At 46.9% G+C, this 71117-nt stretch overlaps 1 protein-coding gene and 1 pseudogene across 5 annotated transcripts; one reads left to right on the top strand and one right to left on the bottom strand.

Annotated features, from left to right (window-relative positions):
- Positions 1-8512: 8512 nt before the first annotated feature.
- LOC107525457 (serine/threonine-protein phosphatase PP1-beta catalytic subunit pseudogene) lies at positions 8513-10159 on the bottom strand (annotated as a pseudogene).
- A 14346-nt stretch (positions 10160-24505) lies between these two features.
- CIITA (class II major histocompatibility complex transactivator) lies at positions 24506-69522 on the top strand. Of its 5 annotated transcripts, XM_087815119.1 has the most exons (19): positions 24506-24791; positions 47619-47765; positions 48040-48135; positions 50724-50786; positions 50970-51050; positions 53279-53323; positions 54434-54586; positions 55042-55185; positions 56093-56257; positions 56794-56862; positions 57791-59441; positions 60274-60432; positions 61039-61110; positions 63776-63856; positions 64674-64766; positions 66036-66122; positions 68421-68504; positions 68656-68739; positions 69447-69522. In XM_087815119.1, the coding sequence occupies exons 1-19, from the start codon at positions 24509-24511 to the stop codon at positions 69520-69522; spliced, it is 3633 nt and encodes a 1210-aa protein (XP_087671245.1). In that variant the 5' UTR covers positions 24506-24508. The 5 variants fall into 5 exon arrangements, with proteins under 5 accessions (XP_087671245.1, XP_016053079.2, XP_087671246.1 ...); XM_016197593.2 differs by lacking the exons at positions 24506-24791; positions 54434-54586 and adding an exon at positions 32825-32876 and having other exon boundaries at positions 50973-51050; positions 56794-56866; positions 58842-58848; positions 60239-60432; XM_087815120.1 differs by lacking the exon at positions 24506-24791 and having other exon boundaries at positions 47639-47765; positions 50973-51050.
- The last annotated feature ends 1595 nt before the right edge of the window (positions 69523-71117 follow it).

The following is a 71117-nucleotide window of genomic DNA, read 5'->3' as shown; positions in this document are numbered from 1 at the left end:
TGTCATCCACTCTTAGGTGGCAGCTTCAAATAAGCACTAATTGAATGCCTGCTGAATGCAGAACCTTTTGGTGAAGGGGCAAGGGGAAGAGAGAAGGCATGTGAGCTTGTGAAGGGTGAATCTGGGGTGGTCTTAATGATGGCTTGTCCACTTCTTTGCTGTGAGGTCAGGAGCAAGTGGCTTTGTGTCTCTGAACCTCAGTTTTTCTGTCTGTGAAATGAGGGTGTGCCTTACCCACCTTGTAGTGTGAAAACCTAGATGAGTGTGCCTTCCAAAGTCATAAAGGTCTGGGAAGTCCGCATTGTCATCAGTGTTGGGTGAAACCCGAAATCTAAGAATGACTAGAAATTCACACATAAGATGAACGCCAGTGAATGCAAAGTATAATATCAGAAACAGACAGGATCCCTAAAAGACGTGGGGGAAGTAGAGAAAAAGGCCGGAAACTGTTTGAGTTCCAGCTCGCTGCTGTGAGCTATACACATTGCTCCATCCCTGTGCTCCTCGAGTGCCTCTTCTGTAAAATGGACGTCAAAGTATCTACTTGGCGGCATCCTTTTCAGATAATAATAATATTACATACTAATCCATATTGGACTCTTACTATGTGCTGGGCTCAGGTGTTTCATTTACCATGTCTCATTTTAGCTTCATGGCAATCCTAAGAGGGAGGGACTTAGTTTTACTTCCATTTCACAGACAAAGCTCAGAGAAGTCAATCAACTTGCCCGAGGTCACAAAGTTTGGGAGAGGTTTACCAGGCTCCCCAATGTGTGCTGTTTGATCTCTGAAAAAAATTGCTTGTTTGATGTCAAGCTTCAAGCAAAGCTACAATGTTGCCTGAGATTGCAAACAGGTGGGGGGGGGGGGGAGAACATGGAAGTGGTGAGCAGTGGGCGGGTTAACCTGATAAGACTTCCTGGAGGAAGTGGATGTGAAGTCAGGTAGTGAAGTGATTTAGGGCTATTGACAAGTACAGAGGAACAGTGAGGGAACTCCAGGTGAGTGGATTGAGGAAGGCAAAGGCAAGGAGGGGGGAACTGACATGCTCTGTGCATGGGTGTTGAAACAGATTGTGTCTGATTGGAGGGCACTGGCAAGAGGGATGAGATAAATCAAGGTTCCATTAAAATGGTAAGTAGGAAGAAATTGGAAAAACAGCAACAGTGTTAATTAATTGAAAGCTTGCTTTGTGCCAGGTAATCAGCCAAGCGCTTAGCTCTCAACTTCAGTTTCCTGTCTAAAAACAGATTAGTCGCCTATCTCACGGGGCTATTATAAGAATTATATGAAAAAAATAAGTTTCAAACTCATGTAAGCCCTAAATATATTCCATACTGGTTCCCATCCTCTTAGGGGTGTTCCAGGAGCAAGTGATTTGTGTCTCTGAACCTCAGTTTTTCTGTCTGTGAAATGAGGGTGTGCCTTACCCACCTTATAGTGTGAAAAACTAGATGAGTGTGCCTTCCAAAGTCATGAAGGTCTGGGAAGCCCAGCATTGACATCAGTGTTGGGTAAAACCCGAAATCTATGACTAAAAATTTACACAAAAGACGAACACCCTATTGATCTGTGAAAAACACTTGTAAGATGTCAAGCTTCTTGAATATTTGTGTATACATTTTTGTGTGTACATATTTTCACTTCTCTTGAGTATATGCCTAAGAGTGGAATTGCTGGGTCACATGGTAACTCTCCGTGTACCTTTTTGCGGAACTGCCAAACTGTGTTCCAAAGTGGGAGCACCATGTTCCATCCCCACCCGCAAAGTATAAGGGTCCAGTTTCCCCACATTCTCACCAACACTCACTATTGATCTAGAGCGTGGACATCCTAGTGAGTGTGAAGCGGTTGGGGTTTGCATTTCCCTGATGACTAATAACATTGGGCACCTGTTCACATGTGAGTGTGTTACATTGGAGATGTCTGCTGGGCATCCAGATGGAGATGATGCAGAGACTGCTGGACATGCAGGTCTAGAACTCATGGCAGAGGTCTTGGGTGGTGACATAAATATTGGAGTCCAGAGCATATGTATGGTATTTAAATCCATGGGACTGGATGTGATCACCCAGGGAGTGAGTGTAGCTAGAGAAGAGGTCTGAGCACAGAGCCTTAGGGTGTTCTAACTTCGACAGATGGAGGTGATGAAAAGAAGTATGGAAGGAGAACAACCCCAAGTGGGGAAAGTGTTTCAAAGAGAGAGCGATGGTCCCAGCGGGGAGGCTCAGTTGGTTGGAGCATCATCCTGTGCACCAAAAAGGTTCTGGGTTAGATTCCCGGTTGGGGCACATACCTAGGTTTCAGGTTCGATCCCGGGTCTGGGCACATACAGAGGCAACCAATAGATGATTCTCTTACACATCAGTGTTTCTCTCTCTCTCCCTCTCTCTTTTCCTCTCTCTTTCTCTCTCTCTTCATCCCCTTTCCTCTCTCTATAAAAAAACAATAAAAACATATCCTTGGGTGAGCGTTTAAAAAAAGAGAGAGAGAGAGAAAGAGAGAGGGAACACTGGACTGTGCCAAACCCTGCTGGTTGTTCAAGTTAGACGTGGTCGTTGATCTTATCAACAAGGAAACAACAGTGACCCTGACAAGGGCAATTTCAGTGGATGGTAGGAGTGACAGCCTGACTGGAGTATATTTAAAAGAGGATGGGAGGAAAGGAACCTGAAGGGAGTTTAGATAATGCTTTCGAGGGGTTTGGCTTTAAAGGGAGCTGAGACAGATGTCCCCTCACACCTGTTAGGAATGGCTACCCTAAGAACACAAGAGATAACAAGTGTTGGTGAGGGTGTGGGGAAAAGAAAACCCTTCTGCACTGTTGGTGGGAATGTAAATGTTGCAGCCACTATAGAAAACAGAATGGAGGTTCCTCAAAAGAAATTAAAAATAGAACTACCTCATGATCAGCAATCTCACTTCTGGATATATATCTAAAGGAAATGAAAACAGGATCTCGAAGAGATATCTTCACCCCCATGTTTACAGCAGCCTTATTCACAATAGCCAAGACAGGGAAATAAAATAAGCTAAGTGCCTTCCAGCAGATAAATGGATAGAGAAGATGTGCTGCATGTATACAATGGAATATTGTTCAGCCATAAGAAAGAATGAAACCCCGCCATTTGCAGCAACATGGATGAACCTAGAGGACACTACGCTAAGTGAACTAAGTCAGAGAGAGCAAGACAAATGCTGGATGAGCTCACTTATATGTGGAATCAAGAAGCTGAACTCATAGCCCTGGCCAGTTTGGTTCAGTGTCTAGAACGTCGGTTCACGGACTAAATGGTCTTGGGTTTGATTCCGGTCAAGGGCACCTACCTCAGTTGCAGGTTCAATCCCTGGGGTTGTGTTCGGGAGGCAACCAATCGATGTGTCTCTCTCACATCAATGTCTGTCTGTTTGTCTCTCTCTCTCTCTCCCTTCCCCTCTCTCTGAAAAGCAATGGAAAAATATCCTCGAGTGAGGGTTAAAAATAATAATAATAATAATAATAATAATAATAATAATAATAATAGCAACACCAGTAACCAGGTCCATTGTCCCCGTAAGACTTTTAGGGGATTGTTTGAAGTAGGACAAATATAGCTTTAAAAGCTCATTATCAAATGACATTCATTTTTCTCATATATGGTAAGTGTCACCATCATGGGTAATGTGATTTTTTTCTTTCTTTCAAAATACTCAGCTTCATGTCCATATGCTGTAGTTGGGGTTGTGAAAATAGGTGCAATGTTTTGGGAAGGCAAACTGACACTAGCCAGCAACATCTAGGCATTTCTAGGTGTCTGACCATTAGGATTGTCTGTAACAAAACCAGATCAACATCCAAGGCCACCATTAAGAGGAATTGGTTAGGTAAGCAATGATATTGGGGTGTGTTCGGGAAGCAACCAATCGACGTGACTCTCTCGCATTGATATTTCTCTCTCTCCCTCTCCCTCTCCATTCCGTGCAATATTATTCAGCTATTTAAAAGAATGAAGGAGATTTGCATGCATGGACATGGAAAGATGTCCAAAATGCAGTAAGAGAAAAATGTGAAAATCAAGTTGCTTAGCAGTATGTGTATAGTATGATGTTAGAAAATTTCCCTAAGTTACCTGGAGGCAAGGACAGTGCAGCAATTGATACCACTTTGAAGACAAAGTTGTTAGTTCCCAGGAGATAGCCTGACTGCGCCTGAGACTGGGCAGCATGGGAAAGAGGTGATTTGTAGCTTTAGAGCACCTTCCAGGGGGGCAGCAGAGGTGGCTTCCCCCCAAACTGGGCTTTCCCAAACATACCCCTCCTGAAGTTCCCCAAGCCCTCCTCACTGATTAGGGGAGCGAGGAGAGGCATGTGGGTGAGCACCACCTGCCTGCATCTGCTAAGAGCAAGCAGAGCAAACCCTTGGGGCAGGCTTCCCATCCCCTGTGGCAACCACCTCTAAAGGTAACGTCACCAGCACTGCCCTTCCCAGGGCTTAGCTATGCCAGGACCAAGTTAGAAACCTAGTCTTGCAGTTTCTTTTTTCATATCTTCATTCACCATTCATTCATTCATTCATTCATTCATTCATTCATTCATTCATTCACTCATGCACTAAGTTTTTATCAGAGGCTTAATCTATGCCAGGCCCTACAATAGGCATTCAAAACAGAAAGATGAATTAGACCCACTCCTAGGCTGTAAGGAGCTCACAGTCCACCAGGAGAAGGTAGGTAGCTAAATAAATAATTAGAATTCCATGGAAGGATTTAGTGAAAACCCAAGTATTTAGCTAAAACCCTTTCTCCCCACATGGTGATGAGATTGCCTAGGAAAGCAAAAGTAATCATTACGAGAAAATTTTAATAAAGTAGCTGGTCATTTATAAGTTTAATTTATACGTTTCATTCTTCTGCATTTAGTCTCCATATTTCCTTAGACTCCTCTTGGCTGTGAGATATTTTTAGAGTATCTTTAACTCTTATTTTGAAATAATTATAAACTCATAAGATGTTGCAAAAATCGCACCAAGTGATGTGTCCCTCAGCCAGCTTCCTCTCCAATGGCAACATCTCACATAACTGCAGTGCGTTAGTAGATCCAGGAAACTGACACTGACCCATAGAATTGACTAGACCACGGGCCAGCTGAACACCAACGTCTGGCTCTGTTCATCAAATCAACATCCTCTTTCTTGTGTGTGGGTCAGTCTGTCTGAGTGTTTGCAGTCCTTTGCAAAATAATATTGCCATCCTTGCAAAGTTACAGAATTTCCTGGAGTCTGTGTAAGAGATGTTAGAGAACTACTCAAAGCACTCCCAATGACATCAACAAACGAGCACCTGGCTGATGTAATTCTTAGACCAAGAAACAACCAAAAAAGAGGCTACGGGTGCAAAGAAGACAGGACAGGTGCTTAAAAGAGAATAACTTCATTATGAAAATACCAAGAAAGGCCTGCTGGGAAACTGACAGCATCTTGTGTTTTTTTGCATAAATGATCTCTGTATGATCATGGCATGAAACTTGGTGTCACAACATGCTTTCAAACAAGTTTTCGTCAGGAAATTATGCCAAAGAGCAAAATATAGATCAGTCCTTGCTCCATCACCTGTCTAGCCTAAGAATTAGCACAGAGTTGCAACTGTAATTTTGTCAGCTAACGGCGGAATAATGTCCACAACGCTTTAGTTTCACTTAGTTTCATTTTGTGAGGTGGCACCTGAATCAAATCCTTTTTTATCTTCCTTGATTTTTACTATGAAATTTTAGTCCCATTCTAACTGGGTTTGCTTTTTCCTTGACTTTTTCTGGCCCCAATAATATTCAAAGATCAAGAATTCCCTGCCAATGTGTTCTAGAGTGAAGGACACAATGGCTAATTCTACCTGGGGGAGGTCAGGAAGGTCTGCTAAGTAACATTTGGGCTGAGTATTGAAGGATGTGTAGGAGTTCTCCAAGTGGAGAAGGGGATACAAGGTATGTCGTTCGAGAATAGTGTGAGTTGACGTCACAGAAGGCTGGAAAGGCCTGGTGGCCTCCCTTCAGATACTGTGCATGGGCTGCGATGTGGCTGCAGCAGAACGGAATGGGGTGAGGGGCGATTCTGTGCAACGGGAGACGAGGCTGTAGAGGCTTGGACATGAGCCTCCTGAAGGGCTGACGCTTTGTCCCAAGGCCGTAGGGAACCGCTGGAGGGTTTTGACTGAGGCAGGACTTGATCAGTGTTGCGGTATAGAAAGATCCCTCTAGCTGCTGTGGGGGAGAGTGAATTAGAGAAGATGAGGCTGGAGATAGGAAAACACTTTTAGAGAGTGGCGGCTGAGATCTGAGATCTAGGCTCTAGATTAGACAGCTGGGTGAGTCAGGTTCCACCACTGACTAGCCCTGGGACCCTCACTCAACCTTTATAAGCCTCAGCTTCTTCCTCTTTTTTTTTTTCATATCAATTAGACAACTTTTACTAAATGAGAAAACTATGTTTGAAATGTGCTTTGAAACAAAATGGAATTAGGGGGGAAAAAAAGCATTTGAAAGAGCTTTGCACTGTGCTGAAAATCAAATCTCTTGCAGTAACACAATACACCAATTCAGAAAATGCAACTTAACAGAATTCTCAATTTAACATTTTCAAAGATGGTGTTAAGGTCAAGAATTTCACATCCATGGTAGCACATAATCAAGGGCATTATAAATATGATTCCATCCCTATGAAGCTTACAAACTTGACAGCGCTCAGTAAAAGCTTTCAGAATCACACGCAAACGTTTCGCATCCACAAATCACAAATCTGTGTCCTCTAAGTTCTCATAAAGTACTTATGCTTGCTTTTCTATTCTTCTTCTTCTTCTTTTTTTTTTTTTTAATATATCTTCATTGATTTTAGAGAGAAGAAGAGAGGGAGAGAGAGAGAAACATCAATGATGAGAGTCATTGATCAGCTGCCTCCTGCACGCCCCCGACTGGGGATCGAGCCCACAACCTGGGCATGTGCCCTGACCGGGAATCAAACCCCGATCACCTGGATGTTAGGTCAACACTCAACCGTTGAGCACGCCCAGCCAGGCTCTTTTCTATTCTTGGCATTTGTGAATTTCTAACCCTTAAAAAAAGAGAACAGGAAAAGAAATGCTGCAATAAAACCTTTGTCATGTACAGAAATTATTGCTATAGGTCACTTCAAAGCATGTCTATACAACATCATATGAACTTTGATCAAAAAGATTAAAATCTTTAGTGTCATTAGCTTTACAATCGTATAAAACATTCACATGGCGGTATCAGAAGTTAAGCACCCAATAGCCATAGTTGACCAAATGTCCCACCAGCCAGCATTCATTTCAATATATCCCTTATACAGAGAAAGGAGAAAAGAGGGAATGTCAGCTTGCTAGGACTTCTCAGAAAGGATTCTCATGTTTTGTGGACTTAAAAACAAAAACAAACACACAAAAAACAACAACCTAGAAAACAAAATTGATACAGGCTTAACCAGAAAGTTAAGCCTGCCAAATGGTGTTTCATGTGAATTAAAACCTAAAGGCAAGATACCACATAATCACACAACCAGCTAGTTGGGTAATATTTACCTTGCGGTTAAAGGAAATGCTACTGCACTATAGAACATCAAAAAAAGTTAAACCTCAGATTGCACAAATCCAAATCTGTGGCAATGTCTGTGTGAAGCAAAACATTCACTATCAGCTGTGAAGTTTTCCCTAAACTGTTTGATTAAATCACTGGATTGGAGAATTTGCATATCTTTAAAAATATCAATCTCTAAGATTCCTTTTTATGATAATGAGGCATAAATTTTCCTTTTTACTGTAAAGAGGTACATAAGTAGGGAAGCAAGAGAAAATAATAGTTGGTGAATGTCTTCAAAGCTCATTCCACATTTCACTTTTTAAAATGTTTAGGAAAGCCCTGGCCAGCTAGCTCATTTGCTTAGAGCGTTGTTGCGACATGCGAAGATTGCAGATTCAATCGCTGGTCAGAGCACATGTAAGAATCAACAAAGGAATGAATGCATAAATAAGTGGAACAACAGATCGATGTCTCTCTCTCTCAATCAATAAATACCAAAAAAATTTAATGTTTAGCAAATAAAGTTTAAAATATTTGCCCTTATTCTATCAAAAACAGAACAAGCTCAACTTAAGTAAACAACCAAGCAACACTGAAACCACATTACGCAGATGGATCATCAGGCTTTTGTCTGGTTTAACTATCACATCTAGTTCAATTGGGATGCTTTTCAACTTCAAAAACTGTAATAAGTGAAGATATAACTTATTGGGTAATTTTGAAGTTGGATTTAGCTTTGTTGAATATTATAAGAGTGTACCTATTACAATACAGTGTAGCACATCTTTCTATTAGGAAAAAATGTAAGATCCTTTACCCATCTCCTTAAGCTGAAGGTGTGACATCATAAAGGGTGTCACATGGCTGGATGGTTCTACAGGGCACACATGTATTATGAAGTGTGTTCTTAACCAATCTGATGCTTCCTTAGTTTACACAGTTCCCTTCTTCACCTTTTCTTTGGTGAATTAACTGTTTGAAGTGGAGTGACGGCACATCCTGAATCCAGCCCGCCATACTGATGCTTAGCTTTCTTTCCAGATGGTTTCAATATCTAAAACGAACACAGCAAACCTTCATCCACACTTATTGTTCCACCAGTGTGATCAAATTGGCCACAGTAATTTGGGGCTGAAAATAGGGTTACCTATTGTCATTTAGCAAAAGAAATCATACCCCTCTTCCACCACCTGATAATCTTGGTAAATCAAGTATAAATCATGATGATTTAGAAATTCACTACTGACATCAGCTCCAAATGTGAAGGAAACACCACAGTTATTTTCTCCCCAGCCTTGCACATCCTTGTCTGGGCCCAACCACAGCAAATCACAGAGCAAACTTGTGTTGGGGACATTGGTGGTCTAGTAATTCTCCAAATCTGCCTCATAGATAGCAAGTCTGCCAACAGTCCTCCACGACAACAGATCTTCTTATCCACAATGGCAGCTACAGGCAGACAGCTGAAACCATCGGTGAGGGTCTTCCTCAATTTAATAGTAAACCTTCGTTTGCATTCGTCATAGAATCCATAAATGCAGCTGTTGCTGGCACGCTCACAGTTTCCTCTTAAGAGAAAGAAGCTATCTGGATATATGAATTTTTAAGCCAATAGCAAACAAATGGTTTCCAAAGACTGCCTTCCTCTGTCCACATAATCTCCTAAGAAAAGATTGTGGGCTTCTGGTGGGCAACCTCCATATTCAAATAATCGTCGCGAATCTGTCTACGGTCCATGACTACCTCCACAAATTCTCAGCAGTGCTTTCAATTCCAAAAGGATAAGCCCTCAGCTTTTTCATCATTATAATGGGAATGATGATAGTACCTACACCATAGTATTGTCAGGAAGATTAACTGTCAAATAATGTGCCACAGAGGAGGCTAGATGAGAGGTAATTAGAGTATCTGAATCAAGGGTCATAATTTAGGCTGGGCAGAGATGAAGGAGGAAAGTGGATGAGACACGCCAGAAAGATTTACAACTTTAAGAGACAGAAAGAATGCAGTTTTCTCCTAGGAGTTTTGGGGTATATTCCTCTATTATCAGAAGTCTAGGGTACTTGCTATTTAACATTTTCCTCTATTAGAAGTTGGATGGCAGGGAAGCTCCATGCATTTCGTTCTCAATCACCATTGCATTCTCTTCTTCACTTCCCTCACTTTCCCAGGAGTCCATCTCTCAGCACCCCAATCAGGCTTTGTCACAAACTCTCGCTCTTATTCTGCAGCAGCTGGCGTTCTCCTAGCTTTATGAAAGGGCACAGTAAGGTCTCCACTTATTATCCTGCTCTCCCCCCGTGTCTGCTGCCCTAAAGCTGGCAGAATAGTGGACATGCTGGTCCTTCTCTAGTCTCAGCTCGTTTTTCAGCTTCTAACTGGAGTTTCAGCCTCTAGTTGGGTATTGATGACCAGCCAAACTGCCCACAGTAAAGGCCAGCACACCAGGCAGCCCTGTGTTTCCCTTCTCCACTGCAATGTGCTAGGTGCAGTTCTTCAATCAATTGCATTAAAGCAGCCAGCATTTCCAGGGTGTCCCTGTACTCACACTGCAGTCCACAAGCATCCCGCAGGCGGGCTGCTCCATAGAGGTCATGGCCAACTCGGGATTTTCCCTGTGGATTCCTCCTTCCCAAGGCCTATTTCTTAGGTTTCCTTGCCAACTGTTGGGTTGCAGCCTTTTGGGGAGCTTCCTGGATGTAATCTGAAACTGGCCTCCATACACGGATGTCAAGAAGAGACCAAAGAAAAAGGCAGACTACTCCAGATTGGTAGATGGCAGGTTTAATAAGCAAGGGAACGTACATAGGAGGCTTCTCTTGGGCAGCTGCCAGGTGAGTTGTTTTCTGCACCCACTCAACAAACTTAAAAGTTTATATAGTTGCCCTAACTGGGTTCAGTCACGTACCCAGGGGGCCTTAACTGGAGTTAGTCATACAGCGAATCTGCATAGTCTCATCACGTTTCCATCTCAAGGCTGTAACCTTGGAGAAGCTCTGACAACAGGGAAGACAAGCAGAGCCCACATTCCAAACACAGAGGGGAGGGAATGAGGAGCCTCTGAATGCCAGGACCAGCTCCTGGGTTACTATAAAAAAACAACTGAACATATTTTAAAGGACAAAAGGAACTAGAAATAAAAATATAGTGACTAGCCCGGCCGAGCGTGGCTCAGCGGTTGAGCGTCGACCTGGGATCCAGGCAATCAGGGTTCGATTCCCGGTCAGGGCACATGCCCGGTTATGGGCTTGATCAATGACTCTCTCATCATTGATGTTTCTGTCTCTCTCTCTCCCTCTCCTCTCCTCTCTCTGAAATCAATAAAAATATATTTAAAAAATAATAATAAAAAAATTAAATGGTCTGTTTAAATATATATATATATATATAGTGACTAAAAATTAAAACTGAGTAGACAGGTTAAACAACAGATCATCATATTTTCTGGTTCACTTATTCTTAAGAAGAATGTGAAAGATATTTAGAAATGTTTAAAGAACATTTATGAATGTTTAAAGGAATGCTTAAAGAACATAAATGAAAGAAGAATGTTTAAAGACATGAAGAGTAGTGTGATAGGTCTAATATAAAACAATTGGAGTTTCAGAAGTAAATAATGAAGAAAATGAGAAGGGATAATATTCAAAGATATGACTGAAAAATCTCCAAAACTGTTGAAAAATACCAGACCATGCTTATAGGTATCTCACTGAATCCTAAGTAGGATTTAAAAATAGTAAGAATGGAAACTACAGAGCAAGAAAGAATAAGAGAAAATCTTAGAAGAAGACAGAAATAAAAGACATATCTGCCAAGAACAGCAGTCTGACAACTTTTTATTCAGCAGCAACATGGAGGTGAGAAAAAGGGAAGAAAAATTAGTACTGAGAGAAAATGAGCATCAGTGCAGAAGTCTGTAACCAACAAATTATCTTTCAAGAAAAATATCTAAAGGAAGATAGTTCCAGACAAAAATAGAGTTTACCATCAAAAAATTCTCATTACAGAAGATTCTAAAAGATATTTAAGAAAGAAGGAAAATCCCAACTGGAAGGCCTAAGATTCAAGCAGGATTGGTGAACAGATATTGGTAAATATGTAAGTAAATTGTAACAAAAATTAACTATAGAACAATTATAATGTCTAATTTGGGATTAGAACATAGGACTTGATTATAATATCATATACCCTGGGAGGGAGTAATTGCTGTTGAAGTATTTTAAGTTTCTTATATTGCTTGAAAAAAAATAAAATTATTAATTAGATTTCGTTTGTTTAATATTTATGTTAAAATAGTTAGTGAACACTAAAAGAATGGGCATAGTGTGTATCATTTCCAAATTCAATCCAAAGTGTAGAATGAGAAATAGAAAAAAGAAAAAACTCAATGCAAATGAAGGAAAGAAAGGAGGGAAGGAAAAAGAAATAAAAACAGAGGGACAAATAGAAAGCACATGTTTATTAATATATAAAGATAGATCTATAATTACAATAAATGTAAACTGGTCAAACACTCCAGTTAAAAGACAGTGATTTTTAGACTGGATATATTTTACACAAGAGATCTATTTAAGACTTAAGGACACTAGAGAAATTAAAAGTCAAATGATAGGGTAAAGATATGCCAGGTAAACATAATCAAAGCTAGTGTCACTATGTTAGTATGAGGCAAATAAACTTTAAGGTGAAAGTATTCAGAGGTCAAGAGTGTCATTGCACAATGATCATAAGTCTAATTCAACAAGAAGACATAACAATCCTAAACTTCAATGCACCTAATAGCACAGCCTCAAAAAAATATAAAGTAAAAGTTGATAGAACTACAAGGAGAAACTGACAACTCCACCATCATTTTGGTAAGTTTTAAAATTCATTTTTCATTAATTGATAGATGGAACAGACAAATAGTCCAGTGCAGATAAATAAGGTAAAAACATCATAATTAACTAGTTCAACCTAAGGAATATATGTAGAAAATTGCATTATAAATTTGGATGAATACACATTCTTTTCAAGTGTACATAGAATGTTTGCAAAATTGGCCATAAGCTGTATAGTAAAACTGGCCTTAACAAATATCATACAGACTTTATTCTCTGACCACAATACTATTAAGTTAAATAATAAAACGATAACTAGAAGAATTAAAAACAGACTCTGTATACACACAAAGAACATTTCTCTTTGGCCTTTGTAATAATGGGACTTCATAAGGAGGAACAAAATGAACTCTGACGTGGAACCTTTGAATTCAGCTTACTGAGTCCAACTAACACACTTTTACTGTTTAATCTGTGCCCCATTAAAATTTCAGGGCAGAGTTCATTTTCTACCTAGCACTTGGCGTCAAAAGCTTCAAGCGATTGTTTCCTGGTTTTCCTTTAACTAAAGTTGATTTCCCTCTTAAAGGAATACTTACAGTTCTAGTCTCATATTTTTTCCTTCTCAAAGGAGAGGCTTATCTTATTTGGTTTTTAGAGCTGTTAAGATATCTTTAAGATATTTTAGATTTAGCTTTAACTAATAAGATTATAATTTTCATGAGGAATTTTTTGTCTTTTTTGTTCACTGCTGTATCCCTGTGCCTAATATATAGTGCTACACTTGGATGAGGCCCTCAATAAATGAATGAATTTGTTGGATGCCTACAATGTGTCAGGCTGGGTGTGCATGTTTTATGCTAACGTAAATAATTTAGCCCTCAAAACAGCTCTGCAATGTTAGGATGATTAACACCATTTCAGATGAGAAGATTAAGGCACAGAGAAGTAGAAGGGTGTGCTCAAGCTCGTACTTGGTAGAACAGGGATTCAAATTCCCGTGCAGGTGATTTATAATAACTTTATAGTTGCTACAGGAAACAGTTATATTAGCATACACTCATTCCGCAGGGCTAGAGTGTGTGTATCTAACGTCAGATCTTAAGGCTGAAAAGGAAAATAATTCCCTATGCTGTGATGGTACAAACTTATATCTTTGTATCATTTGAGGTCCTCTAGGAAGCAGATGCCAAGACAGAGTTGAGGTATAAGATATTTATAGGGGTTAAAGCCTCCAAAAGAGTAAAGGGGAGTGAGAACAGAAAAAAGCAAATATATATATTTAAATATATCTTTATTGATTTCAGAGAGAGGAAAGGAGAGAGAGAAACAGACAGAAACATCAATGATGAGAGAGTCATTGGGGATTGAGCCAGCAACCCAGGCATGTACCCTGACAGGGAATCGAACCCCGATTGCCTGGATCCTAGGTTGACGCTCAACCGCTAAGCCATGCCCCGGCTGGGCACAAATAGATATTAACACTGTAAAGAGAGGAGGGAAATAGGAGGATTATGTCAGAAGAGCCTCAGACTGTGATTCAGCTCTGAGAAGGTTCAGAGCTGAACCTTCTAGATCAACCTAGCTAGATCAACAGGGAGCCTGGATATGTAGATTACCCATAGAAGAGTCCCACACTGCCCAGAAATGGTGAGTCCTTGTGTCACTGCTGTGCTCAGTCATTGCCCAGGGACTGTCTGGGAAGCACCTGGCATGAATGTACAAGCTGAGGCAGAGCCTGGAGGCATCCACAGCTAGAAGCTGTCAGCTGACTGCACACCCTGAGACAGGTTCTCTCTTGAAGATAGCTGAGTGGCACAGCTCACAGCCTTTGTGAAGGACTTGTATCTTTGTGAAGAACTTAGCCAGTTCTTTGACTAAGGCAGAGATTAAACTGGTCATCCTGGTAGGCTTTGATAGTGGACACTCTCTGATTAGATCCTGGCAGTTACTGGCTGTGTGACCTTGAGCAAGACACTTGATGTCTCTGAGCGTCGAATTCCTGCGATACCCAAACACTTTGGGTAAGTGTTAACTCTCTTATAAAGAACTGTTTTATTCTCTCTGCATCTCCAGAATTGAAACAACTGGGAGAAACAGATGGCATTTCAGTATTGGGTTAAAGTTGATGTCAATAAGTGGTCCTAACACCTCCTTGTTAAGAATGTCAAGAGGAATCTCCTTTAAGCTTTGAATATTCTTCAAGTTTCATTATATCCAGACAATGATAAGAGTATCCACTCTATAGGCTGGTGTAGAGATTTCTTAATTGAAGTAGATAATGCATCGTGTCAGAGGTAGTAATAATGGTGTGGGGGGAACAGTGCTTCTCAGGATGCAGGTGTGGAGCTGATGGAGATTATGGTGATTGTGAAGGTGATAGTGAGAGCAAATGAGATGGGAGAAGTGGTGAATGTAGTTGTGGGGAAGGTGAAAATGATAGAGATGGTAGGAGTGATGATGATGAAGGTGGTGGAGGTGATGGTGACCATGGAAGTAACGGTGGGAATGATGGAAGTGGTAAAGGAGGTGACAATGGTGGTGATAACAGGAGTGTGGGGAAGAGAGGGCAGTGATGATGGAGGGTGAGATGGTGGTCATGATGATGGCGTTGGTGGAGAGGGATGGTGAAGCTGACTCCGGAACCCCACTTGGCCCAGGTCTCCTGACTCCCACTTCTGGCCTACGTAAGCCACAGCAAGTGGTGTCCTCACCCTTTGGACTACATGCCATTCCCCACCCACTCTCCCCACTACCTTTGCAGTCACAAGTCAGGAATGAAACTCCACGTGCCTTGGAGGAAAACTCAAGAAGCAAAAGTCGTCATCGGCACGCCTGAGTAGGGATCAAGGTGACTCAGGCTGAGACCCAGCAGCCCATGTGCTTTGGTCTGTGGGCAGTCATAGGGCAGCCAAAGGGACCAGCCCTCACATGCTCACGAGGCCCCGTGGACCCAGGAAGTTGGTCTCCCTGGCCTCCCGGAAGGAAGCAGCCAGGCCCTCTTCTCCTTTTGCAAACCCACAGCCCAACATTCCTGCCCCGGTTCCTGCTCAAGGTCTGTGATGGCGCATCTCTGGGCCTCATCTGTTCAGTGAGATGATTAATGCCTACCTTTTGGTGCCATTGGTGATGACGAGACCATTTACAGGAAATGTCTAGCTCCCCATGACTCTCATTCAAGAAATGGTATCTAAATATTTGAATAAGTCATCATTGATCTCTAAGTCAGAGGAGCAGGAGATACAGAGAGGGAGATTGCCTCTCACTCAGCAGGTAGGTGACCTCAAGAACTACCTGAGCCCTGTTGATCTAGGGGCCTGGAGCCTGAGCATTTTGCATGTGACCCAGTTGCATTGCCTCCTCTCTGCAGACACCTCGGCACCCTCTCTTTCCCCTGCTTCTAGTCTCAGACCACAAATTTCTCATCCCCAAGGCCAGATTGAAGGTTTTGATTTGTGACAGAGCCATGACAACGTTCACTAAATCAGTGTTGCCCAGAGTGTGGCTCCTGCATCACCCTACTGGTAACCAGATAACTGGGGAGGAGGGTTCACTTCTAGGCAAATAACAGAGGACCACAAGGAAAGAAAGAGGTTCTGTTTCAATTCTTCATAATCATCACCATTATCATTATATTAGGTCACATCATATGAAATTGCTATTTTTGTAGATCAATACAGACAAATATTAGCAATTTCATATGACTTAGCCTAATAGGATATTTTAGACATGCAAGAAGTTATAAAAAATAAGACTGAATAGCTATGCAATCACAACTCTGCTAAAAAAATAAAACATTAAAGTTTTATTGAGGTCCCCTGTAAATTTTTCCATGATGCTGTTCCCTTTATCCCTCCCGCCTCCATGCCCGCTTTGTTCTGGAAGTAACCTATCTCCTGAAATGACAGCTGGTAATTTTCATGCACGCCCTTCCCTCGATCGTTCTTGGCAGACTACAGTTGGTTTTCCACTCATTATGTTTTTGAGCTTGGCATGTTAATATGTGATGTAGCCCTGCTTTATGTATTTACCATTGCGTAGGATCCCATTGTAGGAATACATAGCAATGTGATTACCCTTTCTGCTTGAGAAGGATACTTGTTTCTAGGGCCTTGAGGTGATTATTTTATCATCAATGAAATGACTATATCCTTTTATTGGTTTTTGTTTATATGTGTTTTGCTTCAACTTTCAATAATAAAATTCAATAACTCTGATTCTTTAAAACCTTGCTTTACACATTATTTTCATAATAATGAAAATAATTTATTTTCATTTATGCCAAAGTCAGCAGCCATACAAACTTCACAAGGGTTTAACTGACTCTACACATCACCAAAGAGGGAGCTAATCAAGTCACAGCTATTGAAAGATGAAATTAGAGATATACACAGTGTATCTGTCATTGTTTATATTATGCCTTCCTCTCCGAGATAGCCATTCTTAAGCCTATGTACAATATGTAGACATATGCTGTTACCATAAAAACCATCCAACTTTATAACAAGAATCAAACAATTTTAAGAAACATAGTATGTAACCAGAATTGGGAATGGAACTCAAACCTTCCAACATCTTGCTCTGCTCCAAATAGCTGCCATCCATGAGATGGGTTCACTTTGGTCACTTTACTGCTGTTGGATTGTCAAACAGGAATCACTTTAAGACACTATCCTTCAATATGCAAAAAGGTGAAGAACACTTTTCCTTAGAAGGATCGGTTTTTCATGGAAGTGAAGTCAGATAACCCTAATGATACATAACTTGTGATGATTCTGGAAGGAATTGCAGGTGGACGATCATGAATGACCAGTGGCACAAAAGGTGTGGAGAGTGTACTAGCGGCTGAGCTCAGGAGGACAATGCCTGTAGCTGAATTCAGAGCCCTTAGTAACCTGTCTTACTGGTCTCTTCTTAGAACTATAACACTCTCATGGAGTAAGCAGCTTATGGATTATGTGTAACACCATACTATTATGAAACAGAGGAGAAAAAATGTGAAGACTCAACCATTAAACCTTTAAAATGTGGGTTATACCCCAATGTGTAATTGGCTAACTTCATTTTAACAACCATTAAATTTCATTATTTCAAATGGGACCATAATGTTTCATTCATTAAAGCCACACATACTCCAGAATGTTTACAAAAAACATTTATATCTATTCTTGTGTTGATTTTTTTTAAGGACCTTCCAGTCACTTGAGAAACAGGCCTGGGGAGGGGGCAATGGGAGGGAGTCAATGGGAGAACAAAAGGGGACATCTGTAATACTTTTAACAATAAAGATACATTTTAAAATTTTATTTTATTAAATTTATTGAGGTAACATTGGTTAATAGGATCATATAGGTTTCAAGTGTACATTTCTGTGGTACAAGATCTGTATATTACACTTTGTGCCCACAATTGTGTTGATTTTTATCTCTTATTTTTTGCTATCACAAACAATGCTGCTTCGTGTATCATATGCACACGTGTAAGAATTTTCCTGGGATATATACCAAGGAGTGGAAATGCTGGATATATAATTCTCCCGTCTTCACAGTTATCACCAAATTGTGACTGGTATTGCCAAAGTGATTGCATGATTCCATATGGTCTCCAGGAGAGTTCTCATTTTTCTACATCCTTTCTGGTAGCTTTTAAATTATTGACTAGTTTGCAAATGCAGAGAGCTTCAGCTTGGTGCTACTATCTTTAACATCTTTCTAACCATATTTTGCTAACCACACTTTTTCGTGAAGAGCAATTGAAACACTTCAAGCAGAAGGCTATAAACTTTCACATTAACATCTTACTTTCTATGCGTTTGTCACAGTTGCCTACTGTTCTTGGGTAAGTGACATGACTTCCCAACTGTGATGGGCTTATGAAGTTCCCTTCTATGATAAGTTAAACAAGCCAGGTTAAAGTGAAATAGGCATCTGGTAAATCATAGTACAGGTTGCCTGAGACATGAAATCATGCGGGGGGTCTGACTGACTGTAGACGAGGGCAATGCTAACTCATGACTTATCGCAGAGCCCTGAGACTAACAGGCTCTGAAGCTGGGTGACACATCCCTGAAAGTGGCAGTGTTTCAGAACAGGAAGAAATCTTAGAGATCGCGTAGTCTGACCCACTTGTTTCACAGGTGACGAAATTGTGGTCCAGAGAGAGGAAATGTCTTGCCTGTGGCAGGCAGCACAGTGAGTCAGCGGCTGAGGGAGGCTGGCACTCAGCTTTTCTCTGATAAACTCATGACTGGCTGGTGACTGGATTGATAGGAAAGAGAAAGGCATCTTGCAAGCGAAGAGCTTGCTCTTAGCCCTGATTCTGGGCACCCAGTGTTTGCTGCTTCATTATCCATCACCCCCACCTTGGGGGGGGGGGTGGACTCTCATGCTGGGGGCCACTCTCTCAGGTGCCTCAGAGCTGAGGTGCTTCAGAGCAAAGTTCCTTTTTACAATTTTATTTTTCAATGACAATTTACATTCAATATTATTTTGTATTCGTTTAGGTATACAGTGTAGTGATTAGATAATTGTGTACCTTACAAAGTGACCCCCCCCATATTTCCAGTACCCACCTGGCACCGTACATAGTTATTACAATATTATTGACTATAGTCCCTATGCTGGACTTCACATCCCTGGGACTATTCTGTCACTACCAATTTGTCCTTCTTAATCCCTTCACCTCTTTCACCCATCCTCCCAACCCCTCCCCTCTGGCAACCATCAGTCAGTCTTCTGTTTTATATTAGTTCAAACAACTTCAAAACAAAAATAGTAAAGCTATTGCCAATGCGAAAAAAGTAGATTGTGTGAATGTGAAAGGATATAGTTACAAGGTTTTTTATTGCAGCAGAATTTATAATGACAAAAAGACTGAACACAGCCTAGAAGACCAACAAGTATAGACTAGGCTATTCCAAACAATGGGATACTGTCGGAAATAAAATTTTTCAAGTATATTTTTGGCATGGCATATTAGTTTTAGAAATCAAACAAAAATGCTGTATTTTCAATATGATCTCAGTTTGATGAAAAATATGTGTGGCAGGAGAACGCACTGAGATATAAACTCACTATTTTGTGTATTGTTCACATAAAAAACAAAAACAAAAACGAAAAAACAAAACAAAAAAAAAACAGAGAGAGAACACAAATTCCTTACCCCTCCCAGTAGCCCCCTCCAGCTCCTCCCCAGCCACAGCTGAAGATTCCATGCCATCTGTTCCATCTGTGAAAATTCTCTTTTGGTTCCTCCTAACTCCTAAACTTTAAGCTCCCCAAATCTCCTTTTTCTTTCAGGTCTAATTGATGGGCATCACCACCTTGTCCAAGAAGCTGCATGATCTTCCAACTGCTAGGGATAGAAATCTCAGAAAGAGGGAAAGTGGGCGAAAGTCTCCTCTTCCCCTCTAGCTGCAGTAAAGCAGACGCTGTTCTGCATCACAAATTAGTTCTGATAACGTTAGAAAGTCTGCATAAGTACCCATCTCATTCTCCTGTCACAAGAGAAGACCTGTGTAAAAATGCAAAGCTTCGTTTTGTGATTATAAAACTATTCTTTTTTGGTAGGTAGCAAACTTACATGCAAGGCTTGTCTTGGGTGGCTGAAAGACAAGTAGATTTCCACACCCTCCCACCAGAATCTTAAAAGTTACCTAGAGGCCTTCACTGGGTTCAGTCACATGTACCATCCAGATGGTCTCAACAAAGCATTGTTTTCTCAAGGCAGTGTCCCTGAAAATGGCTCTGCCTCTGGAAACAGTGGGCGGAACGTGCATTCCAAGGGCAGGGGAGGTGGTGAGCGTTCGATTGCCTGGGTCCAGCTCAAGGGTCAACTGATGGTCATGTTCTCTTGATGACCTCCTCCAACAAAAAGCTGTCAAAATTCTCTCCTTTCACTTTCTCAACTTGAAGTTATTCTTTCCCTAGTTTGTCTTTCTGTGCTCCCATTCATCACCTAAAATTGCTTTTGCCAAGTTCACCAGTGACTTCCGTGTTCACAAATTCTTGAAAGCGCTATTTGTACAAAGGAGTCTTAAGATACCCAGCCTGCAAAAATTATTTACCCTGTGAATTTGCCCTTTAATGCCTTAAATGTATGCAAGTCCAATGATCTTAACTGAGCATTTGTTGCCTGGGGAGTAATATTTACATTGACATCTCTATTTGCTTAAAAGCATAACCATTTTGTTAGGTGAGAAGAACTTCGGAATTTCCCCTTCTGCCTTTAGACACAAAGTCTGTAAAGTCATGATCTTGTTGTTGATTGTTTTATTCAAACCAAGATTGGAGAGTCCATCTCATTTAAAAGTCTATATTGCCCAGCCGGGCGTGCTCAGCAGTTGAGCATCAACCTAGGAGCCAGGCAATCGGGGTTCGATTCCCGGTCAGGGCATGTGCCCGGGTTGCGGGCTGCAGCAGATCAATGACTCTCTCATCATTGATGTTTCTATCTCTCTCTCCCTCTTCTTTCCTCTCTCTGAAATCAATAAAAATATATTTAAAAAAATAAATAAAATAAAAGTCTGTATTAATTTCTAACTGCTGTTTAGCTATACCCTTTTGCATTATGTTTTAGTGGTTGCCCAAAGGATTATAATATACATCTTCCATTTCTCCTACTTGGTATAAAATATAGAAACCTTGCAACTGTATAAGTCCAACCATCCTTTATGCTACTATAGTCATCCTTTGTATTATATATACATATATTTTTAAGTTACAAGACAATACTATAATTTCTGCTTTAAGCAATTATGTTTTTAAATAAGAGAAAAAACAATTTTCAAATATTTACCCAGAGATTACTATTTCTATTACTTTTCAATAGTCCTTGTAGGTCTGAGTTTCTAACTGGTATTATTTACCTTCCACATAAAAAACTTTAGCATTTCTTGAAGTGCAGGTCTGTTGCAACACATGCTTTTTTTTTTTAATATGTCTTTATTGATTTCAGAGACAGGAATGGAGAGGAGGAGAGAGAGATAGAAACATCAATGATGAGAGAGTCATTGATTGGCTGTCTCCTGCACGCCCCCCACAGGGGATCGAGCCCGCAACCCGGGCATGTGCCCTGACTGGAAATGGAACCGTGGTCTCCTGGATCCTAGGTCGATGCTGAACTGCTGAACCATGCCGACTGGGCACAACACATTCTTTTAGTTTTTCTTTTATCTGAAAATATCTGTCTTTTCCACATTTTTTTAAATCCTCATCTGAGGATATTTTTCCATTGCTTTTCAGAGAGAGTGGAAGGGAGAGAGAGAGAAACATCGATGTGAGAGAGACATATCAATTGGTTGCCTTCTGCATGAGCCCGAACCGGGGCCAGGGATGGAGCCTGCAACAGAGGTACATGCCCTTGGCCGGAATCAAACCGGGGACCCTTCAGTCAGAGGGCCAACACTCTATCCACTGAGCCAAACTGGCTAGGGCTTTTCTGCATTTTTTAAGAATGTTTTTGCTATATTTATAAATCTGAATTGGCAATTTCTTTTCCTCTCAGTTCTTCCAAGACATTGTTACACGTTCTTCTGACCTTGGTAGTTTCTAACACTCTCCTGTATGTAATATGTTGTCTAGGCCTGATTTTCAGCAGTTTGACTCTGATGTGCCTAGGTGTAGTTTACTTGTATTTATCTAGCTTGGAGTTTACTCGGCTTCACAAAAGTTTTTTGTTTGTTTGTTTTAAATATATCTTTATTGATTTTAGAGAGAAGAAAGGAGAGGGAGAGATATAGAAACATCAATGATGAGAGTCATTGATCAGCCGCCTCCTGCACGCCCTCAACTGGGGATCGAGCCCACAACCTGGGCATGTGCCCTGACTGGGAATCGAACCCCGATCGCCTGGATCCTAGGTCGATGCTCAACTGCTGAGCCACACCCGGCCGGGCAGAAGTTTTGAGTTTTATTTCTTTAAATCTTTTTTCTGCTCCCTTCTCTCTCTTCTCCTTCTGTGACTCTAAAAATGTAAAAGCTGGATCTTTTGGCATTGTCCCAAAGATTCTTGGAGCTCATTTTCTTCAATCTTTTTCTCTTTGTTATTCAATCAAATAATTTCCATTGTTTCATCTTAAAATTTTTCTTTCTTTTGTCATTCCTCAATTTCCTGTTAATCCTGTCCAGTGGTTTTTAAAATTTGATATATTGTACTTTTAACTTGGATAATTTTTATTTGTTAGTTTTTAAATAGTTGCTATTTTTTCCTGAAATTTCCTATCTTTTCAATTTTATGAGCATATTTTTCTTTACATCTTTTATGTCTTTTTTCATTCATGGTTATAGTCGCTGCTTTAAAAATCCTTGCCTGCTAATTTCAACATCTGGGTCATCTTTGGGTCAGTTTTTATGGATTGTCTTTCTCTTTTGTGAATGGGTCCCTTTTTCCTTTTTCAAGTAGTTTTGGATGTATGCTGCACATCATGAGTGATAGATTGTAAACACCCTGGATCCTATTATAATAGGAATAGTGTTCGTTTCTTTGTTGTTTTAGTAGGCTTATAACTTGGCTGGCACCAAATGCAAAATCTCCTACCCCCCGCCTCACCTCCATAGTAGGTTGCAACTCAAATCTCAGTTCAATTCCTTTAGCTTTAGCTGAGCTCTTTAGAGCCTGATCATAAATACATATGTAATTTAGAGGTCAGCTAGATATTTGGGCAGTTTATACATAGAATTTGGAGCAACTTCTCCATGTCTCTCTGCTTTCTTGAATTTCTACCCCTACTTTCCAGCATGTATTGTTACCCTAAATTCTATCCTCTGGTCATTTAGGGCAGTAAAACTTTGTATATTTTAACAGTTTTACTTGCCCGGCACAGCAGTGATTGAGACCTGCCCTCAGACTAAACCTGTGAGCTGAGAATTCACCAGTGATATTCTTGTCTTTCAGGAGTTGACTCCCTTCTAGTATCTGCTTTCTCTGGGCACTCTCCAGTACCTTCAGGTTAGTTATTTTTTATATTTTCCCCCAGAATTTAGAGTTGTTATCTACGGTAGAGCTGGTCAGATGGTAGCCACACTGGAAGTGACAATCCTTATTTGTCTCATTTAAATGAGGGAATGCAAACAGTCCCATCTAAGATGGTAAAGCTGAGGTCAGGAGAGGAAACAAGGTCACGGTGTGTTTCAGAATGGGCAGAAAGAGCAGTCAGCTATGATAAAATAAAATAAAATTGGGTTGGGGATTTTTAGAGTAAATCCTAAAAGAGACTGACTCCTATGCAAAGCCTCTATTTCGTGCATTAGTAAATTGGGGATATTAGTCCCCATGAACATATATAGTCAATGTTTATTACATGCTTACTAGGTCTAATGCTAAGCCCCTTAAATGCATTCTCTTTTAAGCTTCAAGAAAACTAGATAAGATTGGATTACTTTTAATAAGAGATTTTGCAGAGGAGAAGACTGAAATTTAGTGAGGTTAAACCCAAGAAGACACAGAGTTGTTTCCATGATTAATCAAAAATAATAATGTAATAAAAATCAAAATAATGGCTCATATTTATCAAACTATTACCACATTGTAGATAATGTGAGGTGTTCTATAGACATTATTTAATCCTCACAGCAACTCTAGGAGGTAAGTATTATTATTATCACTCTACCTTTTCAGGTGGAAGAATGGAGGCAAAAAAGAGGCTGAGTAACTTGCCCAAGGGCACATAATTAGCAAGCAGTGGATCTGGGCTTTGAACCCTGGCAGATTAGCTCCAAACCCAATTGCCTAACCTTCATGCCCCAGTTGCCTTCTTGTTATGATAAAACATCTGAAAAGATCTTTCATCTTAGAGGCCCTCAAAGAGTTAGGTGCCCTTCCTTTTAGTAAATACCAGACTACATGGAATGGAATCCACAGGCTGTGGGCTTCTCTGAGACACGCACACTGGTGGTACCTGCAAATACCTGTGGGGTCTGAATCCACCCACGAACCCATTTCCAACCATTCACTGGGAACCTCAGCCTACAATGCAAATGAGGAACTCTTCCTAAACAGGAATAAATTGCAGTAAACTGCAGAGTTTCCCTCATCCTGTTTTTCACTTCATGTTTTGGATGCTGTAGGCCGGGTGAGCAGAAATCCCAGGCTCTGGTCCTGGGCAGCTGCCCTCCTCAAGTGCTGCCATGAACCACTTCCAGACCATTCTGACTCAGGTCCGGATGCTGCTCTCCAGCCATCAACCAAGCCAGGTGAAGGCTCTTCTGGACAACCTGCTGAAGGAGGGCCTTCTCTCCAGGGAGTACCACTGTGCACTGCTCCATGAGCCTGATGGTGAGGCTCTGGCCAGGAAGATCTCCTTGACCCTGCTGCAGAAAGGAGACCCAGATTTGGCCCTCTTGGGGTGGGCCCAGAGTGGGCTGCAGGGCCCAGGGGTCGAGAGGGACACCAACTACAAGGACTATGGTGGTAAGTTGGCATCCCCTTTGCTCCAGGAGCAATGACTGGCCTTAGGCACCTCAAGGATTTTCCTTCCTCTCTGAAAGGGAAGTCAGTGTGATCATTCCTGTTCCAAGATGGGAAGGCAGACCTGGGCAGGAGTCAGGGCTTCTGGTGGAGCTGGCAGGGGCTGCAGGACTTAGAGAACTCAGTCTATGATGAAGGGTATGCTGGAGGCATACAGCGTGCTTCCCGCTCCACAAAAGAGAAAACTCTCCTGCTCTGCCCAGTGTGGCTCAGCTGTTGGAGCGTCAGCCCAAGCACCAAAGGGTCACAAGATTGATTCCTGGTCAAGGGCATGTACCTGGGTTGCAGGTTCAATCCCTGGCCATGACAGGGCACGTGCGAGAGGCAACCAATCGATGTGTCTCTCCCTCCCTCCCTCCCTCCCTCCCTCCCTCCCTCCCTCCCTCCCTCCCTCCCTCCCTCCCTCCCTCCCTCCCTCCGTCCCACCGTCCCTCCCTCCCTCCCTCCCTCCCTCCCTCCCTCCCTCCCTCCCTCCCTTCCATTCTCTCTGAAAAGCAATGGAAAAAACATCTTCAGGTGAAGATTAATAAAAAATAAAAATAAAAAAAAAAAGGAGAGAGAGAGAGAGAAAGAGAGAAACTTCCTGGAGGCATGCAGCCAAATGCCCACTTGGTTTCTCTCTGAACTGCCCTGATGTGTCAGGCACTATTCTGGGCACTGGGGAGCCACAGGTGGACAGATCAGGTGTTGCATAGGGGCTCACAGTCCAGTGGGGAAGACAGATACAGGCACAAGTAGTGTGGTTCGGTGATGGAGAAATGAGGTGCCACAGACAGGAGGGACCAAAGGGCTGGAGAGCAGAGGATGCAGTGTACGCGCATGTGTACATGTGTTCATGTGAGTGCTTTTGTGCAGTTATGTGTGCATGTGAGTGGGGGGGCATGCATGTGCATGTACATGCATTTCTATGTATGTGCATCTGAGTCATGGAGAAACCAAAGGACACACAGAGAGAAACGAAGGGAGACACAGAATAGAAAGAGACAGAGAGACAGACAGAGATGGAAAGGAGGGAGGGAGGGAGAAAGGAAGAGCCTGTGGAGGGTGGGGAGAGAGAGAAAGAAGGTGAGGAGAAGAGTAAGAGAGAGAGAGGGGCAGGGAATAGGAACTAGATCAGAAGGAGAGAGTGTCTTATTTTTAAGGAGCATTGATTACACTTGATGCATGTTTAATCAGAAAAAATAAGCCTCGCCCTGGCCAGTTGCTCAGTGGTTAGAGCATTGGCCCTCAGACTGAAGGGTCCCGGGTTCAATTCCGGTTGCAGGCTCAATCCCTTGTCCCGGTCGGGGCACATGTGGCAGACAACCAATCAATGTGTCTCTCTCACATTGATGTCTCTCTCTCTCTCTCTCTCTCTCCCTCCCCCTTTCCACTCTCTCAGAAAAGCAATGGAAAAAATATCCTCAGGTGAGGATAATTTAAAAAAAAAAAAAGAAAAAAGATAAAACAAGCCTCACCACACTGTTTCACTCACAGCCCTGGCTCCTGGCTTCTCAAACATGCTAGGTCTTCCTTCCCAGAGTTACAGAGAGGTTCTCTTTGTTGCAAACAACCTTCTATCCAAAGACATGTGTGTTCTGTCTCCTCTATGCAAGCCTGTGCTTTTCCAGTTTTATGACTTGGCATCATAAATTCCTAATCTTCTTGGTCCCTTTATGATTTCAGTGTAACTTGGAAACTGGCATTAACAACAATGGCTCACTTTGCTTGAGTACTTACTGTGTGCCAGGTAGTGCCTAGCACAGTCAAGCACCCATTAAGGTGGTTCTCACATCCATCCTAAGCCCTTTGCTGACCTCCATCCTTATTTTACGCATAAAGAAGGAAGCAGAGACTCCTTAGAGGTGACCCAGCTCTGGGTCCCCAGGTGGGAAGTGGTGGAGATGGGATTGAAAGACACAAGCTTTTATCCTGAACCTGGCCTTGAGGGGGAAAAGGCCTTTCGATGGTCTTGCCTTTGGCACCAGGGTGGTGCAGTTATTTCTCCAACTTTTCTGCCAAGACACAGGTTTACGTGGGGTTGGCTCTCCTGTGGTTAAATTCTTACCCAGGTGGTCTCGTGGATGCCTCTTTATTTTCTCCCTCCTAACAGACCTGTGGGGAAAGGGGGCATCTTTACATCTGAGTGGTCTCCCTGACTTCTTCACCTGAGTGCCCTCAGCCCATGTGGCAGCTGAGAGGAGGGAATGGGGCAGGTGCAGTGGCCAACCCTGGGGGAAGTCAAAGGCTCCCTCTCTCCTGGACACCGCCCCCTTGCAAACTGCATGCTCCTTCAGACACCTCTGCCCCTCCCTCCTCCTGTCTCTGGTTTCTGTTAATTAACTGTGTTTCCTCCCAGGGGATGTAATATATTTACTTCTGATCCCATGTGACTAAAAAGGGAACTTGGTTCAGGGTCCCATGGTCTTCAGGAAGCTGGGGAACAAAGGACAAGTCTCTTTCTTTCCTGCTCTTCCCATCCTTCAGGCCAGCTGTTCTTCAGGCTGAAGGCTTGATCCAGGCCCAGGCAGGTGTGTGGCTGTGGTGCAAGCAGAGAGGGAGCAGCCTTTGGGGGGGGGGGGGGGGGGCGAAGAACTGGAAAAAGAATTGTGTGGTTTATAAATAAAGGGCACTGACTTCAGTTTCAACGAGGGTCACAAAAAGAAATCATCATGTGAAGTTTTGTAACTCTATCCACAACCCTGTAATGATCTTCATCCTACACTGCCCTAAACCCTGCACTGGCCCCCAAGTCACTCAGAGGAGAAGCTAAATCCTGACAATAGCCCACAAGGCCCTTCACGATCTGGCTCTCATCTCCACTCCGCTCTTGTACCTACTTCTGCTTCCTCATACTCCATGCTGGCCCCTGGCTCTTCCTGGGACAGGCCTGACACACTCAGGACCTACACCTGCAGTTCCTTCCACCTAGAACACTCTTCTGCAGACATCCTCTTGGCCACCACCTCACATTCTTCAGCTCTTTGCTCAGATGTTACCTTCTCAACCAGATCTACCCTGACTGTCCCATTTAGAATTGCAACTGCTACCCCTCCACACTCTGAGCCCCCTCCCTAGATTGATATTTTTACCTTCTATATATTTTACTTTTGTATGCTTGGTGTTTATTGTCTGGTTCTCCCATTGGAAAAGAAGTTTCACATGGTCAGGGATCTACGTTTTGATCAAAGATGCATCCCAACTGCCTAGCATGATGCTGGGCATAGGATAGGTGTGCAATATGTATTTTTTGAATGTTGGATGGATGGATGGGTGGATGGATGAGTGGGTGGGTGGATAGGATGATGGGCGATGGGTGGGTGGAGAGATGGATGGGTGGATGGGTGGGTAGATGGGTGATGTGTAGATTAACGGGTTGATGAGTGGTGGGTGGGTGGATGGGAGTGGGTGGGTAGATGGGTGGGTGGGTAGGTGGATAGTTCATGTATTTCCATCATTCTTACTTTACAGATGAGTAAACTGTGGCACAGAGAAGTAAAGTAATTTGCCTCAGGTCATGGCCTGGGGATGGGATGCTACTGGGTCTCTCAAGTCCAGATCCGATGCTGCACTTTCTGCTTGGCTGCCTCTTTTAAACAACCCAAAGGAATACTGTAAAAGTACCAAAAACAGATTAACCAGCTTCAAACTGTAACTAGCCTAATGATTCAGAAGGCACCTTCCGATACTGTAGCACTTCAGCTGCAGTTGTGCAGAGAGCCCACTTCAGGGCATGTGGCCTTGGCAGTCTGACTCAGTGCTACACCAAGCAGCACATGTGCATCCAGCCCCAGGCAAGCCTGGGGCGGGGGGTGGGGGGGGTGATAAGAGTCTAGGCCTTTGCCCAGACAGAACTCAGCAGCTTCACTGGGGAATCAGAGCAAATGCTCAGGCATTCTTTGGTCGACAGTGGGTGACAACCCCTGGAAGGGCAATCCAAGGCCAGAAAAGAGAGACTTAGGACAGCTGAGTCTAAGAACCAGGCAGGAAGCTGGGCTATTCTGGGAGCTGTACTGTCTGAGGCCATGCCCTGCACTTACAAACTGTGTGACCTTGGCCGTGTAACTTAACCACTCTGACCCTCAGCTTCTTCATCTCTAAAACAGGAGTGATGATATCAACCTCCCAGGCCTATAGTGAGGGTTAAATGAAATGGCAGCTGGGAAACTTTCCAAGGCAGTGCTTGGCTTTAGACAAATAACTCTAAGCGTACTTAACGGCGAGGAGAACTGGACAAGAAAGAAATAAGCCAGCAGTTTGAGGAATTGAGAAAACAATCGTGTCTGCAGCCTCATTGGGAGCCCCACGTAATATCTAGACACTCATCTCATGCGAAACGCAACTCGGTGCTGAGTGCTTGAGTGCTGTGGACATCTGAGTGATGAGTCAATGTGGCCCCCGCCCTCCAACTGGCACGTTGGTTAATTGGGCTGTGCCCTCAGAGGGTCTGAATTCCAGTTGTGACTTGCTGATTCCAAAAAGTAGTACTGTGAGCACTTCCTTGCACCCCACTGGGCCGCAGTTTCCCCATCTGAAAAATAGAGGTAGCCCGGCTGGCGTGGCTCAGCGGTTGAGCATCGACCTAAGATCCTGGAGATTGTGGTTCGATTCCTGGTCAGGGCACATGTCTGGGTTGTGGGCTTGATCCCCAGTCGGGGGCGTGTAGGAAGCAGCTGATCAATGACTCTCTCATCATTGATGTTTCTTTCTCTCTCTCTCTCCCTCTCCCTTCCACTCTTTGAAATCAATAAAGACATATTTTTTTTTAAAAAAAAATTAGAGAAAAAAAATGGAGGTAATAATAGTACCCAGAGTGGTGTTCTGAGGGTTCGATGACCTCATCTGATGTAAGGCACATGCATTTCTGGCAAGAAGAAAGTTGGTTCTAACTCACCAGCCTTGAGGGCGGTGTTTGGGGCTAGCACAGACCGGAGGCAAACAGAAGGATGACTTGGGTAAGGGCAGACGTAGCTGGCCTGGGGCTTGTGAACAGAGAGAGGAGCAGCAGTGCATCTGGGGCAGGCTTTCCCCGAGGCCATAGGATACTCCCCCCCCCCCCCCCCCCCCCGCCCCATTGATTCATATATTATTGTTTTCTCTGGCTTTCCTCTGTTGTTCTGTCACTCTCTGTTTACATGATGTGTTATTTTTGCCCATGAGAACTCTGTTCTAGGAACCATAGAACAAAGCCCCCTCAGGATGCTGCCTGATTTATCGGGAAGGGAGGGAACACACCCCAGGCTGCCAAGCTCTTCCTGCAGCTTCCTTCCCCATTTAGCACTGAGGAGGAGAGCCAGCAGGACTGAGGCCACAGACAGGAGAGGAGCTGTGCCCTCCCACGCACCTCCCTCCTTTCCCCAAACCCAGCCCTGCTCCTATCGGGGAGGCCCCTTTGCCTCCTGGAAGACGTATTGGCACATGGCTGTTGTCCTTTCACCTTGGGCGGCTTCTCAGCCAGTCAGACCCACCTCACCTTCACCCCCAGGAATCACAGGAGGAGAGTCACCTGCACCAGGAAGTTGGCACTTCCCCATGGGTTTTCCCGGGCTGACCAGTTGCCTGTTTCATACTAGGCTTAGCTCCAAGCCTGGGGCCTGGCCCAACCACAGGCGGTTTCTGTTCTCTATTGCTGTTACCTTGAGCAGCACACCTATGTGTTTACTTACTGCCTATTGGTCCCTTCCAGATACTTCCTTGCCTGCCCTCAAACTTACTTGGTTTACCTACCCACCTACCATCTACTTATATCTATGTATCAATTCATCAGTCTTTCTGCTTATCCAGTTGCCTATATATTTATGCATCAGCTTACCTGCCTTTCTACCAACTAATCCATTTGTATATTACCTACTAATAGGCTTATGTTCTCACACACACCCCTACCTTCCTAACTTGGACACATACAGTTTTATTGTCTCCATTCACTTACCTCTCTATTTACGGATATATTTTCCTTCCTTTCTCACCTCCTTCCTTCCCTTCTCCTTAAACATTTATTTGGCACTGTTACTGGCAAGATGATGAGACCTTAGTTCTTATCTTCTTGAAGAAAAGACTTTGGTCAAGAGATAAAGTGCAGCAAAGCAAGCAAAAATATATTGGCCGCAGTAAAAAGACACTCAGGACAGTGAAACAAGGAAGGGCCTAGAAGAAGCAGCAGGAGGGCCCAGGCCGGGCTGCTTTGGCTCACTGGGAAGTCAGAGAAAAGGGGGCCTAGGAGACAGGTTCAGGGAGTTAATCTGGGGTGAGCTGCTGCTGCCCATTGCTCCCCTGGTCGCAAGTCTCCTGGGGTCCCTTAGAGGTTAGGAGATGTGTGCCTGTGGGGGAAGGAGAGGGGGAAGGGAATGGCACACGGGGTGTGCTCCTTAGAGGGAGAGAGTGCAGTGCTGGGTCCTTCATCCTGAGGGTATTTATCTCTCTTGTAGGTGGGAATCTTAGGGGAGGTCTCACAGGAGGGTCTCAATAGAATATTCATCAGCTCTCCAGGTGTGTTCTTTCAGGGTCCTGGTCCCCACTGATTGGCAGACACCAGGGCAGGGGGTCATTAGTCAATGCAGCCGATCCTAAGGCAGCCACAGCACCACCTGTCTGGTTTTGCTGCTTTTCTGGGCCTGGAGCTGAAACACAACTGAGGCCTAGATGTTATCATTAGGGAGGAACCACTCAGGGGTCTAAATCTTATGCTAGGGGAGGAAGGTTACCCTGGGGGTGAGGCTCTTGTTTTCCCGGTTGTCTGTTGCTAGGCATCTAGGGCTTTCTTCCCTGGTCACCTTCTGTACCTGGCCCATCATCCTTGCTCTGCTCATGTCTGTCCAACTGCCTCTTAAACGGGGTCATATACCTGCTAGTGACAGATCATCACCCTCCTGACCCAGTGCTCTTTCAGTAAAAATACAGGAGATAGTTAAGTGATTGTTTCCCAAACTTCTTTCATTTCAGTACCACCCTCATGATGTCTACCTACCACCTATACTATTATTTACTTGACAGTTTCTTTCAAACCACTCACATTTTTTATTCAACTTTATTTCCTAAGGAAAGTTTGTGTCCATCTTCAAAGAAAAAGAATGCCACACATAGAAAGTAACTATGAAATAGGAAAGCAGGGTAATGCCATTCGATTCTAGCCAAATATTTTTGTCTACCAAAGGCTAGAGGCCGGGGACTGCTCTCGGTGAAATGGGGACATCATACATTAGAAGAGGTGTTGAAGACATAACCCCAAACTGAGACTTTCTCCTTGATGCCATCAGGAGCATGAACAGTCACTTGAAAGGGCACTAACTTTCTCCCTGTGTGAGTCAGCGTTATTTGGCACCACACCTGCGTGTCGCTCCAAACCGTCAGGTGTATATCCCATATTTTGGATAGCAGCCTTTTATGTATAATTTATGTTTCAGTCCAATGTCTTAGAATAAAAACGACGGGTTAAGCACTCATGATGCACAGGTAAATTCAGGGCAATTTGGTGTGGGGTGGTGGTGGAGGGGAACGGAGTCTAGGAAGCCTTCTGGAACCCAGCAGGAACTCTCAGCCTGTCTGAGACATTTGGGGGGCACTAATCCTGGCCCCATCCTGCAGAGGATGGCACCACTGTGGTCTCCATCATTTCGGAGTGTTAGTGTGTTGAAGGTCCCCCCAACAGAAAACTTTATAACCTTCTTCAGTCACCCCATTTTGTCCACAAGAAGGAACTGAAATCAACATCAGAGGTTTGGGGAGGGTGTAAGGGAGTGTGGACAAATTAAGGTTGTGTCTAGACCAGAGAGATCTGAGAGCTTGGAGTCACCTTGTGGGGGGAGAGTTTTCTCCCGGTCCCTTACTTTCTGCCTTTGCATGATCATAGCTTAGTCTTGGCGGGCTTCTCCTAACCTGACCAGTGCAGGGAAACGGGCTAGAGATGAGGCTGCCTGCTCCTGAGCTGAGCACCCAAAAGCATCACCCGGCAGGCTGAGGGTGCCACGAGGGACCGTTGGACTCACTGCATTTCCCACACCATGCGTTGCCTGGCTCCACGCCCTGCGGGGTCCTACCTGCCAGAGCCCCAAGGTAAAAAAAAGCGGGTGGAGGAAGTTGGGGCTGAGAATGTGTATTAATTTAGGGTGAGGTCTCAACGGGTCTTGCCATCCCAAATAAACTGACTCTGAACTGGGGGGTGGCTAAGAGAGGGTGTCCCTGTGCTGCTGTGGCTGTTAGAAGTGAGGTGGTTGGCCATTCCCTTCCACTTGAGGGACATTCAGGTCAGTCCAGATGCCTGGAATGTGAGAGTTTTATCAGCCCTTGAAGGGTTCTAGAGGGTCCACTTTCAGAAGGTGTGTCCTTAGCTCTCAGCATTGATGGCCTGGCTCGGCCAACTATAAGACCTTCTATCTGCCAGGTAAAGACTGAGGGGTGCCCTTGAAGGACAGGACCCCTGTCAGACCCCACCCCATCCTCGAGGAAGCAGAGAAACCAAAGCCAGAGTCAGCCCCTTGGTATAGTTGTTGAGCCTCAGCCAGCTGGCATTAGCCCCAGTCACCTGGACAGACACTACCCCAGTTCCCAATGGTGTTTTGGGGGAGAAGTGGGGGACAGGGGACAGATAGTGAGAGATAGCATAGAACAGATGACTGGCACCAGCTCTGAAGTCAGAGCCTCAGGTTTGAATCCCAGCTGCACTGTGGGCTGGGTGCAGTGGGACACTGAACTTGTCGCCAACCTGAGGCTGTTTTCCCTGGGCTGTAAAATGGGAGAAGGGGGAGTGTCTTATGACAGGATAATGGTGAGGGATTAAAGGGTCTAGCACAGTGCCTGGCACATTGTAGGAACTCACTGTCATCATAGGAGCCCAATATTATTGGTGTTGCCATTGTGTGGTGGGGAGGGGTGGGACTCCTTTTCTCAGACATCACTGAAATGTGTGGCTCTCTCTGAACCGCAGATTCTGACAAGTTTGCCAGTTCTGTTGGATGCAGCCAGAGCTTGTTGGCTTGTTGGGGAGTTTGCTGTTGTTGTTTTTTAATTTTTATGTATTGATTTGTGTGCGTGAGAGAGAGAGATGTTGTTCCACATATTTGCTCATTCATTGGTTGACTCTTCTATGTGCCCTGACCAGGGATCGAACCCACAACCTTGGCATATCAGGTTGACCCTCTAACCAACTGAGCGGCCAGCCAGGGCTGTGGGGGGAGTTTTTGAGGGAGGGAGAGAGGTCACTTTGACCTACCCCCTCAATTCCAGATGAGAAAATCCAAGCCTGGGAAGGGAAGTGACCTCCCAAATTCTCATGGTGGGCGGGGCAGGGGCCCGGGACTCTGGAGGAAGAAGGCAGGAGTAATGCCGCAGGGGGCGTGCTGTTGGAAACTCCAGATTGCTGGGCTGAGCCTCCAGCCAGTGCAGGTCCCTGAGGAAATTCCTGTTCCCCCAAGCACATCCAGCTTCCCAGAAGGAAGTAGCTCAGGGAGCAGCCTCTGGGTTCACATGCCCTGCAGGGATGGTCTGCCACCTTCACCTGTGATGCTGAGTTAGAGAGGAATCAAGGGCCACCCAAGGGGGGGGGGGGGGCGATGAGCTCCCTGCAAGCCAGGGCTTGCAGATCACATACCCGTGGGCAGGCTGTTTCCCCTGCAGCAGGGGACTGGCCATTTCAAAGAAATGGATGCCCTGGAAGCACCGAGGAGTGTAGGGGTGCCACCAAGGTGCTTCTGAGAAACCACGTGGTAGACGCAGCTAGAGAGGCTTGGATGCCTGTTTACTCCCCAGTTTGGCCAAAGCTCCACCACACAAAGAAAGTGAAAGAGAAAAAGGGCTACAGCAGTGGGGAGGCGGGGTGGCTGGGTGACCGTTCATTCCTGGCGCGCAATAGCCCGGGAGCTGCCTGGAGAGAGAAGCCGCCAAACACCCGCCGGGAGTCCCGGGAACAGCGGTAGGTGACCAAGGTCCCCTCTGCAGCCCCTAAAGTTGGGCTGGGAAGTGAGACTCAGAGCAGGGCAGCGACTTTCCCAAGGTCATACAACAAGGCTGGGAGTAGGGAAAGAAACGTGCAGAATGTAGAGCTGGGAAACTGGTTTCCAGCATCCGTTGAAGGACCGGGAAAGCTCTGGGCTGCAGTGCCCAGCACGCCGGGGGCCAAGGAGGGGCAGCGGAAAAGAAAGTGGGGTGGGAGCGGGGAGTGTCAGCAGGGGGCCTGAGACTCAAAGGGAGAGTGCAGAGCGCAGACAGGTGGCAGGGCCAAGCCTGGGCGGGCAGACAATGCGCATCCTAGAGTCCGTAGAGGCGCGCAGGAGAGTGTGCAGGGAAGCAAGCTCTTCCTCTGCCAAGGACATTGGGCCAGGGCTGCCTTTCTCTGAGCCTCAGTTTCCCTGTTGGACCACATTCCTGCTTGGACTCTGGAGCCTGGGTATGTGGCCCTCTGGTGGGGTACGCAGCCTTCCTGGTAGGACCCCCTGTTCAGGGAGGGCTACAGGAGTCGAGACTTTAGCTGGCAGGCTGGAGAAATTCCCACCTCTCTTTGACCATGTTGGGAGGCAGGGTCTTTTCCGAATACCTTTGATGGTTGGTATCTACACCTAACTTTGGGGTCCTGAGCCACTCCATCTAAAGAGAGAAAGTAAGAGACCCCCGGAAAGGGGGCATGGGGCTCTCTAGGGCCCCAGAATGCTGGAATGGGAGTCACCATGTCTAGCTCTGTCTAGGACCCTTAATACTGAAGTTCTCAATGAGCCCCACAGCCTCTCTCTCCACTTGATGCAGGGAAGGGGACAGGAGCCCAGAGGCCACAGCGCCCCGTGCCCAATCGCAGCCAGGAGTTCCTTACTTTGGCAGGAAGTCTCCCATCTGTGTACCACCCCGTCCCCCAACAAAAGAAATACCTCTGGGCAATCAGAAGGTTAAGAAAATTGGTGCCTCTTGTTCTAGGGGCGGGTGGAGCTGAAGGAGGAGGGGAGGAGACCCCAGCAAATCATCATCTTCCAAGCCCCAAGGCTGGACCTGGTCTCCAAGGTGCCAGGATGTGGAGTGGAAGGGTCCTCAGAGATAACTGAGCGAGGGAGTCCCAGGCTTCCCACACACGGGGACCCCTGGGGAGGCTGTCTAGCATGCAGGTTCCAAGGCCCTGCCCCTAACCCCCATTGGCTAGGCTGGGGTGGGGTTCCACATGGCAGGTTAAACCATTTATCCCAGGTGATTCTCATGTAAGGGGCCCAGTGGTCATACACACATTGAGAGGCACAGATGTGGCCCAAACCCTGTACGCTCTCCATGTTACAAGAACTCTGGGGACTTCCCTGGGAGGTTTCGTCAAATAGCCCAGTAGCTGGCAGAGTTAGGATTTGACCTGAGGTCTCAGGAGCAGAGGGAGGTTTTCCAAAGACTTCGACACATACGTGGTGAGTGTCAAAGGACAGTTCTCAAAGAGGCATTAATTGACACTGGTTCTCCTAGGGGGGAAACTGGTCCTTTTCTGATTCTTTGTCACCCTTTGTCTCTGTTTTTGTGTGTAGTGGTCTTTAACTGCCCTCTAAATACTGCATTGTGCCAGCTAAGGTTTCTTTCTAACAAACTGGTTGGACAGCTAACATTGTTTTGATAACATTGTTTTGTTTTCATTGGCTAGTGCTACCGGTGAGTTTTTTCCATGTGAAGTAGTCATAGAAAGTTTTCTTTTTCTAAAGTAATAACAAACTTGACCAATGTAACCATTTTAAATGTGCAATTTAGCGGCATTGAGTACATTCACAAAGCTGTACAACCATTACTACCATCTATCTCCAGAACTTTTTCACCTTCCCCAACTTGAAGTCTGTCTCCATTAAACAAAAACTCCTTTTTCTCCCCTCTGACTCCCCACCCAGTCCCTGGCAACCACCATTCAACTTTCTGTTTCTAAGAATTTGACTACTCTAGGTGCCTCATGTAAGTGGAATCGTGTATTTGTCCTTTTGTGACTGGCTTCTTTCCCTCAGCATAACATCTTCAAGGTTCACCCGTGTTGTAGCATGGGTCAGAACCTCATTCCTTGTTATGGCTGAGAAATATCCCAATGTATGGATAGGCCACATTTTGCTTATCCGTTTACCTGTCGATGGATATTTGAATTGTTTCCACCTTTTTTCTATTGTGAATAGCGCTTTTATGAACATTCATGTATATGTCTGAGTCCTTGCGTCGAATTCTAGAAAGTTTTCTTTAAAAATGAATATATGTTTCTTTAAAAATTAATTTAAGGAAAATACTAAGCTAAACTATAGAATAGGTGGTAGGAAGACATGACAAAAAAACTGTAAAGGAGACAGGTGATTGGCTGAAGTTTGGGGGACTCTGGATTAGTGGGGAGACCTTGCAGCGATTGTAACAATCTAGACTGTGGGACTGGGGGCTACTAGATCCAGGGCATAGCAGTTGAAGGACTTTTGAAAGGAAAATATAAGAATTGAGGAAGTGTCCAACGGTGGCAGAAATGGAGGGTCCGGAAGGTTCCCTCGCGGGAAGGAGAATTGTAGCCTTCCTGGTGTTCAGGAAAGGCCATGCAGGGTGAGAGTCCGTGTCTTCTTGGAGAATGGAAACTCAGGCTTCCTTGGGAATAAAACCTCTCTTAGTCCTCAGGCTTGCTAGTATGTGTGTGTCAAGAGGGAGACACAAAGGGGATGCTCAGATTCCTGGGCCCTGCCCCAGACCTATTGAATCAGAACTTACTGGGGCCGAGGCCCAGGCTGCTATGTGGTTAGCATCCTTTCAGACAGTTTTCATTCATAGCCGAGCCTGCCAGCTGCTGGCCTCTGTGGCCAGATCTGGGCAGGCAGGGGCCGCCTGTGATTCATCTCAGAGTCCCCAGCTCCCAGAAGAGGGCCTAGCACTGGCTTAGGTGCCACATTAGGTTGAGTGAAGGGTCAGGACTGGAGTTGGGGGCCTGGCTTGCTAATGCAGGCACAGCATCTTCATTCCGCCCCCATCCCCAGCATCTGGCTCAGGCTCTCTACCTGAAAAAACTTGCTGCGCCTTTTCCAGGTCACTGACTATAGCTAGAAATGTTGGGACATGCAGAAGGAAGGCCACTGGAGTGTGGGAGAACCAGGAGAGCTCGGAAGGGGGTTGCATGGAAGGGGGACTAGCACTGAAAGCAGCCCTCTGCCCCTGGCTGCAAAGCTTGTCTCCTCCCTTTTCATCCCAGGACCACCAGGCTCCTCGCTTCCCCCCCCTCCCCCCAAATAACTGTACTATTTACAGACACATGCACAAACCACAGTGGTCTCATTTGGGTTCTAAGGTTTCCCAAGTTGTGATGAGGTGGATTCCTTCAAAGGGGGTCCAGGGAGACAGGTGGTTTATCTGAGCTCTCAGAGGTGGTCTCTGTGAGGCCTTTTGTGCAGTTCTTTGTGATTTCCAGACCCCACTTGGGAAAAATCAGAGCCTAGTCGTCTCAGGTGGGACTCCCTGGGAGGAAACTAGGAGATGGAGATTTGTGCATGGGAGGTTTATTGGACAGAGGTCAGGGTTGGTGGGGGACACCCAAGGGGAAAGGCAGGAAGCAGGAGTGGGCAGAGGGAGGAGTTGGGGTGTGATACAGTCACAACAGGAGTCTCAGCCAATCCCATGGGGAGTGCTGACGCTGGGATGCTCTAAAGGGGTATCTCAAATTGAGGTACGGAGACCAGACCTTTGCACTCCAGTGCCACCACCAGACCTTTGCACTCCAGTGCCACCACCAGACCTTTGCACTCCAGTTACCTATGGGTTACTCCTAGGGAAGGGTGTGACTTTGGGCTATTCTTAGAGAGCATGAGCTGTGAGCTTGAGTCACTTTCCCTCCAGCAGCTGAGCAGCACACCACAGCATCCACCACACAAGTGGAAATTGTCAAGTCAGAGAGTATCTGGAGGCCAAGGCCTAAAATGTCACCTGGAGTGTGTTTTTAACTGTACTCTGGGCAGCCCCTTTTGGGGAGGGGAGGTTCAGGGCTCCCCATCTTCTTGAATCAAACAGCTCCATCATCACCTGTTCTGAGATTTGGGCTCCTTTCAATTTCATTTGAAAGCCAGTGCTCTGGAGGGACACTAGATAGGGACACTATTTAACAGATGAGGGCACTAGAGACCAGAGAGGAAAGGGGGCTTGCCTAGGGTCACACAGCCTGCCAGATGCAGAGCAGGGCCCAGATCTCAGGTCTCATGAGCCCCTGTGTTGGTCCTACCCTACTAGTCTGTTGTAAATTCAACCGTCTCCATGACCATGCCAGTACACTTCCCCACCCTCCCCCCAACTGCTGAGAAGCCCTATGAACAGGGCCTGGAGCCAATCGTGCTTCCATTTTTGGGTTTCCTAATCTAAGGCTCCTTTGTCCTGCACAGGCTGGTCCCAGCACAGAGGGGCTGGGGAACTGTGATGGAAATGCCAAGGTACTAGAAGGTGCTGGAACTGGGGGTGGGGGGATGTGGAGCAGCAGGCTGGATCCAATGGGATCCAATGACACTCGCTGCCCCACAGTTCCCAGACAGCTTCTCTTAATCTCTTTTCAATCCGAGCTGGAAAGACACACCTACCACCCTCCATGCAACAATGCCCATGCTTCCTGCTCCTCCCCTTTGTGGAAGTGGCCAGTTTGGGTGCACAGGGCCAGCCCTCTCCAAGCCCTCCTGTGCATCTCAATTCCATTGTGGGGCAGAACAGAATTTAATCCTGCCTCCTTCTGCCCCAATCACCCACCCATTCCAAGCCACTATCTTTCCAGCAGGTCAGAGATAGAAGGGACCTTAGAGGGCCTCCGAGACAAGGGTTGCAAACCCAAATGCCTGAGGGCCATAATAGTGCAAAATCGGGTCAGGTAGAAGGCAATAGGGAGTAGTGGGGACTTTGGCAACAACTAGGTACTCTATGGAAACATTGTGAGGGTAATCGAGATACACATATACACACTCAAATTGCCTTGGGAAATAAAACACCTGGACCTATGGGCCTGATTCAATCCTCACTTTTGAGCCTACACTCCAAGCTAAGCCCTCTGTGGCACAGATGAGGAGCCTGCCGTTAGAGTCGAGAACCAGAGCTAACCAATAGCAGCATTTCCAGACCACTCCTGACATGAAGCTTGTCTGGCCTGCTGCCCCCTATTACGTGCCCACACACATGTGTGCACACATGCATGCACACACATGTCTTCTGATCTCCCTGCCTGGAAGAGAAGAGACGAGAACCTCCAGCCACCTTCTAGCCCCATAAGCACATACCTCATTTTCCCTTCTGTCTCTTGTGACTTCCTCAAGTCCCTCCAGGAAGTGAAAGTCTTGAGTGAGACCAGCAGTTTCTCCAAGGCCTCCCTGCCTCATTTTCCTGGGACACCCACGCTGGGCTGGCAGACAGGGGGCTTGAATGCTGGGGCTTCCTCCTCTGAATATGGACCCTGCCCCCCCATCCTTCTCCAAGTCCTGACCACCCTCGTCTCCTCCCTCAGAACTGGAGGCTTCTGGGCCCAGACTGCCCCATCCTGGGAGGGCCTACAAGGTCTCGAGAGTACAGGTGTCCCTTTTCGAGCATCTACTGGGGCCAGGCTCTGTGCAGGCTCTGTTGGGGAGCTACAGATACCCCACCCCATGGAGCTTTCATTGTATTTGTTTTTGCTTTGTTTCTTGTACACTTCAGGAGCCTAGCAACCTTGTTACCTGCACACCTCCCTTCATAATCTTTGGTCCACATGAGGCAACTCTCGACGTCCCTCTTCCCTTTCTGCCACCCATTCTAACACACTCAACGTGTATCCTTTTGTTTGTATGTGTTCTTTTTAAAAAAAAAAATTTATTGGGGTGGCATTGATAAATAACAGTATTTAAGTGTCAAGTGCACAATTCTGTAATGCATCACCTGAATACTGTGTTGTGCGCTCACCGCCCAAAGTCTAGTCTCCTTCTGTCATCGTATATTTGACCCCCTTTACCCTCTTCATCCTCTGGATGTGTTCTTGTAAACTATGTGTGCTTTTTGTATGTGCATGTGGTCACTCTGCATGTCTAGAACGGGGCTATCAGAGTTCATTCTGCGTTTTACGTTTTAACTCTGCACTGTGTTATTAAGATCCACCTGTGTTGCTCTGCTTGCATTTGGTCTGCTGCTTCTAGTCACTGCACCATCCTCCATGGACTGTAGTGGCTACTTGTTCCTGTCCCTCCCCCAGCAATGGACACCCAGGTGGCCTCCAACTCCCTATCACCACACATAGCACAGCGGTGAATACCCTCAGGCGTGTGTCCTTCTAGAGCTATGGGAATATTTCTCTGACACGTATATACCCAAGAACTGAATTGCTGGGTTGTAAGATCTACACATCCTTAGCTATGCTAAGTGGTGCTAGGTTCTTCTCTGGGGTGGTCACACCAGCCCACTCCCACTGGCCCATTCGAGAGCATTGCCCAGCTTTCTAATTGTTGCCAGTTGTACAGTGTCAAGTGACACCTTGCTGTTTCCATTTTGGAGCTTACATCTTACTAGCATGTCCCGGATATGCCGTTGTAGGCAAGTTCAGAAAACAGATGAGGTGGACACTATGCCAACCAAGCACAGTAGGCACCACAACCCAGAGAGGCTGAGCAACCCAAGTGAACTCACACAGCTAATGTGCAGCTGGGGTTTGAACCCAGAGCTCACCTTCTTAACCACTGTGCTATTATGATTATATTTATCTCTCTTCTAAAATGTTATCTGGATCTTACCACATGCTTCTTGGCAGGGACTGTGTTTTAAACCTTTTTAGGGCCCCTGGAGACCTGAGCCAGAGATTTTCTTGTAGGAGATGCTCAGTGTTTACAGCCCTGGCTGGTATTGCTTAGTGGTTAGAGTGTCAGCCCATGGACAGAGGGGTCTCCCGTTCGATAACTGGTCAAGGACATACTTGCTCTTCAGGTTTAACCCTCAGCCCTGCTCAGGGTGTGTGTAGGAGGCAACCAATGGTTGTGTCTTCTCTCACTTCTCTTTCACCCCTTCCTTCCCTCCTTCCCTTCCACTCTCTCTAAAAATCAATGGAAAAAATGTATCCTTGGGTGAAGATTAACAAAAACAAATAAACAAAAAGTCATTTGGAGGAAATAGTGCAAGAGGTTTCTTAGAGTTCATCTGGAGGACTGCAGGGTGCAAAAGGGAAAGAGGAACTTATTTGATCTGTGAGCCCCACAAAGCTGCTGATTGGGTGCTGGTTGTGTTAGATAAGTTTCTCTGGGTCCCTGCTTCCTACCACCATCTGACCTCCGGAAGCAGCTTGTTATGAGGTTGGGGAGCAGCGCGGTGTTGGGGGGTCTTGGGGGAATAGAAAGGAGGGAGGCTGACAGGCAGTGAGAAGTCTAGAGCCCCCAAATGCCTCAGCTGCATGGGCTCCCGCACCCAGTTGGTGAAACTCAGGCTCAGAGGGATAAAGAAATGTATTCAAGATCAAAGGTAGAGCTGAAATTCAAATTCATGTCTCTAGACACACAGTTCCGAGATTTTCTGTTCCTTCCTCAGGAGGAGAAGTTCATAGTCAACAAGTAGGGAAGTGTCCCTTCTCAGCCTTGCATTGCAGTGCAGAGCAGTGATGAAGGCTTCAGGACAGCAGAGGAGCCCCTTTTTCCCTCTCAATACCTCCTCAGACCCTCAAAGATATATGTCTTCTTTCTGGGAAGAAAGCATCTGATAAACTGAGCTTGACTTCATTGTCATCATCTGTAAAATGGGTGTAATAACACCAGTCCCCCAGAGTTGCTGGGATAAATGAAACAAGAATCTCCCCAGCAGAGACAGGATGTTATGTTGACACAAGAAGAGCTGCATAAACTGAGTGTCAAGGCGCTCAGGCCTGACTGAGGACATTCTGGTCACACTTGATTTCCCTCAGGGGAGAGAGAAGTGAATTTCTATTTCTCTGAGAGGGGGCTGAAGGCAGAGATGACCTTGATCTCCACACTGCAGAAGCTCTCACTGAGAGCCCCCTTCAGCTGTCCCCTCAGAGACCATTTTGGTGCACACACTCTTTCATGAAATGGGGATGGAAATGGACCCCAGAAGGGACTTTTGGTGGCAAAAGGATTAGGAACTTTTTCTCAAGTTGGATGTGAAAGGTGGTGGCCCAAGAAGAAGGGTGGTTCAAAGAGGACCTTCTAAAAATACTGCCCATTTACCGAAAAGACAAAGACTACTCCTCTGCTGTGGCCCAGAAGCTCCTCAAAGGGAGAAATCATCTTCCCACCCACACCCTCCCTCACTGGGTGAGGGCACCTCCCCAGGGGCTCTGGGAGCCAAAAATGACTAGAAGAAGCTGAGACTTTGGAGCTAGGCAGTTGGTTCAGATCCCGGTTCCCTACTCTTCTCTGAACCTGATTCTTCATCTGAGAAATGGGAATACAAGTAGCTAATGTGTGAGTTAGACTAAACGGGGCCATGTTTATACGTTAGGCCATTTGGTGTCCAGGTCTCAGAAGGTACCTGTGAATTCTAGTTATACATCATTTCTGTTGGTGGAGGGAGCCCACCATGTGCCAGAACCCAGGGGTAGGGGAGTGAGACTGACAGGATCCTGCCCTCCCAGGGTTCCTGGCCTCTATGATCTGCCCTGTGCTGGGCAGCTGAAGAGGACTGTCTCCTCTGCAGTGTGGTCATCAGGCCATCTCTGCCTCAGTCCCCTCTGGAATTGCAGGTGGGAGAAACAGCCCAGTTGAGGGATCTTTGAATAACATCCTAAGCATCTAGAGACACAGTAAACATGGTTGTGGGAACACTAGAGGGGAGAGGGGCTAGACCGAGATGCAAGTAGATCTCGGCATGAATGGGAGGTGCTGTGCCATTGTGGGGAGATCTAGACTGGGAGCCCAAACTCGGGTCTGAGTCCCAGCTCTGAGACTTGCCAACATAATGGGCTTCCTTTGACTGTGGACCTCCTATGTGCCTGGTGCACCAACCAGAACACCTCTTGGCCTTTTTTTCTTTTTTTTTCTGATGGTCCCTCAAGGTAGGCTTCATTATCCTGATCTAGTGGTGAGAAAACAAATACTCAATTAAGTCACTTACCTCCAGGCTCCCAGCAGAATTCAAACTCAAGCTCTCCACCCAGGTGACCTTGGGTAAGTGTTGAGTATTCTTCTCTGTCTAGTACGCATAATACTCCACCCTGCCTTCTCCCTGAGGCTCTTTGGGAGCTCAGATAGGGGGGTGGGGGTGGAGGCAGAAGTCTATTGTGAGCTGCAAATCCCTGACTACTTGAGAGGACATGTGCAAAGTTCAGGGTTCATCTTGGGGAAGAGAGGTGCGTGGTGCATGTTGGAGGTGTCTGAGAGTAGATTTCTTCTTGCCCTGGCTGAACCAATGATACAGAACTCAGGCTCTGGAGGGCCTTCTCTCGGATACCTTCTCAGAGGCGGTGATGGGCGGGGTGGGGGTGATCGGACCTTCCAGATTACGCTGCTGCCTGTTTGGGCTTTCTTGTTCCTATGGGGTCTGCGAGGCTTCCTTATGCAAGACAACAGGAATCTTGGCTTGACAATATGACAGTGTGGTGAGTCAGGCAAGAGTGGAAGAGAAAGGGTCCCTTAGCCAGCCTCAGAGCTACTCGGTGAATTATAATAAAATAATAATTAATAGTAATAATGACAATCACCCATACTACACTCATCCTGTATTTGTTGGGTGCTGTTTTAAGCTTCCATTCATTAACTGTTTACTATGTGCCAGTCACCTTCCTAAGGGATCTACATGAATGAACTTACCCAATCCTTAGGAGTTACCAATTATTATAATCCCCATTTTATATGTGAGGAAACTGATGCTTCAAGAGGTTTAAAAAATGAACTTGCCCAGGTTGCGGTGGGTTGGTAGGTAGGAGTGGCTTCAGAGTCAAGTAATTTGACTCCAAAACTTATATGAACTGTCTTCTTTCTCTCTGTCAGTGTATTTTCCTGGTGTTCAACCACATCTGGCAGTGTTGCCCAAAGTTTGAAGCTGAGCCTGTCAATAAGTGAGGCTGGGCTAGACTTTTTAGGCTCCTCCCCATTGTACCTCCTGCCATCGCCCATCTGTAAAAGGAGCTGGTCCCTCTTCTTGGGCCTAGACACAACGGGGGTATTCATTTGAATGGAAATGTTTAGATTGGCAAGAAAGAGCACTGGACTGGGAGTCTTGTGCTAGGGGATCAGGTACAGGCTTGGCCACTGGCAGGCTGTGGGGCCTTGTGCAAGGCACATCCCCTCTCAGGGTCTCATATTCTCTGTAGAATGAAGGTTGAGGGTCCCTGGCAGACCTGATACCCTGTGAGAAAACAGATTGGGTGACTTGACCAAAGTCTTACAACTCATTCCTGCAATTGCTGGGCTCAGTCCTGAGCTGTTATCACCAAATCTCACTACCTAGAAAGAGTCAGCTTGCTACCAACTAGGCTCTCACCAAGTAGCATAGACTGAAAGTGGGAGGCAGGCAGCAGGCAAGATTTGGGGCAGGGAAATCTTTTCTCACTATCCTTGAGAGAATAGTAGATTGCTTGGGGCCCTCAGACCATGTTGGGAGAGCTGCAGCTCCTCTCCCTCCCCTGCCTCCCTCTTAGCCCCACTCCAGGAAAAGGGTGGTAGCTAGTTCTTTCAGTTCTGCTTCCTCCAGTCATGATAGCTGGGCCTTTGACGCAAGCCTGTTGTTTGGGTTCCTGTAACCACCACCTAACCCATATAAACATATGGCCCCAGCTTCAGTCAGGGCCCTATGTTGGATTGGAAAGTTCATTTTCTGTGACAGCTGGGTCTGTGTTGAGACCCTCCATAGGTAGTGAGAGTTGTTGATGAGTGAAAGGAAAAAAGCAGCTGGAAGGTGGTGAGTTGTGAGCATTTTCTCACAACCTTACCCTCCCACTGACCTTCCCCGCTTCAACTCTATGCTCTTCTGGGTTAAGCTGGGACACTCAGAAGGCTCTCTCACATCCTCTGGCCTTCAAGGCCAGCTCTTCTCTCACCTCCTCCAAGAAGTTTCCTCTGATTTCTTCCAACATGCATCTGTGTCCCATGTGCATTGAATGGTGGCCCACAAAAGGATACATCCCCATCAAATCCCTAGAACCTGTGAATGTGACCTTATTTGGGAAAAGGACCTTTGCAGATATAATTAAGTTAAGAATCGTGAAATGAGATCATCCTGGATTATCTGGATGGGCCCTATATCCCACGGCAAGTGTCCTTATAAGAAAAAGGCAGAAAATTTGAGACACAAAGTGGTGATTTGACCACAGACTCAGAGATGAGAGTGACTTGGCCACAAGGTCACATGTCAAGGAATGCCATCAGTTCCTAGAAGCTAGAAGAGGCAAGGAAGGATTCTCCCCCAGGGCCTCAGAGGGACCAGGGCCCTGTCGACACCTTGATTTTGGACTTCTGGCTTCTAGAACTGTGAGTGAATAAGGCTGTATTGTTTTAAGGTGCTCCATTTGTGGTACTTTGTTTCAGCAGCCCTAGGAAATGAACACACCATGGGATGTAAACTACCTGAACTAGGGGGTGGGGGGGGCGGGGGAGGAGTGAGAGCCACCCGGTTGAGGCTTCAAATTCACTATAGCCAGCAAGACCTAGCCTACCTTCCAGGGTCAGTGTTTTGTTTTGTTTTAAAAGCTTTATTAGGATATAATTCACACATCATACAATTCACCTATTCAAAGTGTACCGTCCAATGGTATTTTTAGTATATTGACACAGTTGTGCAGCCCTCCCCACAGTAAGCTTTAGAACATTTTCATCAGCCTCCCCCAAAGGAACCCTGTACCATTAGCAGTTGCTCCCCTTTTCCCCCCAAAACTCTACCCCAACCCTAGCCACTTATCTACTCTCTGTCTCTAAAGATTTGCCTATTCTGCATAATTCACATAAATGGAATCATGCAAAATACAGCCCTTTGTGTCTGGCTTCTTTCACTTAGCATAATTGTTTTCAAGTTTTATCCCTGTTGTGGCATGTATCAAAACTTTCTTTTTATGGCTGAATAACATCCCGCTGTATGGATTTACCACATCCTATTTATCCATTCATCCATTGATGGACATTTAAGTTGCTTCTGTATTTTGGCTGTTATGAATTATGCATTTATACTCTTATACTTTGCATGCAAGTTTTTGTGTGGATATGTCCAGGATTGACTTGAAGATTAACTGAAGTAGCATCTAAGGTATTTGATATGTCCTTTAACAAATGATAATGAAAGATCTTATAGAGATTCTGCCCCAACTCCTTTATTTTACAGATTAGGGAGCTGAGGGACAGAGAGGAGCAGAGAATTGCTTGAGGTCACCCACAGCAATAGAGTGTAACAACTAAATGTAGGGCCTTGAGTCAGACAGCCCAGAACCAAACCTCGGTTCCACTTGGACTTGGATTACCTTGTGTAAGTCACTTCATCTCTCTGAGACTTAGTTTACTCATGTGTAAAATGAGGATAGTAATAGTACCTACCTCATATGGTTGTTGATGGGATTAAGTGTACTAGCCCATGTGTCTGGCACATAGTAGGTGCTCTCTCAGTCTTAGCTGTCATCATTTATGGCAGTGCAAGATGTGGAACTCAGGCCTCCTGGCTCACAGGTGTAAGATGCCTTGACTCTACACTTCTCCATTTTTCTCTCCTGTATCATGGGCATCTTCCCAGTGTAATTATAAGTTTCTTGGAAGAAGGGAAGATGGCTTCCTCTTCCCACTGTCCTGAGCATATAAGAGGTGCTGAGTGAGCTCCTTTGCTCCCTCAACCCTGGCCTTTCCCAAGTGACTCAGATGGGAACTATATTAATTCCCTACATCTTTTCAACATCCCATGAGATGACCGAGTGTGCCTCCTTTCCAGGCAGTGGACAGCGTGCCACGATGGAGCTGGGGCCCCTAGAAGGTGGATACCTGGAGCTTCTCAACAGCAATGCCAACCCTTTGCAGCTCTACCACCTCTATGACCAGATGGACCTGGCTGGAGAAGAAGAGAATGAGCTCTGCTCAGGTGGGCTCTCCTCCCCCCGTCACCTCCCAAATCCCTCCCTACCCCTCAGCCTGCGGTGGAGACAGGCAGCAAGTGTTAAGTGCTGGCCCCTGAGCTCCAGTCAGCACCATGGACAACAGCCCCTACCTGGGCTAGAGGCCCGCTCTCTGACTGGGGACGTCGCCTTCTCCCAGCCCAGCCCAGCCCAGCCCCGCTGGTCTCCTCTCCCCCACCTTCCCCACCAGCCCTCTGCCCAGATCTTTTCTGCTTCATTCAAGGAGCTTTTTCCCCACAGAACCTGACACGGACACCATCAACTGTGAACAGTTCAGCAGGCTGTTGTGTGACATAGAAGGTGACGAAGAGACCAGGGAGGCTTATGCCAATATCGGTGAGGAAGTACCTGAGCCCAGAAAAAGGGCAATTAAGGGGAAAAGTTCTTTTTTCTCTTCTGTTAATCTCACCCATTCACCATGAGCCACAGCAGGCCCCTCTCTCAGAAATCAGGGCAAGGGGGTGTGGGGCGAGGGCTAAAAGAACACAGACTCCAGGGAAGGCTCCAGAAAGACGGAGAAGAGTGGGGGAAATACACCCCTCCACCAGCGACCCACAGGAGAACAAAATCTCACTTTTACATTCTTTGCCTCTATTTGTACACATTTCTTGTTCTTGCCTTTTTCATAAAGCACGCGGTATACGTCACTCCCTCTCTTTCTCCACAGCTCCTAAGCCAATACTCTAGTATTGGCACTTTTTTTTTTTTTTAAATATATCTTTATTGATTTCAGAGAGAGGAAGGGAGAGGGAGAGAGAGAGAGAAACATCAATGATGAGAGAGTCACTGATCAAGCCCGCAACCCTGGCATGTGCCCTGCCAGGGAATCGAACCCTGATCGCCCGGATGCTCAACCGCTGAGCCACGCCCAACCGGGTGGCACTTTTTTCTACTCGCCAGATGAGTTGCATCCTTAAAACAGAGGAAGTAGATATGACTAGTATCTCTATTTTACAGATAATGAAATTGAGGTTGAGAGGTGAAACAGTCTCCCCAAGGCTGCATTTGAGATAGTAATGGGCAGGTCTGAAATTCTATGCTACGTCTTTCTCATTTCAAAGTCAAAGTCTTAGCCATAGAAATGAAAGTATCTGGGGTGGGAAGGTTTGCTAAGGCATAAGCTAAGAGGCTGGATTGCAGCTTTAAAAAGAGCTACACCTTTCCGGTAAAGGCAGAACTCTTTGCGGAGAGGTGTTTCTTTTGTTGTTGTTTTAGGGTGGGGGTAGGGTAAAGGATCCCTCCTCATCAGAGTCACACAGAGACTTTGTTGGATTAGAAAAAGATACCCCTTCTTCTGGAGGAGGCAGCCCCCACCAGGAAATAACAGCTTGGCTATTAATGTGCAGGCTGAGCCCTGGCCTGTGTGGCTCAGTCAGTTGGAGCTTTGTCCCATTCACCAAAAGGTGGCCAGTTCAATTCCAGGTCAGGGCATATACCCAGGTTGTGGGTTTGATCCCCAGTCACAATTGATGTTTCTCTCTTTCTCTCTCTCTTTCTCTCTTACTCTCTTTCTTCCTCTCTCTAAAATCAATTTAAAAAATTTTAAATTTAGTGTAGGCTAAATTTCCTGCCCCCATTTGCCCTCTTAGCTGGGCACGCTTGTACACTGAAAAACCTGCACACCTGTTCTCAGTTGCCCTTTTTCTGACAACCCAAGAAGCACATTACTCAGGAGGCCTGTGCGCAGCCGGTCTCTGCCCAGGGCACAGTTAACCCAGCATCATGCCCGGGCAGAAAATAAGGAGGTGTCTCAAAATTACAGAACCGAGACCCTGCCTGCTTCCTTTCCTTCCTGGGAATTTACTTTCAGGAAGCAGAAGTGTTTGGGGCTGAGGGCACTCACTTCCTCACAACTGGAGGCCGCAGTAAGGGATTTGGACATCTCTTAGGATTTGGGGGGTTTTTCTTAGGGGATCTACACAGGAAGTGGAGCTGCATGAGCTCCTCAAGTCTGTGGGTTTTCTCTGTGTTCCTAGAAGGCCACGCCCTGGCTTGGGCACGCAGGCATTCATTTGAGACATCCTGAAATATTACATTGGCTTCTGTGTGTGTGAAAATGGGAATAGTAATCACACCTGCCCTATGGGGCGGCTGTGAGGATTGAATAAGTCCTCAGCATGTGTAAAGTAGTTAGAAAAGGAATTTGCTTTCAGTAAGTTAGGTACCACCCCACCACTACAATCATCATCACCATCATCATCATCATCACTTCTGCCCACACTCCGTTCCTCAGCTCAGAAGCCTTTTATGGCTCCCCATGGCCTATAAAATCCAGTCCTAACTTTCTCCAACATGAAACTTCTACTGCAGACACCTGTCTTTCAGAGTTTCCCACACATACCACAAACACCTTCCCTCACTCTGTCCCCACTCTCCAGAAAGCCCTCCACTCTCAACCTCTCAGGCTCTGCCCCATCTTTCAAGGCCTGGCGCCAGGACCCCTTACTCTGGGAAGTGCTCTAGGACTAGCCCATCCCACTCTCTCCTCTGACCTCCTGCTGTGATCACTGTCTTCCCATTGGCTCCAAGCCACCGTTTATTGAGTGCTCACTATGTACTGTGTTGGATGTTTTAAATTCAGAGCCTCAATCCTCACCATCCATCCTTGGGTTGTAGGCATTATTTATTCTCATTACACAGATGATGAAATGGGGGCCCAGAGAGGTTAAGTAACTGGCCCAAGGTCGCATAGCTCATAGGGCTAGCGGGTGATGGAGCTGGAATTTAAACTCAAGCCCCCCTGACAATTCATCCACGGTGCACTGAACTACTTTACTGCTTTATAGCAAAAGATAAGTTTCTATGGCTACATATCCCGACCCATCAATCAGATTAAGAGCCCTGTGTTCCTGCGTTAATTGGGTCGTTCATTCAGCAAACATTGAGAGCTCACTGACTGACTGCACTTTTCCTTGTCTGGGCAGCGGAACTGGACCAGTACGTGTTCCAGGACTCCCAGTTCGAAGGCCTGAGCAAAGACATTTTCAGTAAGTTGGGAGCTCTCGGCTCAGCCCACATCTCCTTCCTTGTTTCTTGGGGAGCACCGCAATACCCGAAGGCCATCCTTTCATGGACGGTCAGATCGCTTCCCAACATAGGGACAGTGCAGGTTCACCTGGGGCGTCCACTGATTGTGCATGTTGGTGTCTTTGTTTTTTTTTCCTCCAAAGTAGAGCACATAGGATTAGAAGAAATAATCGGCGAGAGTATAGAGATGCTGGAGGAAACGGGAAAAAAAAGTCAGAAAAGACGTGAGTGAGCCCTTCCTGGTCCTACCCAGCCTGGACTCCTGGCCCTGCCCCGGCTCCAAAGCCTGCTGTGGGTCCCAGTTGCTCCCCTTATTAAGTCCTGTCTAGTCCACCCAGGTTTGTGTCCCACCTGCCTCTCCCCTCACCATTGCTCCCTGGTGACCCAGGGAGGAAGCAGACGGCCCAGGTGCAAATGGCTACTCTCCTGGGGGAGTCTCTGTCACTGGCTGTATTGACTGCTGTTTCCAAAGGACTTTTGGGCTCTGGATTCTTTTTTATCCTTAGTTGTCACCCCTGTATTTGAGGGAGATGTCTTCAAGCACAGGTTTGAAGTCAGCAAGAGCTGTGTTTTAATCCTGGATCTGCTACTTATGCTCTCTGTGACTGTGGCAAGTACCTGCACCTTTTTGAGCTTCCTACTCAGTCTCCCTGCCTCCTCAGTCTGTCCTCACCTGGCAGCCAACATGAGCTTTGAAATACAAATCAGATCATTTCACTTCCCCGTTAACCTTCCAATGACTACAAAATACATGCCACAAGGCCTGCATGATCCAGCCCTTTTCACCCCTCCAACGCCCCATAAGCCACCATGCTCCAGCCCCATTGGCTTCTTTCCATTCCTGTAGCCCATGGATCCTTTCTAGCCTCGGGGCCTTTGCACTTGCTATTCTCTCTATCTATAATGTCCTTCCCCCACTTCTTTCCATGGCCAGCTCCTTCAAATTTCTTAGATCTTGGCTAACATGCCACCTCCTCCTGGAGACCTTCCTTGACCACCATTTTCACATAGATTACCTTGTTTATTTTCACCTTGTTGTGTCTCTCCCAGCACCTTAGTACTTGTCATAATCTGAACTTTTTTTATTTATTGCTTTTTGTCTAGTTCCCCCACTGTGAGGACAGGAACTTTGTCTTTATTACTCATCACTACATTCCTAGCATTTAGCACAGTGCCTGGCATGCAGTAGTGCCTCAATAAATATCTGTTGAATGAAAATATCTGTAAAATGGGCGTAACAATTAATCAAGTGCGTACACTATATGCCAGACCATGTGTAAGCCCTGTACCAATTTCTTTATTTTCAAAGTGTTTCTCAGTTTATTTCTCTCAGTTTCCCTCCCTGAAGACAACCTATGTTGTCAGTTTCCTTTTTGCCTTGTTAGAAATGTTATTTATCTATAAGCCAACTCTCTTTTTTTTTTTTTAATTTTCTACACAAATGACCACATTTTTACCTACACTATCCTGCACTTGGCTTTCTTCATTTAACATGTCTGGGAGGTCATTTCTGTATCACTGATGGAGAATTGTCCTACCTCCAAGGAATTCTTCTTCCCTCCCTCCCTCCCTCCCTCCCTCCCTCCTTCCTTCCTTCCTTCCTTCCTTCCTTCCTTCCTTCCTTCCTTCCTTCCCCTTTCTCTCTTTCTTGTTTTCATTCAATAAATATTTTTCCAATATTTTATTATGAAAATGATTCACATTCAATAAAGGTGGAAGAATCATATTTCAAAAAACTACATACCCATCACCTACATTCTACAATTAATGTTTGGCCGCATTTGCCTTAACACAGTTCTGTCCATCTCTCCGCCCCTCTGTCTATCCACTCATTCATCTGTTGTATCTAGAACATTTCACAGGAAGCCAGCCGCAGGCGCCGGTGACTTCCCCATACACCTTTACCTTTCGGCATCCTTGCTCATTTGCAGGGCTGCACGGTATTTGTTGGTGTATGAACCATGGTCTGTTTACCTCTTGCTAAGGGACACAGGGTTCTTCTCCACTTCTCCACTGGAGTGCTAAGTGTTTGATACTCACTCACTGATTTTCAATGTATTCCTGCGAGGCAGGAATTACCCCCCAACCTCCCAACCGCCATTTCACAGGTGAGAGATCACAGCTCAGAGGCTGCGTTGCAAAGACACACAGCTAGGAAGGGATCAAAAGCAGGTTGTTTTTATTTTTACTTTTTAAATTCAAACTCATCTTGTTTGTCCCCGCTGTATTTCTGCTACTTCCAGTGCCTCACTGCCCTGCGAGCTTCGAGGTGGGATTTGGTCATAAGCAGGCAGATGAGGGGGGCAGGAATGGTCAGGGGAAAGGAATGGGACCCCCAAGGCCACTTCCCAGGCATTTAAGGCAAAGTTCTTTGGCCTGTTGGGTCCAAGAGCCCCTCCTGGCTTGGCACAACCCTTCCCTGGGGCTCCTGACCACGGTGTTCTTTCTGCAGCCTTCCCAGAGGAGCTGCCTGCGGACCTGAAACACAGGAAGCTCGGTGAGCAGGGCTGGTGGGCCCAGGGAGATTGCAAGGCAGGAAGCCGGGACCTCCTCAGGTGTGCATATAAACTGGCATTTGAAAGCCGAGGATCAGAGAGGTGAAGCCACTTGTTCAAGATCACACAGCTAGTGAGAGGTGGAGCTGGGATTGAAACCAAGATCATGATTTCATAGTTTGTATAGTTCAAGGGCTGCTGGGAGACCCAGCTTCTCCTACAAAGCCTCTTCCCTGACACCCCCTCTTCTTTACGCTGAATCAGAGCTGAGACCCTGGCCCGTCCTCTAAACCCCAGCCTTGTCCCACTGCCTTCTCCTTTCTGAGTGCAGTCCCCTGTGGTCAGCTGGTCATCCAGTTCTCTCCCGCCCCCATGCCTCACTGAGCCTCTTCCTCCTAGCTCACCATCTCCCACCACATGCTTCCTCCCCCTCCTTCCTCCCCTCCCCTCTCCTCCCACCCAGTTCTTATTGCAAAGGAGGAAAGGCCAGCCGTTGAGTGGGGAACAGACTGGGAAAGGAAAGGCTCATAGCTGATGGAGAAAGACTAGCCCCTGACCTCAGAGAGTTCCAATCTGATGGGGGAGGTAGGGGCCCTGCCCATGAAGATCCCTGCCCATGGAGTAGTCCCTGTCTTCAGAGATCTCCCAATCTAATTGGGGAAGCAAGTCTCTACCTTCTTAGGTCTCCCCATTAAACAGAGGAGAAAACCCCTGTCACAGTCTAATGTGGGTACAGCCCCTCCTTTCTTTGGGGAGTGCTTGGGCCTCCTTGGGGTCCCCTGAGAGGCTCTGTGACTGGCTGTAGAAGGTGGTAGGGACCTGAGACAAGAACCTATTTATAGGTCTGTCCTGACTTAGTGGCCTAATGGGGCCATAATTAGGTCCCCATCTCAGGAAGCTCTAAGGCCCAGCCACAAGGAGAGAGCTAAGGATAGGAGGCTGGCTGCTGGCACAGAATCAGCTTCACCAGGGGTGAGAAGAAGACAGGAGTTTCCTCCAGCTGCCAGGAGAGAGAGATCTACTCTGCTCCTGGAGCACTCCCCACCCAGGAAGGCCCCTCCAGGCACCCACCTAGATCTCACGCAGCCTCTAACATGGCCCCTTCCACACAGCCGAACCCTTGACTGTGCCCTCGGTGACTGGCACTTTCCTAGTGGGGCCAGTGAGCGACTCCTCAGCTCTGTCCTTCACATCACCACCTGCTCTGTTCAGCAAGGAGCCAGCATCTTCCCAGACCGGGCTGGAGGAAACCATCCTGACACCTGGTATGTGAGGGGCTTGGAGAAGGTGGGCTTCCCCCCTCCTTATGCCTCGGGAGTGACTAAGGCAGGGGCCACCAGGGACAAGAATCCCAGCCCCAGCTAGTGTCACCCACTTCTTCCCAGCCAGTCCCAACCTCTGAGTCCCCATCAACTTAGTCTGTGCGGGAAAACATGCTCTGGAGGGCACTGTGTCCCTGGGAGGCATAGCAAGGAATCCCACCAGTTAGAGAATTCGCCCGCTGGCCAATGCCTTCATCACCTGTGAATGGAGCACCTCTCCATGCCAGCCACTCTGCTAGGTGCTAGGGACACTGCCATGGGCAAGACAGGCACAATGGCTGCTCTTTGGGAGATTGGAGCCCTTTAGAAAGGGAGTCAGGAGTTAATAAAATAATCACAAAACAGGGTTACAAATAGGTGCTACGGAGGGTCCCGCCTCACTGCCTTGTCTCCTGCAGCTCCCCCCTCCGGTTCCTTGTTGAGTTGCCTGAGCCTCCCCGCTGGACCCATCAGCATCATTCCCACCCTCCCCACTCTGCCCCAGGGGCTCTGGCAAGTCTCAGGAGCTGGGGCAGATGTGCCCAGTATACTCATCTGCCAAGGTGAGTGAGCAAGACCTGCCCCCCACTCCTTGCTACCTGACTACTCCTGATTTTCTCCTCCCCCCACCCCAGGCATTAATACCCTCTTGTGACCCTCCCTCCTCAGAACACCTTTCTCTGTCCCCATTTCCCAAGAATCAAAGTAGAGGAGCAGAGCTGCCCCAGGTGGTCTGGGTGCGTGACCCACTGAGTAGCTGTGTGGCCTTCTAGGTCTCACTTTCCCCTCTAAGCCTTAATTTTCCCTTCTTTTCTCCCCACTATTAAACATGATTATATTTTTAAACTACAACATCAAGACATATCATTAAAAGGCCAAACAGTAAGAGATGCTAGTAAGGATTACTGAGTCTTTCCTTCATTGTTTTAGTATATATGAACAGTTTGGTGTGCATCCTTGCACAGCTTTCCTGAATTACCTTGTTTCAGTAAAATGATCCCTTCTGACCACCACTCTGGTGGGTTGTGAATTGCCCAGGGGAAGGCATGTTTGGGCTCTCAGGGATGGGAGAGAGAATGAGGCCAGGGGTACACTTGCACTCATTGAAGAGCATCCTTTGAAAGTCATATGCCAGTTTTTGTATAATGCACAGGTGCCCCAGAAGTAGGGGAACATTTTGGGCATCTAGGAAAATGAGCACTAATCATACAGTAGAAAAAGTGCCGCAGTAGCACTTGCCCTATGCTCCCTATGATTGTGTCCATTTCACAGATGGGAAAACCAAGCCTCCAGGAGCTAGATGTAACTCCAGAGCTCTTTCCTCAACTCCATTCCAAAATGCTGTCATTTGGAAGTTCTCTTCTTTCCCCAGACTTCTAAGCCCCACACCCTGATTTGAGGTTGGGTGACTCAAGTGGGTTCCTGGATGCACACCTGGCTGTTCTTATATTCCCTTCCCACCTAACATAGGCGAGATGCCCCAGGCCAGCCAAGCACCCCCTTCTAGTAGTCCAGCTATCCACAGCTTCCCGAAGTCCCCAGACCGGCCTGGCTCCACCAGCCCCTTCGCCCCATCTGCAGCTGACCTTCCCAGCATGCCAGAACCAGCCCTGACCTCCCGTGCAAACACAACAGGTAAGAACCTCGGGGCCTGTGAGAGGTACTGGAAGCAGGATTCAGGCTCTGGGGGAAGAATTGCTTCAGACTATCAGGTCCCCAAACAGCTGCCTACAGGGACAAGCAGGCCGTGTTTATGTAAAACAGGGCAGGGAGGGTCTCCAGGGGTGGAGGACCTGGGAAGGTGGATGAGGGGGACTGGTGGAAAATCACGTCCCAGCTAAACCAGGCCACCAGCCTGCACCAGCACTTGTCACTGGCAGGAAAGCCCAGTGTGGCCAGGTCTTCTGAATTGTCAACAGAATCTGGAAATCTTGATTTTTACATAGATAGTGTGTGTTTTTTAAAACATTGGTTAAAAAATTTAAAAGTAAAGCTGGCCAAAGAAAGATATCTTTGAGTAGGATACAACCTCAAGTCCCCACCTTGCAAACCCTCCTCAGCCCTTGTCAGCTCTACCCTCTGCATACTCAGAGGACTGAATGCTTCAGAGGGAGGGAAGACCCTAGGGTGTCCCCCCACCCTAACTCTGACACTGCCTTCTTCATTTCCAGAAGACGAGATGTCCCCCACCCAATGGCTGGCAGCTCGCGAGGTCTCCAGCAGGCTTCCAAAGTGGCCTGGTGAGTGGCAGCAGAGTCCCTCTGCCCTGGGCATTGGAGGCAGGAGCCCAGATCTGGCTTTGCTTCACTCATTCACCCAACACTCTTCAGCCCCTTATTTGTTGGCACACTTATTCATTCATTCATTCATTCACTCACACATTCACTTACTCGCTTGATACCACCATCATATCAGCATTTATTCTGGCAGTCACTTACACTTAAGTAATATTTATTAAGGACCTACCCCTCAATAACCACATGCCAGGTGTTGACATCTTGTTTGCGAGGCTGAGAGAACCAGTGAGGGAAGAGCGGGTGATGGAGTGAGGGGATGGAAGAAGTTTATGTGAGTATGGGATAGAAGGTGAGAATGAAAGTGTGGAGAGAATGGCCCAAAACCCCCCACACAAATAAATAATAGAAGAGAATAGCCAAGTTACTAAGTGCTTACTCTGTTCAGTGCTCTTGTAAGCACATCAGATATATTAAATCGTTAGTATCGCAAACAGCCCTCATAGCATCCCCATTTTACAGATGAGGGAACTGAGGCATAGTGAGTATAGATGCTCAAGATTACACTAATAAGTGGTAGAGCTAAGATTCGAACCAGACACATGGATTCCACAATCTTAACTCTAACCCCCCACCAATGTCCTCTCTATTGTGAGGGAGCAGAGGAGGCAAGTTAGGGAATAAGTGAAGGAGTTGACAGGTAAATGAGTGAGAAGATGAAGGAATGAACAGGTGTGGGAAGGACTGAGTTCATGAGTGAGCATCTGGGTAACTGGACCAGGCAGCTAATAAAGCAGGTGGTCTGTGAAAATTATGTGGTGAACGAATGAAGAAGCTAGTGACAGCGGCCGGGCTGGCGTCTTGGCTGCCTTCGTGGTGGCCAGTCCTGCCACTTGCATCCTCCCCCCATCCCACACATCCTTTCGCTTTGCAGAGAGTGTGGAGCAGTTTTGTCGCTCGCTACGGGACAAGTATCAGGCTGAGCCCACAGGCCCGGAAGGCATCCTGGTGGAGGTGGACCTGATGAGGGCACGGCTGGAACGTAGCAGCAGCAAGAGCCAGGAGAGGGAACTGGTCACCCTGGACTGGGCAGAGCAGCAGCCAGCCCGAGGGGGTCTGGCTGAGGTGCTGCTTGCTGCTAGTGACCGCCGGCGGCCACGTGAGACACAGGTGATTGCTGTGCTGGGCAAGGCAGGACAGGGGAAGAGCCACTGGGCCCGGGCAGTGAGCCGGACCTGGGCCCAGGGCCAGCTGCCACAGTACGACTTTGTCTTCTACTTGCCCTGCCACTGTTTGGACCGTGCAGGGAACACCTACCACCTGCAGGATTTACTCTTCTCCCTGGGCCCCCAGCCACGGCTGGTGGACAATGAGGTCTTTGGTCACATTCTGAAGAGGCCTGACCGTGTTCTGCTCATCCTGGATGCCTTTGAGGAGCTTGAAGCCCAAGACGGCCTCCTGCACAGTACGTGCGGACCCATATCCATGAAACCCCATTCCCTTCGGGGGCTGCTGGCCGGCCTCCTCCAGCGCAAGCTGCTGCGAGGCTGCACCCTGCTGGTCATGGCCCGGTCCCGGGGCCGCTTCGCTCAGAGCCTGAGCAAGGCTGATGCCCTGTTCCAGATGGCCGGCTTCTCAGCCGAGCAGGCTGAGACATATGTGATGCGCTACTTTGAGCATTTGGGGGCCACTCACCACCAGGAGAGAGCCCTGGCACTCCTCCGGGGACAGCCGCTTCTCCTCAGTCATAGCCACAGTCCCACTGTGTGCAGGGCCGTGTGCCAGCTCTCGGAGGCCCTCCTGGAGCTGGGAGAGGATGCCGAGCTGCCTTCCACACTCACGGGACTCTACGTTGGCCTACTAGGCCCAGCAGTCTGTGACAGCCCCCCAGGGGCCCTGGAGGCGCTGGCCAGGCTGGCCTGGGAGCTGGGCCGCAGACACCACAGCACCCTGCGGGAGGACCAGTTCCCGTCTGCGGAGGTGAGGGCCTGGGCTGTGGGCAAAGGCTTGGTGCAGCCTTCCCATGGGGCCTCGGAGACTGAGCTGGCTTTTCCCAGCTTCCTCCTGCAATGCTTCCTGGGGGCCGTGTGGCTGGCTCTGAGCAGTGAGATCAAGGACAAGGAGCTGTCGCAGTATTTGGCATTGACGCCAAGGAAGAAGAGGCCCTATGACAACTGGCTGGATGGCGTGCCGCGCTTTCTGGCCGGGCTGGTCTTCCAGCCTCGCGCCTGCTGCCTGGGAGCCCTGGCAGGGCCGGCGGTGGCCACTGTGGCGGACAGGAAGCGGAAGGCGCTCACCAAGTACCTGAAGCGGCTGCAGCCAGCATTGCTGCAGGCAGGGCGGCTGCTGGAGCTGCTGCACTGCGCCCATGAGGCGCTGGACGCTGGCCTTTGGCGTCATGTGGTACAGGGGCTCCCCGCCCACCTCTCCTTCCTGGGTACCCGGCTCACACCTCCAGACACCCATGTACTGAGCAGCACCTTGGAGACAGCAGGCCGTGACTTTTCCCTGGACCTCCGCGGCACTGGCATTGACCCCTCTGGACTCAAGAGGCTCGTGGGACTCAGCTGTGTCACGCATTTCAGGTGGGGTCAGGGGATAGGGAAGAGGTTTCTTTGCCTTGAGCACCTGCTGTGGTCTTGATACCATGCTGAGATCACTCTGCGGGGGGTCTCATGTAGTCCACACAGCAGCCAGGTGGGGGCCAAAGCGATTCCCTCATGTTTTAAGATGTGGGAAAAAGCTGAAGTTCAGAGAGGGGCAGCAGCTTGCCCAAGGTCATGCAACAAGTGAGGGGCAGCATCACTCTTTCAACCAATATTTGAAGGCCCGCCATATGCCAGACACGAGCCGCCATCTGCCATGGTTGGGTTAAAGCCACAGCCTTCCCTCAGCCTCCTTACTGCGAGCCCTCCCTCCTCTCCCTCTTCCACCTCACTGTATTTCACTATCAGAGTGATCTCCCCAGAGCTTGAATCTGGTCATATTTACAACCCTTTAGAAGTATCCCACTACCCTGATTCCTAAATTTGGCTCATTTAAATCCTTCTGTGATCTGTTTGATCACTTCAGCCTAATCTCCAGAGAATCTCTCTCACCTTCTCCATAAACATACTTTACCCAAGCTGTAGGGTCCTACATCATTGTAGTTGGTTCAATCAAGAATTTAGCACTGAGCTTCCTAGTAGCCAAAGCAAAAAAAAAAACCAAAAAAAAAACACCACACAAAACCACTCAGAAAACTGAGAAAAAGGAATCAGTAAGGCCTGGAGTTGTCATTGAAGGCTTTCTGGAGGCGGTAGGGTAGAGGTTAAGCTGAGGAAGGAAGTATCTGAATAGGTAGGGGTTCATGAAGCTGCCCCTCCCTTATGGTCTAGCCCAGTCACTGTGCCTGGGTCTGAGGCCCTCCCTCCACAGGGCCGCCTTGAGTGACACTGTGGGGCTGTGGGAGTCCCTACAACAGCATGGGGAGGCCAAGCTACTCCAGGTCGTGGAAGAGAAGTTCACTATTGAGCCTTTCAAAGCCGAGTCCATGAAGGATGTGGAAGACCTGGGCAACCTTGTGCAGATCCAGAGGTGAGGGGAAGGGGATGGAAGGTGGTCCAGGCCATGCAAGTTGAGGGCATATAGGACCTAAAATCAAGTTTGCCATTAGCGCTTTCAATGCCTCCTCTCCTTTGGGATGTCCATGCCCTCGCCTTGGGCAATTGCCACCCAGAATCTCTCAATGCAGTTACCACCCAGGCAGAGCCCCAGGACTTATCACTTTTAAAACTTGCCGTGATGTACCTAATTATTTCTCAGCTAAGAGTTAATGAGCTGCCTTCTTCACCTGGTAACAGAAGTGACACCTATGGCTGCCTTTCAAGGCAGCCAGGACCAGTAGTGTCCCCGTTTTATAGATAGCAGAGCTCTAAAGTCCAGAGAGCAGAGGAAACTTGACCATCGAGCAACTGTCTTTCACTCATGCCATCACCATGCATTGTTTGAGCATGTACTCTGTGCTATCTGGGGACAGTGCCCACTCTGAGGCTCTTCCATGACACATACAGTAATGCCTTAATAACGTCCTGTCCCAAGGTTTTTCTTTTTAATGGTGGGCAGGCACCCTGAGACACATAGGTAGGGGCTCAACAACAGACAAAGAGCCTGCTCCCGACTAACATTGCCCCTTCTCTCCAGGAAAAGAAGTTCCTCAGATGATACAGCAGGGGAACTCCCCGCCATCCGGGACCTAAAGAAGCTGGAGTTTGCGTAAGCGAAGGGGTGGATTCTCTTGGGTCCCCATGAGGTTTCTTCTCCAGCATCAGCTGGGTTTGCCACCAGTATGGAGATGGGTCCCCAGAATTATTCTTACCCTCTCACTCCACCCCACTGGAAACTAGCTTCTAGCAGCTGGGGCATGGCCCGTCTGGGCTAGTCAAGATAACTAGCCCATTTACTGGTGAACATGCTTATTCGAATTCATTCATTCCACAGACCTACTCAGATAAACAAGGCCACTGTCCTCGATGAGCTTGCAGCCTATGTAATTAGACAGTTGCCACCTGCTTTGACATGTGGCAGGAAACTACAGGGCTGTGAGAGTATAGACGTGGGGGAGATCAGGGGACTTCCTGGAGGAGGCAACTAAAGCAATAAAACTTGATAAAGGAGTAGGAATGAGCAGGTGGGGAGGCCATACAGGGTGGAGGTATTGTTATTATCTCCCCATTGTACAGATGCATACACTGAGGCCCAGAGAATATAAAGTGTTTGTCCAGAGTCACAAAAGTCAGGGCACCCTGGCTCTTGCCCCAACAAAGGAAAAAGCTAAATTTGTGTTTGGTCCTTGTAAGGGAATCTAAAACCATCTAACGATTAGGAAGGAATTATTAAACACCTACAGTGTACTCAGTGCATCTTATATATAATCTCGTTAATTGCAAGAGCTACTCTGGGAGATAGTCATTATCTTGCCTATTTTACAGATGAGGAAACTGAGACCCAGCGAGGATAAGTAACTTGCCCAAGGTTCCCAGCCTGTCACCCACAAGCTGTCTACTCCGGGTCACTGCTCCCTCTGTGCCCCAGAAAAAGAAGCGTTTCTTGTTTCAGAGACAAGTTGCCAAATTTGTGCAGAGATAAAAATGTTGCTAAAAAGAGGAAATGAATAAAAACAATAACCAAGGGCCCCTCTAGCTTTGAATTATTTTCAGCTTAAAAAGCCCCTAGTTCAAGATCGGAACTGTGCTCTGGGGAGCAACAACCATGGGGTGGAACAGCCCAGAACCAGGAAACAGGCCACCTGGAGGCCAGAAGCCCCAAGAAAGTTCTAAGGAAGGAAGGAAAAGACTATTTTGGGTGTATTTTGGCTGGCAGCCACTGTTGCAGGCACACTGTAGGCCTCATCTACCTATACAGTGAGGCTGCTCAGCCACTGAAAATCCTGCAGGGGTTCTGATTCAGCCCTCACTGACCTCTTCACCCTGACCTCCTACATTCTCTCCCTTGCTCACTCTGCTCCAGGCACAGGGGCCTCCTTTCTGGTTTTCACTCTAACTAAGCATGCCCCAGCCTCTGGGCCTTTGCATGGGTTGTGCCATCTGCCCAGGACGCTCTTCCCCAGATATCTGCATGACTTGCACCCTCACTTCCTTCTAGTTCTCATGGAGTGGGGCCTTTTCTGACCCCCATTTTTAAAAGTAAAAGTCCACCCCACTAGCCACTGTACTTTTCTCCTTGCCACGTATTATCTCCCACACCAGATAGTTTACCAATTTCTTCGATTATCTGTCTTGCCCACTGGAATGTCAGCTCCAGAAGGGCAAGCATTTTTTGCCTTTTTTGTTCATGGCTGTCTCCATGACGGGCTCTATGGGCCTGGCACACAGGACACAATCAATATTTGATGAATGAATTCTTTAATCCTTGTAAAAACCTCATAAGATTAGGGCTAAATTTTAGAAGACTGAGGTTCAGAGGTGAAAGGATTTGCCCAAAAGGCCCCAGGGGAGGGAAGTGGCAGATTCCATATTCAAATCAGATTTCAAACTCCCATCTCCTGACCTTTCGCTGAGGCTAGCAGTTCGCAAACTTTGGGGTTTCAAAGACACACTATTTCAGAGTGAATTTCGGTGACTATGTGCAGTTACCACCTTTTAATTTTTATCAAATATATTCATTCAAAGAAGCAAAATAACCACTGTTGGCATCATCATTTGATCAAAGAATGAATATTTTAGAGTCAAAAAAATCCAAAAAATATAATTTCAAAATAAAGGACTGTTCTATCTTTACATTTAGTATATTTAACCATATTTTAAAAAGAAAACAAAACTGCCCTCCATTGTCTTTATTTTTCTCATTCCCTCAAAGTCTAGTCTAAATGACAATCCAGTCTGTGTGACCTTGTGTGAGTTAGTTAACCTCTCTGTGCCTCCATTTCCTCATCTGTAAAATGGGAATAAGAAGTGCCCTTAGCTCAGAGTCATTGTGGGATTAAATGAGATCTAGCCTGAGTGAAGGACATACTTTGTTCCTGGCACATAAGTGCTCAAGAAACAGTTTTTTGTTATTAAAATGCAGTGGCAAACAAGTAAACCATCTTTCTGGGGACTGGTAGTGGTCTTCAGGTGAGCATTTGGGGACCACTTTCCCAGGCTAGGCTGGAGAAGGGTGTGTGTAGATGTTGGCAGAAGTAGAACCCCACTCAGAGACGAAAGCTGGGGAGCCCCTAGCTGGCCACTTGAGGGGGTTTTATGAAATCTTCCCAGAGCAGATTTGGGGTCCCATCTGGTGGGGCTTGAGGGAGGGAAGGTAGGGAAGAGGAGGGGCCTCAGAGGGGCCTGCCTTCTGTGTCCTGTCTATACCCCACCTTGGGGCTGAATTGAGGGGCCATGACTGTTTCAGAGTCTTACCTCTGCCCCTTGCTTCCTAGGCTGGGCCCTGTCTTGGGCCCCCAGGCTTTCCCCAAACTGGTGAGGATCCTCGAGGCCTTTTCCTCCCTTCAGCATCTGGAGTGAGTATAGACCCCAGAGCTCTCGCCATGACCTCAGGCTTGGCATCCCCAAACCGTGTGTGTGTGTGTGTGTGTGTGTGTGTGTGTGTGTGTGTGTGTGTCTTTGCTGCTTTCTTTATGGGGCTGGTGTGAGTGACCAGTTGACCCCACTGCGGGGAAGCTACAGCAGATGGGAACCCCCAATAATTGTTTTTAAAAAGGCAAATCCTTTTGTGACCTTTGAAACTCTTCCCCTTATGTGTTGTTCTCAGTAGCCCAGAGAGAAACAGGGTCAGAGAGCATGATCCTAGGGTACAGTTGAGGTCCCTAGAGGTTGCCAGGGAGTTGCCCAAGCTCGTGGGATCTCCCAGGAAGCAAAATAGGTATTCAGGTCCTTTGAGAGCTAGTACCTTGTCCCCTGGCTGGCCAGTTGGTGCCTCCAGATGATGAAGACTTGCTCTCGCAAGAAATCAAGAACATGATTACTTAGAGGTGTTTTTTTACTGAAGATCATTGCCCCGATTATATAGAAGTTTCTTAAAATACTTGTGAATGTCTTTTTTTTTTTTTTTTTTAATACTGGAAGAAAAAATATTCTGTTGTGTTTCATATAGTGTTTAGGATGCCCTTCATGGAGCTGATTAAAAAGATGAAACCTAAAAACAGCAACAACAAAAACTTGTTCTCAAAAGCTCTGGAACAGACATGTGCTATAGCGTGTCCAGGGTTGGGGGAGTAGGGGCATGGGAGGAGGCCTCTGATGGGTCTGAGGGAGGGGAAAGGTCAGGTGACTTCCAGGGTGCTGGCTGATGGGGGCCCCATCTGATTTCACCTGCAGCCTGGACTCACTGAGTGAGAACAAGATCGGAGATGAGGGTGTTGCGCAGCTCTCAGCCACCTTCCCTCGGCTGAAGGCCCTGGAGACGCTGAAGTGAGTGGCCTGGGCCTGCCCTTCCTGCTACATTTGTCCCCCCAAGGTCTGAGGCTTTTTTATCCTTTCTCATTCACTTATCCATTCAATCACTCATCCACATAATCATTCATTCATTCATTCACTCATTCATTCATTCATTCATCCTTTCACTCATTCATTTATTTAATCATTCATGCAACTGATCATTTATTAATCTAATCAACAAATATTTAAGAAGCACCTAATATGCTCTATTCTATGCTCTAGAGATCCAGCTTTAAACAAAAAAAAAAGTCCCTGACCTCAAGAGTCTTCTATTGAGAGGACACAATGCACAAGCAAACAAATAAATCCATAGTTATAAAGGATATAATGATAAAAGTAAACACCGTTTAGTGACAGAAAATTACACTGGAGGTGAAATGGGAGAGATAGATTAGGATTTATTGGTAAAACATAATTAAAATAGCACATGTTTAAAAAACTATTTTGGGCTTTGGGAAGTAGGAGATGGATATGATGCGAGAAGATCAATATGATTTTTTTTTTCTTTTTACTGAACCTAGATGGTATCATCAAAATTTATCCACACCCCACTTCCTAACCATGATCAGAATGGCCACAGGATTCACCAGAATTCACTTAGGCATTTCCTTGATTGTAAGACACTGAGACTCCTCAAGTAATTCATAGTGTTCTAGGCAACACTGTGAGTGAGCCAGATTTCCTCTGTTAGTCCTTCCTTCTTCGCCTACCTTTCATCCCTCCCTCCCTTCCATTTCTCCCTTCCCGACTCTTTGCTTCCTTTCTCTTCCCCTACTTAAATTTTTATTGAGCACCTACTATGTGCTTGGCACCTGCTCTAGGCACAGGAATATAGTAATGAACAAAAAACAGAACTGGTCCCTTGCCTTGTGGAACCCACAGCCACTAGACAAACAACATAAACACTGAAAAGTTGTTTAAAGGGGATGATATAAAACCATAAAACAGGTGTGGCTGGGAAAGTGCTCTCTCTCTCCCTCTCTCTCTCTCATGTGGGTCCTCACCCCATTCATCCCACTCAGCCACAGGACCTAACAGTATCCTTTTATTTAATAAAAGTTAGCACCAGCCTACCCACAGCGCCATTCACAGTGGTTACCCACAGCTCTCCTTGAGGTCCATGGTCCTGTGCTAGCTGCTCTGGGCCACCCTGTGAGAAGCAAGATTTCTCAGCTCTGCTCCAGGGAAGGGGGTTAGGGGAAAGGGGTGTACAAGTTTGGGCCTCTCACTGTGTCCCTGCAGCTTGTCCCAGAACAGCATCACTGACGTGGGCGCCTGCAAGCTCGCCAAGGCCCTGCCCTCATTGGCTAGATCCCTCCTCAGGTTGAGGTAAGTGGGGCCCTGTTGAGCTGGCTGGCGGGCTGGGGGAGGGCAGAGAGCTCCCTTGGTGCCAGCTGAAAGGTCCCACACTGGGATCCTGGAGGCAGCCACTACAGGCTGTTCTGCTGTGTCAGTGTTGCACAACTAGATGAAGGGCATTGACCTAAAATCCAGTGTGATCACAATGCACTGCCCTAGAGTTGGGCAATACCTGTTTCTTCATCTGGAAAATGGGTACCATCCCAATAGCCTATGGAAGCCCATGGTGCAGTGTTGGGCATAATAAATATTGGTCCTATTCCCTCAGGGGACGGCAAGACAGAGCTTTTTCTAGAGTCCAGGGGTGGTGATTTCTAAAAGGATGAAAATCCTCCCGCAGCCTTGGCTGGTTCTTATCACTCACACTCCAGTCAGTGCTTACACTGTCACCTTCTGGTGAGCCTTGGCATAGCACCTCTTGCTTTTGATTACTTCCAGCCTGGCCCCTGGTGATCCAGCGGCTAATGAGGGAACTGAGAGCTTGGACCAGAGCCCCAGCCATTCAGCTCAGCATTGTCAGCTCTCCTCTCTCACCAGGCTGGGAGGAACTTCCCTCTCCTTTTACAGCCCTCATCTCCTGCCAAGGACAGCCAGAGTCAAATTCCCAGGGCAGGTGGCATCTGGTTCATAGAGTTATTGGTGTATCCATTCTTTATCCTGCCATTCAGGGCCTCTGGGTGCAGCTGTATAGGTTGGTTGTATACTGTGCAACTCCTAATCTATGTGATTGGCACCCCCTAGAGTGTGCAGGGCAACGAATATTCTCTAACATCAACATGGGCCAGCCTGTGCTAGGAGCTAGACTTACAGCTACAAATGAAACAGATATGGTTCTTGCTTTCAAGTTTTTTATGTAATAAACAAGTAAGCATATGTGTAAGTAAAATATTTTAAAATAGTGATTTGTGCTGGGAAGGAAACTAACAAGGGCCCACAATTACAATAGTGAATGTTGAATGCACCAGAGAGGTCAGGAGACCTTGAGGGGGTGACTGTTCCCCCTCCAGGGACAGCTCTAGGGGAAAAGCATTCCAAGAAGAGGGAATGGCAGATCCAAAGGCACTATAGGAAAGGCTCTGAGAGCCAGAAGGTCCACTGCGGCTGACATAATGCATGAGGGACAGAGGGTGGGAGAAGTAAGTAGAAGCCAGATTATGCAGGGAGGTGGGGGGGGGGTTTCTACTGTGAATGGAGAGGTGGGGCCTATGGAAGTGACACCTGATCCAACCGATGCTTAAAGAAACCTCATATTTCATGGAATCTAAGATGCCATTTGTTGTAAGACATCTTTCAGAGGTCAAAATACTGTAGATTATAATGACACTCCACTGATTATTAGATCCTGATCTCAATGATATTCAAATATCTGAACATGTGCTTCTTGGCATCAAGGAAATACAGGAAGGATCCTCTTCCTGTTCTAGGAGGAAGGGCCTCCTGAGTTCTAAGACCTACCCCAGGAAGAGATTGCAAAACCCTTGCCTGGTGCCTGCCCTGGTAGCAGCCAAATCATGACATCAGGGGATGCTGGAGTTTAGCCTGAATCCACTTGGCTACAGTATAGACCTGCTGCTTTTACATGCAGCCCTGCAGTGTAGCTCTGAGGCTGTCATGGCAAAGCCATGGCCTTGAAATTAGAACCACAGCAGTACCTGGATGTTAAAAGGATACTTAGTAATGAATGTACAATTGAAGTCAGCATCAGTGACACCCATCCTGCTATTTTCAACACTGCAAACAGTGGCTGTGAATACACCGCAGGAAGCTGAACCGGCCCAGTAACTGGGCTTTTCTCTCCCCTTTACCCTCAGCGCTGGTCATACCTTCCATGGCAACTCATTTAACCCTCACAACTCATGCTGGGAGGTAGAAATGACCATAGCTAACATTTAGTTCATTCCACATGCTGGGCCTGTTCTATGTGATTTACCAGCATTAACTCATTTACTCCTTCTCACAATGACTCTATCATGCCCATTTTGTGGAGGAACAAACTGAGTCACAGAGGAGTTAAGTAATTTGCCAAAGGTCACATAGGTAGCAAATGGCAGAGTGGGGATTTGAACTGATGGAGTCTCAGCCTGGAAGCCACCTCCTCTCAGTCCTGCTGCTTCCCTGGACTCACTGTGTGACCATGGAGAAGTGGCCTCAACTCTCTGGGCCTCAGTTTTCCTCTGTAAACTGGGGCAGTAAGCCCAGTGGGTGTGGATCCCCTTGTGCCCTGAGCCCCTTCACCCCAGCCCCTGCCCTGACTTCTGTTTCTGGCAGCTTGTACAATAACTTCATCTGTGATGTGGGAGCCGAGAGCCTGGCACACGTGCTTCCAGACATGGTATCCCTGCAGGTGCTGGAGTGAGTATGGGAACCTGGGCAGTAGGTGGAGCTGCCCGGGGCATCATGGGAAGGGCTGGGCTGAGGTCTGGTTGTCAAGGGTGTGGTAGTGGCCTTGGTCTGGGGCTGGATGGTGCTGAGGGCCAGGCCTCAGGATGGTTTCTTTCCCCAGTGTCCAGTACAACAAGTTCACAGCCGCTGGGGCCCAGCAGCTTGCCGCCAGCCTGAGAAAGTGCCCTCATGTGGAGACACTGGCGTAAGTCTCAGTAGCCCGGTGGGTGGTTCCGTGAGCCCTGAGCTCAATCCTGCTGTGCCCCTCACCTATGTGCAACCTTGGGGAAGCAGGGCGCTTCACCCCTCTGGGCTCAGTTTCTTGATCTGTTAAGTGGCAGTGGTAATAATATTTTCCCCCAAGAAGTTTTGTGAGGTTTAAATTAGTCAAGACTTATAAAGCAATTCGAACAGTGTCTGGTACATGAAAATGCTCAATATGTTGGGCTGAACAATATGAAATTGCTTATATAAACCATTTTGACCTATAAAATTGGCAACTTCATATGGCTCAGACTTCATATTACATCACCATGATGTCTAGTGTCCAATATTGGTACTTTATAAACTTTCAAAGGACTTTCATTTACATAATAATACTCATATTTTCTAAGAGGAATAGGGTGGATCTTATAGCCCCATTTTACAGATGAGAATAAGGCTCAGAGAATTTCACCAATGTTTTTGCGCTATACAGCAAGTCAGCAGCAGAACCAGGTCTAAAGAAAGGGGTCTTAGGGTTCCAAGGCCTCTGCTGTTCCATGCCTCACACTGGTCTGGTCCTGCCAGTTGGGAAGTCCCCAAGGTCCCAGGCTAAGTGGGAGGAGAGATTTGGGGGGCAGCTTGTGTTGGGGGCTCTAGGTCACACTCGCTCCTCTAACCTGGCCTTTGCGTCCCATGCCCCCATCACAGGATGTGGACACCCACCATCCCTTTTGGTGTCCAGGAACACCTGCAGCAGCTGGACTCCCGGGTCAGCCTGAGATGACCCCAACTGTGCCTGGGGCAAGGTAACTGGTGTGGGCTTGGGAGAGGAGAACCACAAGGGCCCCTGGGGTCAGCATCCTGGGAAGGTGGAATCCATAAAAAGTGGCAGGGCAGCAGGTGGGGTCTGGGTGACCACCCCTGAACTATGCACCATCTGGGGCCTCCTTGTCTCTGCACTGGGCTCAGTGGAGGTGTCCTAAAGGCTCTATGGCTTGGGCCCTGAGGACTCTCCCTGTGGTCAGGCTTAGAGACCATGGCAAGGGCAGGGTGGGTGGGCCATTCACATCCCACAGCCCTTAGCATTGGGAAGATGTTCCTTCAGGGACTTCCAAACCACACATGCTGCTGTTTCAGCCTGTTGGCTGCCAATGTCTCGGATTGTCCTGATAGGAACTTGCTCTGTGAATTTCCTGTCTCCTACTGTGCAGGTGACTGTCCTCCCACCTCCTTGCTCCTCCGTGAGGTCCCCTCCAATCCCTCTGTCTTACCCTCCATTCCCACCATCCCTTCTATCCCCACTCTCGACAACACTCTCTCCATGTGTCCAGCAACCCCCTCCTAAAGCTTCCTGACCTACCCCTTTCTCTGGACCTCCCACAGCACCCACTCTGAGGACACTGACCTCGCTGGACCTTGAACTGGTTATCTGTGGGCACAGCTCTTCTCAGGCCATATCATATGAGCCTCAGTGTCCTGGCTCCCAGCCCTGCCGGCTACGGAAAGGACCCACAGCCTGCTATGTGAACAGACTCAGGCCTGGCTCCAGGCTCCATCAGGACCCAGGCTGATGCCAGCCCTGCTCAGCCACTGCAGCCCTGGCAGACAGGTGGGCACCTGGTGGCAGCCGGGGTCCACTCAGGAGCCCTGGCAGATTTTCTACAGGACACTCCAGAAGTCGTGGCCAGGCCAGAGTGAGGAACTGCGGCAGCCACATCTCTGCCTCCCAAGCCCCCTCCAACCCAGGGAGAAAGCACTTCTCCAAGCTGCCGTCCTAACAGGGCACACTTGGCCCTATAAGGATACCAGACAGCAACCTGACCCGCTGATTCCTGAACCACGACAGGCTGGGACTCTGAGGCAGCTGCTTCTATCTATGGGACTCACTGTTTTTACTAAACTTCTTTGGTGAGGCCAGAGCCAGCCTGGCCAGACACACTGGACCTTAGCTGAAAAACAACCGACAGTACACTAATGGAGGAGGGCAGGGGACGGACGGGAGTCACATCTGCCTTTTTGCCTTCGTTTCCTCTGTCTCTTCACTACATTGTAAATAACTCATTCAATCCCACAGGCAGATCTACTGTTTGAGTTTATAGCATGGTTACCATGTTGGGAAGCCCACCAATCTGGTGATCTAATGCATCATAAACCACCCTAAATGTAGTGGCTTAAAACCACACACGCCTTTATTTTGCTCACACGCCTGCCTTTTGGGCAGGGCTCATCTCTGTCCCTCAGTGTCGGCTGGGCTCATCTGAAGGCTTGTTCACTCAATGCTGGCTGGTGGCTGGGGACCTTGGTTCCTCTAAGGAACTGTCAGCGGGGAACCTCTCCATGCGGGCTAGTTTGGGCTTCCTCATAGCATGGTGGCTGGGC

The sequence above is a fragment of the Miniopterus natalensis genome, chromosome 3 (genome assembly GCF_054644295.1).
Source record: "Miniopterus natalensis isolate mMinNat1 chromosome 3, mMinNat1.hap1, whole genome shotgun sequence".
Taxonomy (NCBI): Eukaryota; Metazoa; Chordata; class Mammalia; order Chiroptera; family Miniopteridae; genus Miniopterus; species Miniopterus natalensis.
The sequence above is the reverse complement of the archived record's forward strand: the minus strand, read 5'-3'. Positions and strand labels throughout refer to the sequence as shown.

Coding starts and splice junctions, on each gene's coding strand:
- CIITA (XM_087815119.1), top strand. CDS start 24,509: ATGAACCACTTCCAGACCATTCTGACTCAGGTCCGGATGCTGCTCTCC. Junction 56,258..56,793: donor CTCCCGTGCAAACACAACAG/GTAAGAACCTCG, acceptor CTTCATTTCCAG/AAGACGAGATGTCCCCCACC. Junction 59,442..60,273: donor AGCTGTGTCACGCATTTCAG/GTGGGGTCAGGG, acceptor CTCCCTCCACAG/GGCCGCCTTGAGTGACACTG.